The sequence below is a fragment of the Nilaparvata lugens genome, chromosome 14 (assembly GCF_014356525.2).
Source record: "Nilaparvata lugens isolate BPH chromosome 14, ASM1435652v1, whole genome shotgun sequence".
Classification (NCBI taxonomy): Eukaryota; Metazoa; Arthropoda; class Insecta; order Hemiptera; family Delphacidae; genus Nilaparvata; species Nilaparvata lugens.
The window spans coordinates 15,983,655-16,049,059 of record NC_052517.1 but is presented as its reverse complement, the minus strand read 5'-3'; the positions used below and the strand labels follow the sequence as shown (position 1 = coordinate 16,049,059).

The 65,405-nt window shown below is 34.7% G+C and overlaps 1 protein-coding gene across 4 annotated transcripts; it reads left to right on the top strand.

Annotated features, from left to right (window-relative positions):
- Positions 1-8,562: 8,562 nt before the first annotated feature.
- LOC111061535 (cationic amino acid transporter 2-like) lies at positions 8,563-60,333 on the top strand. 4 transcript variants are annotated; one of them, XM_039440884.1, is made up of 15 exons: positions 8,563-8,653; positions 11,103-11,197; positions 23,831-24,062; positions 25,196-25,324; positions 28,442-28,597; positions 29,056-29,160; positions 30,656-30,817; positions 31,824-31,948; positions 33,303-33,400; positions 37,285-37,424; positions 39,215-39,324; positions 44,012-44,165; positions 50,167-50,327; positions 58,931-59,039; positions 60,176-60,331. In XM_039440884.1, exons 2-15 carry the CDS (start codon positions 11,165-11,167, stop codon positions 60,295-60,297), a joined length of 1,836 nt encoding a protein of 611 aa, XP_039296818.1. In that variant the 5' UTR covers positions 8,563-8,653; positions 11,103-11,164; the 3' UTR covers positions 60,298-60,331. The 4 variants fall into 4 exon arrangements, with proteins under 4 accessions (XP_039296818.1, XP_039296817.1, XP_039296820.1 ...); XM_039440883.1 differs by having other exon boundaries at positions 8,587-8,653; positions 11,117-11,197; positions 60,176-60,333; XM_039440886.1 differs by lacking the exons at positions 8,563-8,653; positions 11,103-11,197 and adding an exon at positions 15,810-16,729.
- The last annotated feature ends 5,072 nt before the right edge of the window (positions 60,334-65,405 follow it).

Genomic DNA, 65,405 nt, shown 5'->3' with positions numbered 1-65,405 from the left:
CCAATCCTCTGTCTTCTCAATGCCTTCTACAGACGGTAGCAGATACAGGTTTATTGATGTAATATTAACGTTTCATTCTCGTTTAAAATAATCAATTTCCTATACTTTTAAACGAGCAATTTCTGTTTATATGTTCGTATTTTACCGGATCTCGAAACGGCTCTAACGTTTCTCACTAAATTCAGAACATAGGTTTTTAATATAAAATTTCGATTGTATTAGGTCTCATCCCTGGGAAAACTCGCTGAAGGACATTAAAAGGATAATTATTATTCGTCCTTAGAAAAACACCTGATAATAATTATTTCGTCGTCTATTGATGATGGAAGTGAGTGAGCGAGTTCATGTGTGTGAGACTGTGTCAAAATTATGACTCAGCTGTTGAACTTTTTTAATCATTCAATCAAGTACTCAGTGCCGGTTGCAAAAAACCAGGTTATTTTTAACCCTGATTAATTCCAGTAGAACGCTCTTTTTGAAATGGTCTTCTCTGATTTGGTTCACTTGAAATTATTCAGGATTAAAATTTAACCGGCTTTTTTGCAACCGGGCCTTTGTGAGGGAAATTTTTGCATTCCTCTGGGAATTAATTCACTGAGATTAGATAGAACATTTCTGTATGAACTATGCATATTATTATAATTTCTTCATTCATAATCATTTTTTTATGCTTTTGTACTCCAGAGCGAAGCTTGGTCCCCGATATTATTTTATTAAGCAAGGAATTATATTTTTAAATAATTTCATAATAAATTTTCATAATTAAGATGGAATATTATGTTAATTAATTATTAATTCTACATTGTTGAAAGCCGATCTGGCAACAGAGCAAAGCGAGAAAGAGATAGCGCTATCCGCTTTGTTGAATGATAGACAAGGATAGCAATACCATTGCTAATCGAACACTGCCATTATAACGTGGACCTCACTATAGTAGCTAATATTTTTACTTCCCTTGCCCTATTACCATAGGTAAGGAAAGTATTGCTTTCCAAAAAAATTTAAGTTACCCTAATTTCATGTTTTCTATACGTTTCAAGGTCCCCTGTGTCCAAAAACATGATTTTTGGGTGTTGGTCTCTCTGTGTGTGTGTGTGTGTGTGTGTGTGAGAGAGGAACTCCATTCCTAATTAACCGATTGGCTTGAAATTTTATACTTAAGGTCCTTATACCATGAGGATCCGACAATAAGAAATTCAATAAAATTAAATTCAAAATGGCGGATAATGGCTAAAAACCATATTTTTCACGGTTTTCTCGAAATCGGCTCTAACGATTTTCTTCAAATTTATACACTAGATAGCTAGGCCCTATCAACTGACATGAGTCTCATTTCTGGGAAAATTGCTGGAGCTCCGTAATATTCCTGAGAAGAATGAATTTTGTTAAATTTCTATCACGATTTTCTCAAAAATGACTTGACCGATTTTTTCAAATTCATACCCTGTATAGTTATTTATCAGCTCTATTAACTGGCATGAGTCTCCTCCCTGGGAAACTAACAGGGGGTTCACCCCATCCCTGAGAAATTTACTTTGTAACCTCCTTCTCGTGCGTGAGGTAGGTAGGTAGAGCAGTTTATTCAAAAGAACACATGTCGATATTTTATTCACTAACTGCAGAAGGGGAACATGGGTGTCCAGTCTTCCTAATTTTACAGGAGAAGCAAAAAACTACTTATACGAAAACTAACAAGTAGAACTATTTATTTTGTTGAATATGTATAGTTATATTGTACATGATATTATGTGATTACTGACCTAAATTTCATTCTACAGAAGTTTTAAAAAATATTTTTCTAATTGGACATGTTACCTTTTTGCAGTCATAAATCAAGATAAAAGTATTATTTCTTGGAAAAAAACAGTTTATTTTACACGATGAATTATATGTGAGTTGATACATACTATATTCGTGATTAGATAGGATAAGAATTTATTTGTATGGTACTAGAACATGCTCTCCAGTTTCATTCCCTTTTCTGTTGGAAACTTTAAAATTCCATTACAAATTCCATCTTATCATCCGGTAACGTTCGTTAGACATTTTTTTATGTATTTCATTTTTAGAAAATTGATGGGTAGCTTGTCCTTATGTTGTCCTTCGGAAGTTGTAGATTCAACTGGGTATTTCTTAAACGAATTTATCATCACGCAGACTTACAGTTCAGTTTTAATGATAGTTACTTTATTGGTTCAGTGGCTAGACATCATGAAAAAATCATAACTCCAGAACAAGGGATGATTAAGACTTGAAACAAACGGGAATAGATGATAAATTTTATTCCAAAGAACTTTTGTTTGGCACTTTATATCTAAAAATCGTCATTGAAAGTAGTTATCCAGAAAACATAATCTTGAAGAATGAAATGTTTTTGAAAAAATGCTTTTTTGTCGGTTAAAATCAAGTTTTAGGTGGAAATGTGTAATAACAAACTTTGTAGGATAGTTCATTGTTATTCGATTCGCGTTTACTAGAGGTCTCTATCATGAATGGTAACCATTCTATGACCCATTACGCGGCCCAGTCGTGACCCCCAAAAGCGCATCAAGTAGTTCGGATAAAACAGATCATCTATCCGATATTTAAACATTATTTATGCTAGCACCGCTAGCACTACCTACAGGAGAATTTTTCTATTTACAACAGAAAGGTAACATGTCCAGGACATGTTCCCTATCTGCAGTAAGTGGTCAATATCACATGTTGCTATTAAGGTTTTATTGACTGTGTAGAAGTTCCATTTCTACAGTAAAAGATTCATCTATCCATGTGAACTTCATTCAGATAATAAAAAGAAAATGTTGGACAAGTGTCCCTTCTACGGTTAGCAATTGATTTTTGTACAGCTGTTTTGACAACTTTTAAAAAATCTAAATTATAATTCAAAAAAAGGAATATGTACTCTGAAAACAATAACAATAGTATAATCTACTTTCAATTATTTAGCCGCCAATCGCATAATGTTATTCCCCGAAATTATCCTCGTTTAAGAATGAGGCTCATAATCAATGAGCAAGGAAAGTTGTGTGAGTGTACCACACCAGATTTTTACTTTCCTTGCCCTACTACCATAGGTAAGGAAAGTATTGCTTTCCAAAAAAAATTAAGGTACCCCAATTTCAAGTTTTCTATACGTTTCAAGGTCCCCTGAGTCCAAAAACATGATTTTTGGGTGTTGGTCTGTGTGTGTGTATGTGTGTATGTCTGTGAACACGATAACTCCATTCCTAATTAACCGATTGACTTGAAATTTTAAACTTAAGGTCCTTATACCATGAGGACCCGACAATAAGAAATTCAATAAAATTCAATTCAAGATGGCGGAAAAAATGGCGGATAATTACTAAAAAACCATGTTTTTCACGATTTTCTCAAAAACGGCTCTAACGATTTTCTTTAAATTTATACCATGGATAGCTATTCATGAGCCCTATCAACTGACATAAGTCTCATTTCTGGGAAAATTGCAGGAGCTGCGTAATATTCTCGAGAAAAATGGCGGATAATTACTAAAAAACCATGTTTTCACGGTTTTCTCGAAAACGGCTCTAACGATTTTCTTCAAATTTATACCATGGATAGCTATTTATAAGCCCTATCAACTGACATGAGTCTCATTTCTGGGAAAATTGCAGGAGCTCCGTAATATTTTTGAGAAAAATGGCGGATAATGGCTAAAAACCATATTTTTCACGGTTTTCTCGAAAACGGCTCTAACGATTTTCTTCAAATTTATACCATGGATAGCTATTTATAAGCCCTATCAACTGACATGAGTCTCATTTCTGGAAAATTGCAGGAGCTCCGTAATATTTTTGAGAAAAATGGCGGATAATCACTAAAAAACCATGTTTTCACGGTTTTCTCGAAAACGGCTGTAACGATTTTCTTCAAATTTATCAAATGGATAGCTTTTTATCAGCTCTATCAACTGGCATGATTCTCCTCTCTGGGAAACTAATGGGGGTCCACCCCATCCTTGAGAAATGGACTTAGTAACCTCCTTCTCGTGCATGAGGTAGGTAGGTAGCGCAGTTCATAAAAATAACACATAGTCGAGATATTTCATCTGTAGAACAGCTGTTTTGACAACTTTTAAAAAAATTACGACTAAAAAAATAATCGTATTTCACAATTTACTCTAAGGATAAAGTACTCTGAAAACAATAATTATATATACACATATACAGAAGTTTGATCGTAGTTTCAAATATGAGCAAGGAAAGTTGTGTGAGTGTACCACACCAGATTTTTCTCAATGGTTCATGATAATAGGCTACACGTTATATTGTATCTATCAAGCTATGAAAAGTGAGATGAACAGTTTGAGCATTGGCTAAATGGGAAGCTTCGATGTTATATCTATAAGGAATGCCAACCGTTTGGAGTGCACCTCATAAAGCAATAATATAAGCAAGAAATGCGTCACTGGGCTGTCATCTTTCCATAATGACCTGTGCAGTTATTTCATAGAAGAGCTTGGCAAACATCATTAGACGTTCACAATATTATCTAATATGGATAGTCTCCTATATTTCTCTTTTACAATCCTATTTTATCTTCAAATAATTCTCTATCACTCTTTATCTTTTCCCTTGTCTCTCCCACATCATCTAAGTTTTCTCCTGTTCCATCTTCTTCCTTTCTTCACTTCCTCTTAACTCTCTCTCTCTTTTTCCTTCACTTCATATTCAAATATTTTCTCTCCATATAGTTTTCTATCTCTCTTTATCTTTTCCTTGTCTCTCCCACATCATCTCAGTTTTCTCCTCTTCCATCTTTTTCCTTTCTTCACATCCTCTCTCTCTTCTTCCATCACTTAATATTCAAATATTTTCCCTCCATATAGTTTTCTATCTCTCTTTATCTTTCTCTTGCTTCTCCCACATCATCTTAGTTTTCTCCTGTTCCATCTTCTTCCTTTCTTCACTTCCTCTCTCCTCTCTCTCTTCTTCCATCACTTAATATTAAAATATTTTCTCTCCATATAGTTTTCTATCTCTCTTTATTTTTCCCTTGTTTCTCCCACATCATCTTAGTTTTCTCCTCTTCCATCTTCTTCCTTTCTTCACTTCCTCTTTCCTCTCTCTCTCTCTCTCTTCTTCCATCACTTAATATTAAAATATTTTCTCTACATATAGTTTTCTATCTCTCTTTTTTTTCCTTGTTTCTCCCACATCATCTTAGTTTTCTCCTGTTCCATCTTCTTCCTTTCTTCACTTCCTCTTTCCTCTCTCTCTCTCTTCTTCCATCACTTAATATTAAAATATTTTCTCTCCATATAGTTTTCTATCTTTCTTTATTTTTCCCTTGTTTCTCCCACATCATCTTAGTTTTCTCCTCTTCCATCTTCTTCCTTTCTTCACTTCCTCTTTCCTCTCTCTCTCTCTCTTCTTCCATCACTTAATATTAAAATATTTTCTCTCCATATAGTTTTCTATCTCTCTTTATTTTTTACCTTTTTTCTCCCTCATCATCTTAGTTTTCTCTTCTTCCTTTCTTCACTTTTTCTTTCCTCTCTCACTCTATCTTCTTCCATCACTTAATATTAAAATATTTTCTCTTCATATAGTGTTCTATCTCTCTTTATTTTTTCCCTCGTTTCTCCCACATCATCTTAGTTTTCTCTTCCATCTTCTTCCTTTCTTCACTTCCTCTTTCCTCTCTCTCTTCTTCCATCACTTAATATTCAAATATTTTCTCTTCATATAGTTTTCTATCTCTCTTTATTTTTTCCCTTGTTTCTCCCATATCATCTTAGTTTTCTCCTTTTCCATCTTCTTCCTTTCTTCACTTCCTCTTTCCTCTCTCTCTCTTCTTCCATCACTTAATATTCAAATATTTTCTCTTCATATAGTTTTCTATCTCTCTTTATCTTTCTCTTGCTTCTCCCACATCATCTTAGTTTTCTCCTGTTCCATCTTCTTTCTTTCTTCACTTCCTCTTTCCTCTCTCTCTTCTTCCATCACTTAATATTCAAATATTTTCTCTTCATATAGTTTTCTATTTCTCTTTTTCTTTCCCTTTGTTTTTCCCATATCATTTTAGTTTTCTCCTTTTCCATCTTCTTCCTTTCTTCACTTCCTCTTTCCTCTCTCTCTTCTTCCATCACTTAATATTAAAATATTCTCTCTTCAAATAATTTTCTATTTCTCTTTATCTTTTCCCTTGTCTCTCCCACATCATCTAAGTTTTCTCCTGTTCCATCTTCTTCCTTTCTTCACTTCCTCTTTCCTCTCTCTCTTCTTCCATCACTTAATATTAAAATATTTTCTCTCCATATAGTTTTCTATCTCTCTTTATTTTTTCCCTTGTTTCTCCCACATCATCTTAGTTTTCTCCTCTTCCATCTTCTTCCTTTCTTCACTTCCTCTTTCCTCTCTCTCTCTCTTCTTCCATCACTTAATATTAAAATATTTTCTCTCCATATAGTTTTCTATCTCTCTTTATTTTTTACCTTGTTTCTCCCTCATCATCTTAGTTTTCTCTTCTTCCTCTCTTCACTTTTTCTTTCCTCTCTCACTCTATCTTCTTCCATCACTTAATATTAAAATATTTTCTCTTCATATAGTTTTCTATCTCTCTTTATTTTTTCCCTCGTTTCTCCCACATCATCTTAGTTTTCTCTTCCATCTTCTTCCTTTCTTCACTTCCTCTTTCCTCTCTCTCTTCTTCCATCACTTAATATTCAAATATTTTCTCTTCATATAGTTTTCTATCTCTCTTTATTTTTTCCCTTGTTTCTCCCATATCATCTTAGTTTTCTCCTTTTCCATCTTCTTCCTTTCTTCACTTCCTCTTTCCTCTCTCTCTTCTTCCATCACTCAATATTAAAATATTCTTTCTTCAAATTATTTTCTATTTCTCTTTATCTTTTCCCTTGTCTCTCCCACATCATCTTAGTTTTCTCCTGTTCCATCTTCTTTCTTTCTTTACTTCCTCTTTCCTCTCTCTCTTCTTCCATCACTTAATATTCAAATATTTTCTCTTCATATAGTTTTCTATCTCTCTTTATCTTTCCCTTTGTTTCTCCCACATCATCTTATTTTATATTCGTTTTCCTTCACTTCACTTCGCCCCTCTTCTTCCTCTTCATTTTTCTCACTTATAATTATCATATTATAATAATACAATTATTGTATTTTCTCTACCTATCATTCTTTTCCTCTCTTCATCTTATTTTTTCCTCCCGAATCATCACCTTCTCTTACTTTATCTTCCTCCTCTTTTTGTAAAAAATAAAATATTCTCTCCAATCATTCTCTATCTCTCTTCATCTTCTCTGTTCCTTTCTCATTTTTTTTCCATCCTCTTCTTCTTTGTCCATTTCATTTTGCCTCTCCTCTTTCTTCTCGTCCTTATTTTTCTTCTCTCTTGTATTCCCAATTTCCCTCCCAATCGTTCTTTATTCATCTTCATTTTCTTCTTTTTACCTCCCGCATCATAATAATCTTCATCTTCTTTTCCTCCTGCTCTTCCTTCTTCCTTTTCTTTATCTTGTTTCTTCTCCTCCTTCTTCTTCTATTCTCTTATTAATCCTAATTTCTCTTCCAATCGTTCTTTATCTATATTCATTTTCTCCTTTATCCCTCTTCTTTTCCTCCTCTTCTCCACCTCCTCCTCTTCTTCCTTACTCCCACATCATCTTCTTTTCCTCTCTTCTCCTCTTTTACTTCATTCCGTATCCTTTTCTACCCCCCCTCCTTCTTCCCCTTTTCATCACTTTTATAATCTTACTCTTTCTCTTCCAATCATCCTTAATCTCTCTCCATCTTCTCCTTTTTTTATTCCTCCCATATGATTTTTTTCTTCTTCTATTTCTTCACCTTTACCCTCTTCCTACACCTCACCCTATCAATCATCTTCCCCTTTCAGCTCTTCTTCTTCCTCCTCCTTCTCCTCCTCCTACCCATCATCATCCTCCTTCTCTCTCCATTCCTTTTTCTCGTTCTGCATTTCCTCTCATTCCTTCTCATTTTCTATTACTTCATATTTCTCCTTATTTTCTCTACAAATGTGTTTGTTCATTTCTCTTCCACGTCTTCGAATTCCCCTCCTTAACCTCCTCCAGAAAAGTGTTTGTTTTCTTCTTTCACCTCTTCTTATTCCACTTTCGCCTCTTCTCCGTTCACCACTTTCAGCTCTTCCTCCTCCTCCTTATCCTCCTCCAAAAATTGTTTGTTTACTTTCTTCTTCAACCATGTTTTATTACTCCTCAGCTTCTTCTCCATTCACCACTTTCAGCTCTTCCACCTCCTCCTACTCCTCCTCCTCTTCCACCAGAAAAGTGTTTGTTTATCTTTCTTCTTCCACCTCTTCTCCGTTTACCAATTTCAGCTCTTCCTCCTCCTCCATTCTCCTCCTCCTTCTCATACTCATCCATCTTCTCCTCCTCCTCCTCCTCCTCCTCCTCCTCCACCTCCTAAAGATTGTAAAGCGCAGACTCGAACAAAACCAGTGGCCAATATATTGGCTGGCATAGTCGCTTCAACTATTAACCGTGTACTTAAAACTATTAATAGATTTATAGATACGCTTATTACTATTCAAAACTTTATCAAACAACAAACAATTCGTGCGCTCGCCTGTTTATATTCTACTGTGTGTTTTAATGTTTCAACATTAACAAATATTTGAAATAATTCAAAGGGTAAGTGGGTTACTTCACTTTTCTTTATAATTTAGGCCCACTGCAAAAATTAATATTTTCACAGACTTATCATAAAAAGAAAACAGTTCAAGTTATCTTCACAGATTCTTTAAAGTTATTTTCAAATTTCACTGATTTCCCATAGGAAACTCTTCTGGAAGTTGTGTAATGCTAAATTATTGAATAAATAAATATATAAGAAAATAGTTATTTAGAAAACATTAGCTATGCTAATGATATGATGTTACATTACAATACTAACCGTTATAGTGAGGTCCACGTTATAATGGCAGTGGATAAAGATAGAAGGATAGCGATTCCGATTCTCTGCATTGATTAATTATATTTCTACACTGTTAAAAATATAATTGGCATCGTTGTGAATCTAGAAAAGGATAGTACCACCGGCTTTGTCGAATGATAGACAAGGATAGCAAAACCAAAGTTGATCAAATACTGTCATTATAACGTGGACCTCACTATAGGCTTATAGTGAGGTCCACGTTATAATGGCAGTGTTTGATCAGCAGTGGTATTGCTATCCTTGTCTATCATTCAACAAAGCAGGTAGTGCTATCTCCTTCTCGCTTTGCTCTGTTACCAGATCGTCTTTTAACAATGTAGAATTAATAATTAATCAACATATTTCATCTTAATTTTGAAATTAATAAAAATATTATTTTTTGCGTAATAAAATATAATTGATTATTTAAACCGAGAGTGAACAGTTTATATCATATCAATAAGCATGTGTATCAGCTACCGTCTATAGAAGGCATTGACAAGACGGAGGATCGGCAACGTTGATCTCCTATCTTTCTCCACTGCCATTATAACGTGGACCTCACTATAATTCTACTTTTTTTGGAGGCAAATAATATCGTGGTTGAATTGTTCAATAGTATAGGTATAATAGTATCTATTAATTGTTGAAATATGATAATTTTGAGCTACCAATGCTTGAACGACAATTATTAAAAACAATGTTTTGATTTGATGGGATGATCAAACGTCCATGCCCACCGGCGTGATTCCAGCCCACGACCGCTAGCACAGACTGAACGGCCTTAAGTTTATGAGAAAAATCCTCATTGATATACCTTGTTACACAAATTATATTGATTATTATAGAAATATAAGTTAGTAGTTACCCAAAAAAACTGGTGTGGTGCACTAACACAACTTTCCTTGTCGTTATGAAAATTGATCACCTGACGCTAGTGCTTACGCGCATCTCAAGTCTACTATTCAAAGATTTGAGCCAGACGGTGACAGAGCAATAACGCTGAAGACACACGAGGTCTGCTATCTCTTCATAGTGAATGATTTAATGGAATCGACAATAATATGGAAATATTATAATCCATTGGACTAGCATGATATGGAAATGAAAACGTATCAAAAGCAAAAACATAAACACTAAAAAATGTTATTCCAAATAGGTAATAGTATAAATATGAATAAACACATCAAACATTTTTACTTTCCTTGCCATATTACCATAGGAAAGGAAATTATTGCTTTCCGAAAAAAAATAAGGTACCCCAATTTCTAAATTTCTATACGTTTCAAGGTCCTTTGTGTGTGTGTGTGTGTGTGTGTGTGTGTGTGTGTGTGTGTGTGTGTGTGTGTGTGTATGTGCGTCTGTGTACACGATATCTCATCTCCCAATTAACGGAATGACTAGAAATTTGGAACTTAAGGTCCTTACAATATAAGGATCCGACACGAACAATTTCGATCAGATACAATCCAAGATGGCGGCTAAAATGGCGAAAATTATGTCAAAAACAGGGCTTTTCGCAATTTTCTCGAAAACGGCTTCAACGATTCCGATTAAATTCATACCTAGAATAGTCATTGATAAGCTCTAGTAACTGCCACAAGTCCCATATCTGTAAAAATTTCAGGAGCTACGCCCCATCAATGCAAAGTGTGATTTTAGATTCCCAATTATCAGGCTTCAGATACAATTTAAACAAAAAATTTCAAGTGGAAAAGATTGAGCATAAAAATCTCTACAATTAATGTTCAGTGACATTTCCACCTAGAATTGGAAATAAGCTCGAAATTCGAGAAAATGTGTTTATTCAATAATGCAAACGGTTGATTGATTCTATTGAATCATTCACTATGAAGAGATGTCAGACTTCGTGTGTCTCCAGCGTTATTGTCCTGTCACCAGCTGGCAGATCTTTGAACTTGAGATGCGCGTGTACACTATAGCGTCAGGTGATAAATTTTCATAATGGCAAGGAAAGTTGTGTGAGTGCGCCCCACACCAGATTTTTTTTATTCATTCCATATTGTTCAAAATATATGCCACAAAAATAGACACTAATTATTGTAAAGACTTTTCAATACAGACTACCCTAGTCTTATATGTTCTAATATTTTTCATTTTATAATTTGAATTTTATTATTTATTGAGAGAATATTTTTATTACAGTTGACCATTTTCAGGTTTTTGGATGATTGAATGCGTTTTTCTATAGAAGAATCGGACATTGGATGAAATACGATAACATGCTGGATAAAGTCAAGGTGAGTTGAGCAAAACAAATTTAATATTTCTCTTATACTTTTTCTCAGGTTTATAATATGTTTCAATTGCAAACAATTATATGGTGATTTGAAAACCAAATTTGTAATATATTCATTTTGAATTAATCATTGTAATAATCTTCTTTTTCTTCCTTCTGTCTTCGTCGTCTTCTTCTTCTTCTCTGTTTTACTTGTTCTCTTTCTTCATTCATTTTGTTGTTGTTTATATATTATGAGCTCTCCAACTTTTTATTTAAATAAACATGGTCAACCTATAATCTGCCCTTTTTGGTTTTCCGGCCTTGTCAGGATATGGGTGACAAATTTTCTTGGTTCATATTTTAAGTAAAATACACTCAGATAATTCAAATTATACAACCTTATTCCAACAAATTTTTAAACTTCTCAAATAAAATATTCATACAAATTTTGTTCGAATTTTTGTCTATATCTAGATTCGAATTGTATTGTAAACATTACTCTTGTGAATATCAAAAACTATACTCTGTCCAAACAGGCAAGAGCTCTGAATGACTAGGCCGACCCTCCCACTACTCACACACACAAGCGCAGTCTCCTTCTGTGTGTGTGAGTAAAGGGACGGTCTGTCTACCTGTATATTACGTAGTATGCATAGTATATCAATGGCGCAGGTAGGCCAGGCGTGTGTGCCTGCGCGTGGGGGAGAGAGGGTCGGCTTAATCTTTCAGGGCTCACGGCAGTTTGGACAGACTATAGCAGGTAACCCGTGCTCCGCAAGGGTCTATTTAAAAACTTGACAAACTGAAAACTTGACCCACTGAAATCTTGAAGGATTTCAAATAGGTCTTTAACCATCCTCGGTACATTAAGAATCTATAAGCAAAATTTCAAGCTATCAGTTGAGTAGTAGAGACGTGATGATGCGTCATTCGTGAATTTCCTATCTACTACGTATATGAGCCAGCTCTTTATTCCTTAATTATAGATAGATAAGGTTGAACTGTCAGAGCACTCCTTATAAAGTCACCAACGCCCCCCCATTTAACCAATGCTGACAATTTGTAATTGATTTCACTTCTACGCAGCTGGAATGAAATAATTAAAACTGAATTCTTGCATTTGAATGAATTTTCATTTAAGATAAGAAACTATTTCTACGCAGCTCTCAACTCCAATTTTTTTCAATCATTAAGTCATTATTGAAAGTATTTTCTCATAATCGTAATTCAACAAAAGACACATAATTACACTTTGAATTGGGCTTATTTGTTGACTATTTTATTATAATAAAACTGCTTAAATATTTGCCTTTGGCAGGGAGATAAAGGATATGTCGAAGCAAGAGAGAGTGATGATAGTGCCTTTAAGGCTATGCAAAGGCGAAAAATAAACTTTTTACTGGTGATATTTTTTAAAGTTATCATCAAGCTATAAAAATTAAAAAGTTTTCTCGGGAAAACATTTTTTCCTATCATTATTTTTTGAGATATGAGCGCACAAAGTTTAAATTTTTGGGACAGAACATTCCAAATTCGGTAAGAGATAAATCCATGAGACTTAGAGGATGGATTCTTCATGGTATTGTTGATCTAGTAAAACAAAAATTCCCTGAGAATATGAATTTTTAAGATAGTTATTCAATTTACTGAAAATGGCCAAATATAACTTTTAGTAGAGTTATTTTAGTTTCCTGCCAGAAAGGTTGCACAGTTTGAGACTGCCCCTTTATGGGTGCAAAATTCAATGCAGAAAGCTGTCATACTCTGCGCAACATTTCTGGTAAGAAGTTTTCCCAATACACCAAGATAGAAAGGGTGACATTTTGCTAAATAAGCCAATGACACCTTATTATGACCCATGAAGATGGAGATAAAAGAGAGAATGATAATGACAAACCTAAGTCATCTGGGTGTCTCCAAAAAACACGATCTACTCTTAATGCAGAAGACAGTAATGCTCAACACTGTATCAATGGTTAGGGCATTCTTAAACCTATATAGTGAGTTCCACGTTATAACGACAGTGTTTGATTAGCAATGGTATTGCTATCCTTGTCTATCATTCAATAAAGCGGATAACACTATCTCTTTCTCGCCTTGCTCTGTTGCCAGATCGTCTTCTAACAATGTGGAATTAATAATATTAATTAACAAAATATTCCATCTTAATTATGAACATTCATTACGAAATTATTGAAAAATAAAATATAATTGATCATTTTAAACGATAATGAAGAGTTATAATATTACATCAATAAACCTGTATCAGCTACCGTCTATAGAAGGCATTGACAAGACAGAGGATCGGCAACGTTGATCTCCTATCTTTCTCCACTGCCATTAAAACATGGACTTAACCATAGCAGCAGAATAATTCATCAAAGTCTTGTCATAGACCGTCATATTTCATCTGTCATATTTCTATATAAGTCTTGTCATATTTCATCTGCTTTTGATGAAAAACTCACATAGCAATGTGATGAAAAATGAAGATAATAATAATTTTCATCATATGGAGACAACAGGCTGAAATCCATTTTGCCTCCTACACACAATACAATATTTTCAACACACATTATATCATTTGAAATATTAGAAGATAAAAATAATAAAAGAAATATACATTCAATATAAAAGAATACAAATAATCACTGAAGTACCTTATCATAACCATAATAATAATAATTGATTGTTAGAACAATCATTAATTGAAAATTATTAATAATTAATCAAAAATTATTTTTTAATATGTGAATATTTTAGTGATAATAATGTGGAATTTCCTTCTGTTTGGTTTTGAAGCATCCTAATTTGAAAATCTACTTTGTGAAAATAATTATGAACTGAAATTTTGTAAAGTAAACAACTACAAGACTTAAGGACCGGTTTCTGAGCTCGGGATTTAGCTATAAGTTCTTTAAACAGCTGGAGTCGGAAAATTGTCTTTCCCAAACGTGGCGTAGTCGAAGTCACGATTGAATTAAATTTAGAAAAATAGAAAATTGAATACAAAATAAAATAAAGAGAAAATAGTTGAAGTTTCAGCTATTTTGAATCATTTAGGAATGTTTAATTTCGTCAAGGAAAAACGTTTCCAATTTATTGCCAATTAGAATATTTCAAAACATATTACAAAATACTTATAATATATCATTAAAAATATACATAAATAAGCATAATTACTCATACATATACTTGGAAAAAATTAAAATAAAATATACAACCTAGGCATCAGCAGCAAAAAGAAAATCTTTGCCCGCTGGTGAGAGTTGCAAAACAGTAAAAGAAAAACATAATATTTCGAAATAATGCAGAAAGTTAAAGTTAAATTTAACTAATAATTACAAAATCTTACAACAGCAGAATCATAAAAAATCAAACAAATATTGTGCAGAGAAAAGACTATAAAATGAAAATAAAATAATCTTAATTAAATTGCTATATTTAAGGTAAAGGAATATTCCCTCTTAATCCACTCATTGACGCTCTTTTTACTAATTTTGAAATCCAAGTCAAAAGGTACCGGTATTGCATTGATCAGTTTACTGCTTGTGTAAATTATTAGCTGTCTTCTGATCAATGAAGGTTTAGTAGGAACTATTATAGAAATGAGAAAATAAAAACTGGGACTACTGTCATAAAAATTCAGACTACGATATGGAAAGCCAATTTTCTGACACAGCTGTTTCAAATCTAGAACTTGACCAAATCCCGAGCTCGGAAACCGGCCCTTAGCCTATTCCGGACTATGACTGTGTAAATGTTTGTATTGTAAATGTATGTAAACCTTATCTAAATTTGGGAGAGGAATAGCACAAGGTTACCTTATTTTTTCTCTCCCAATCATTTTTGATGATGTACTTGTATGAATCAAGAAAGAATAAAGAATTAAACAAAATAGAATTAATGATAATAGATAAAAATAATAATAAGAAAGAATAAAGAGAGAAAGAACGTCTGTGAAAAACCAAAAATGAAAGAGAATAATTAAATAATAATAGAACAATCAGACAACAAGACAATAGAACAACATTTATGCAATAATATTATTATTAAACAAATTTCCAATAATTAAATGCTGTATTTAAAAAAGGTTTCATTTGTCAGCATTTGAACAAATGCAACTCTCAATTAATTTCCATCTGAACATTTATTCACTCAATAATAATTGTTTGGTACAAAATTAAGTACAGAGTAGCCAAACAAAGCGAGCAGGATTGCGTCAGATTATTCTCTGGTCTTTTATTGATTTTGAAATTGTAAAGATAAGACTCCCATATCTTGATTATATTTACTATTCAATCTGAATCACTCAAACTGTTGGCATTAGCTGAATGGGGCGATTTCCATCTTTCGTATACAAAATATACTGATAATTTAATGTGAATTTTACAATAATTGAGTACCGCTTATGTGAATATAATTTTAATGACACGCACTAATAATCTGGAAATTTCTATTGATTGAATGGGAAGTGTCGATCTTGTTATATCTACGAAATACTGACAGTTTTGAATGAACATCAGAGAAATGAGGTGAATCATTCATAATGAAACTCATTAAGAATTTGGAAAATTCTAATAATGTTGTGATAAGAATGATTTATGAATCTCTGTCTAATCTTTCAGATAGAATTGAAATTTGTTACTTTTATTGCTTCAGTTGTAGCCTTATAGTCCAGGTCTAATCTTGATCTTGCTAAAAGTTTGTGAATTGTGCCTAGTTTTCAATATTAGTTACTGCATATTGTTTGCAACTTTAAAGTCTTCTGAAGTTTTCGCATTCTAGTGAACTTATTTAGTCTGTGAGCTTATTTTCTTGTAAACTTTCAACTCTAGTGAACTTGGTCACCTTTTTTGTAAAATTTCAATTCCTTTAAGGTCAACTATTTTAGTGAACTTATACCTATATCCCTGTGAGCTTATTTCACTTGTGAACTTATATATTATTCCTGTGTAACCTACTCACACACTTCCCCACTTAGCCTATAATATTCTAGTTCTCTTTTCCTGTGAATCCTTGTGAGAGCTCATTTTTCTTATGAACTTGAATCATTCCTCTGTAGCCTACTTACCCACTTAGCCTCTAATTCTAGTTTTCTTCTTCCATGTTTCTCTGTTAACTTAATTTTCTTGTAAACTTTTAACTCTATAGTGAACTTGGTGACCTTTTTTGTGACCTTTCAATTCCTGTCAAGTCAACTGTTCTAGTGAGCTTAGGCTACCTATCCCTGTCAACTTATTTTTCTTGTGAACTTATATTATTCTTGTGTAGCCTATTTACTTCACCATTGCAGTAGACTCAATTCTATCAGCCTATACATTATAAATCCAGTTCTCTTATTCAGTGTATCCCTGTGTGTTCATTTTTATTGTAAATTCATTTTTTCTGTGAAGATCTTAATCATTTTCTAATTTCAATAGAATTTAGGAAATATATTACAGTCTTTCGTTTGAAAAAAGTGTGAATGAAAACTGCAATATTGTTAGTGTAATTATTGGAATCTACCCGAGGCTTATTCAGCTTATATACTATTTCGGAAATTCTCACGGTGAGTTCAATGCATATCAAATTTATATAGTTTTAGGTCCGGTTTCCGAGCACGGGATTTAGGCTAAGTTCTACACTTTTAACCTTCCGGCAGTCGCGCTGTTGTAAAAAGTACAACAGTGTCAGTTTTTTGCTGCACAAAACTATTGAATGGGGTGGTGTCAGTGAATGAGTCACCTATGCATTCCAAAACTTTCCCCCTATCACTCCACTGAGTCGCAGTATCAACCGAGCAATGGTTCAGTCTTTAGGTGCCATTTAGTCGCGACAGTGCATAAGATAGGGAAACGGGGACTGTAAACGAACCAATAACACAGAATTGATGGCTTTGCTTGATGTACCTTATTGGGATGGAATGGTAATCATCCAAATGTTCATAGGCGTGAAATAATCCAAGAAGATGGAAAAGTAATTATAGAATAAATTAACATGACAGTGAACGAAGTACATAACACTTGGAAAATTGGATGTTGTAAAAAATGCAACACGCGACTACTCGTGTGAGTAACCGGGAGGTTAACAGCGCGAGTCTGAAAATTGACTTTCAGAAACGGGGCGTTGTCGTAGTTTTTATGATAATCTTTTCTATAATTAATTGGAAACGTTTTTTCTTGACGAAATTAAACATTCCTGAACAATTCAGAATTGCTGAAACTTTACAATATTTTCTCTTTATTTTATATTTTGTGTTCAATTTTCTATAGTGAGGTCCACGTTATAGTGGCAGTGGATGAAGATAGGAGAATAGCGATGCCAATTCTCTGCATTAATTAATTATATTTCTACACTGTCAAAAACATAATTGTCATCGTTGTGGACCTAGAAAAGCATAGTATCACCGGCTTTGTCGAATGATAGAGAAGGATAGCAAAACCAAAGTTGATCAAATACTGTCATTATAACGTGGACCTCACTATAGGCGCCGGCTACGACTACGCCCCGTTTCGGGAAGCCAATTTCTGAGTCCAGCTATTTAAAGTCTACTAGAACTTAGCTGAATCCCGAGCTTGGAAACCGACCCTTCATTCCATCAGCCTATATTATAATGCTAGTTCATTTATCAGTTTATTTCTGTATGCTTTTTTCCCTTGTAACTCATTATTCTTTGAAAATCTTAATTATTTAATAGAATTTGAAGAATATATATTAGACATATTTCGTTTGAAGAAAGTGTGATTGTAAACTTCAATATTGTGAGTGGATTGGTGGCATTGGAGTCCACCCGAGGCTTATTCAGCTTATACTATTTCGGAAATTCTTATGGTGAGTTCAATGCATAACATATTTATATATTATAGTTTCAGGTGTTTTCCGAATCACCAACATTTGGAATCTATAGAGTAAGATTCACGTTCTAATGTCAGCATCTGATTATTATTATTACCGTATTTAATTCAAATTAGATTTAGAATTATTATTAACTAGCAGTTGACCCGTACCATAGAGAAACAATAGCTTAAGTAGATATCCCATGGTAAAGGGCGATAATGTCGCAACTTTTACTGTTATCTCAAGCCGACAGTCCACGTATTTCTTTCCAAATAAGCTGTGTGACGCTGGTAGTCTCTCATATTGTGCCGTTCATACACTCTCACCCGGCCAAAACAGTAAAAATCTACAATAATCGATAGTAATCGACTTGAGATAACAGTAAAAGTTGCGACATTATCGCCCTATACCATGGGATATCTACTTACGATATTGTTTCTCTATGTACTCTGTAAGGGTCTAATTAAAAACTTGATCTACTGAAATCTTGACGGATTTGAAATAGGCCTTAACCATACTAGATACATTAAGAATCTATATGCAAAATTTCAAGTTAATGAGTTGAGTAGTTGAAACATGAATTTCCTATTCCTTTCGTGAATTTCCTATCCCGTATAAGTAAAGTGTATTAAGTGTGTAAGCCAGTTCTTTCCTTTATTGTATTATAGACTAGCAGGAAACCCGTGCTCCACAATGGTATATTTTTAAACTTTTGGACACGTTATTCCGTCGGTCCCGGCTGCCTAAAAAGCAGTCGTTAGGTCATGTCAGAGGCCCTGAAATTGATCAGTGGCGACCTGAAAACTCTGACACCAGACCTGAGCCAGCCAGGCACTCGATATTATTATTATTTTATTATTTTAAAACTTGACATAATGAAATCTTGAAGAATTGAAATAGGCATATAACTATCCTCTGTAAATTAAGAATCTATATGCAAAATTTCAAGTTAATCAGCCCAGTAGTTCAGACGTGATGGTGCATCATTCGTGAACTTTCTATCCCGTACATTGTGTAAGACGATTCTTTTCCTTTATTAGGTCTACATTATATTCTATATATAGGCCTAGAAGCGAAATGGCACTCACTCACTGACTGACTGACTCACTCACTCGCAGAACTAAAAATCTACCGGACCAAAAACGTTCAAATTTGGTAGGTGTGTTCAGTTGGCCCTTTAGAGGCGCACTAAGAACGGATTTGAAAAAATTTGCAAAGATACGCCCAAAATCAGCGGTTTTTTGCTTTCTCTCAGATTTATCGAGAACAAATGAACAGAATAATTGTTCAATTTTAGTACAGAAGCTAAGCTAGGGTGTAATAATGTTGTGTTAGAAGGAATTTGAAAAAACGCCAAAGAGACAGGTAACAGATGTTTTTACCACGTTTTTTCAAATTTTCGAGATCAGGAAAAACTTTGATTTTCTGATGGAATGAAGCATGCTCAAATGAAAAATGCAGGCGAGTGGAGCGAGCCCGCTGATCTCATTTTTGGACGATCCAGTCGGGGGTCCAGGGGGCGGTGCCCCCTGGCTAGACGGATATGGCGAGGAAGCGAGCCAGTTAATAATAAATTTTCATGATTGAGATAAAATTTCCTGTTAGTTCATCATATCTCTACATAGCCTACAAACGATTTGGCAACGGTGCAGAGTTGGAAAATGATGGAGCTATCTGCGACAGACAAGGATAGCAAACAATGCTAATCAGATGCTGACTATATAACGTGAATCTCAATGAATAGTTATTACAATTTTTCAAGTTTAACAAAGTTGTAATCTGCAAACTACTGGCACTCTAAATTTCTTACGAAACTTGCCATATACTTCTGCTCAGGAATTTTTTGTCCAATAAAAATTTCTCTCATGATGTAACAAAAATAAGTGAACATGTCACCTATTCAAGTATACTCGACTTTCAAGTGGTACTTGAAAGAAAACGCGAGGCAAGATTATCTTTTAATAAATTATTAGAAAACAAATCGATTTTTCTCCAATAGAGCTTGAGTAGGACAATGTAGAAGACCTTGTTTGGTATTTTGGTGATATTTCTGTCTACAACTTATTTTGACTGTGAGATAGATCGTTGTGAATTTTGAGATATTGATTTTTGTGAGGACTTTGTTTTATCATGACGCGACTTCAATGACAGTTTTAAATTTAAAGAAATTTTACAATTATAATTCAAGTTTGTGATTTTCTGTTTATTGTAAGGTGAGTTGAACCGTATAATTTCTGACGTTTCTATAATTTATTTGTTGTACACTATAATGAGGTCCACGTTATAATGGCAGTGGAGAAAGAAAGGAGAACAACGTCGCCGACCCTCTGTCTTGTTGCCTTCTATGGAGGGTGACTGATACCGCTTTATTAACTGTTCATTCTCGTTTAAAATGATAAATTTATATTTTATCAAGCTAGAAATTGTATTTTTCAATGATTTCATAATGGATTTTCATGATCAAGATTAATTAATAATTTTGTTATACAATTATATTTCCACATTGTTTAAAAGACGATCTGGCAACAGAGCAAAGCGATAAAGTGATAGCGCTATCCGCTTTGTTGAATGATAGACAAGGATAGCAATTAATATTGTTAATCAAACACTGCCATCATAACGTAGACCTCACTATAGAAAAAGGACTCAAAAGTATAGATTGGATATACTGGGTTTATTTGTAGAAAGGTTTACAATCTATTTGGAATAGATTGTTTGATTTTCAACAATTTACTTTCAGAGTTTGTATTTCGAGGTGAGGCTGTTAGAATTCATAATTTTATAAGACTGAATTTATTTCCGTTCAACGTTAACAACGATACCATAAGCTATATAAATTTCTCAATAAAGGTGCATACAGACTTTCGCTCTGCTCCGCAACCGAACGTCACTCGAGCAGAACGATTGATGATCGACCGGGGAGCAAGAGTGGAACGCGAAAAGAGCTAACATCTCCCGTAACGTTCATAATCGGTGCGAGTACAGTGCGGGGGCGGAGAGATTGCGGTGCGATGGCGGATCGAGGGCGGAGCGTGCGCGGAGCGGGTTGGAGGCGCATATATCTGTACGCAGCTTAAGATATAAATCCGCTCTCTTCTATAGTGAGGTCCATGTTATAATAGCAGTATTTGATTAGCAATGGTATTGCTATCTTTGTCTATCATTCAACAAAGCGGATAGCGCTATCTCTTTCTCGCTTTGCTCTGTTGCCAGATCGTCTTTTAACAATGTAGAATTGATCATTAATTAACAAAATATTTCATCTTAATTATGAAAATTCATTATGAAATTATTGAAAAATATAATTTCTTGCTGAATAAAATATAATTGATTATTTTGAACGAGAATGAACAGTTAATATTACATCACTAAACCTGTATCATCCACCATCTATAGAAGATAGAGGATTGGCAACGTTGTTCTCTAATCTTCCTCCACTGTCATTATAACGTGGACCTCACTATACCTTTGATACTCCTTAGAGAGGCCAAAATATGTTCACTGTGGACAATTGAATAAATTATTATTGAGCAATTTTCTTGCTTCCATCACCCACTTCTCTTTTAAAACCGAAAGGATTCTAGAATGTCGAAAATTTCAATTCATTTTGTCTTGACTTGACATTGACGAACATAATCAATATTATCATGAAATGAAGAACATAATTGAAAAATAACTGAGCCTATAGGTCGAATAGAATTGATCTAGACACTATATTATTGGGAGGAAACAGAGGTTTCTCCCTGTTACTCCCCGTTTTTTAATATGGAAATCCTACTTTATTACGACACTCCATAATAATTCTGATAGAAGTAATATTCAAAAGAAAAACATATAGACATAGAAACATAAGAAAAATATGAACAGAATTTGTGTTTTATTTTTGGAGATCCGTAATGAATTTCGTGATTCAAAAGTAGAGTGGAGCCTCGATATTTTGGAGGCCTACTATTCGTAATATTTTATAATTCGTTGTGGGAGCTCGGTCTCCTTACATCTATAATCTGTAGAAAAGCGATGTACTATTTTGGTCCCTTTGCTAATTCAAAGTGATTTCGAGCGCTGGCCTATTTTCAACCTCTATAACTCGTAGTTTTGTGTGCATAAACTCTCTTTAATTAGAATTTTCTGGAATTTTTCATACATCATTGAAGGGAATAGTTATTTGTGCAACTAGTGCGCAAAGTGTCAGTTTGCTGCACCGAAAGAAACGGCTCGGGCGGAATGGTTTCTTGAGTGCAGCAGAGGAACTTTGCGCACGTATTTCACATTAAGTTTTTCCTACAGTTACCATTGGATATGAAAAGTGGGTAATTATGGGTAAAATTGCCTGAAATCCATCAAATGTTTTTCTGTGTAATTTTATTATTGATAAAAACCTTAATCCTAAAATCCTAAATTCCTCGTTGTCCTTGGTTATAATTATATAATGAATAATAATTAGCGCGTTGTGCTTGGTTGCACGTCTGCTCACTATAGCAGCCACAGCAGTCACTGTTACCAACTTTATTTTGATTTTGCTGCACTGTTGCTCCATATAACCTACTAAGTATTTTGCGTTGCCATGTTGCAAATCTGGAGTGCAGAAAAATTTTTCCCGCACTAGAGCGGAAAAGTGATTCTTTGCGTTCTGTAATCAGTGCAGCAATGGCCACTTTTCAACGTAACTGTAGGAAAAGATAATTATAGTGTACTTTGCTATTGCTAACTAATTCTCCATATATGAGGTCATCAACCGGAAACTACATAGAGTACCAGACGAAATTATTGTCTATTGACAAAGTGTTCGGTTCAATTCAGTGGGCCTACAGTATTGGAGGTCAGCGTTACGGTAATAATTCGTTAATAGGTTTGTGAATGTTATTTATGAGTGAGTAGGCTAGTATTGGGCGATTATCTACCAGAAATGGTCCATGAGATCAAAAGTTTGAATTCGAACGAAAAAATTGAGTTGATTGCTAAAAATGTATTGCATATTTCTAATTCTATTGGAAGGGTGACCGCTTGAGCCAACTGCTCTGATTCATGCGATGAGTTGTAAAATCGCTTCCTGGTGATTCGGAACCCACCTAAAACTGTATAGGTCCATTCATCTCTCATTATCATCCGCCCCATTACCCACGCACAAGCCTAGACGAGCTCATGTGGGCATCATCCTCAGCGAAAAAAATCTGAACATTTCTCATTTGAAATTTTAAAATTTGATATTTTTTGAAAACTTCAAATTTGATGTAAATAACTATTTTTATATTATTCTCCATTTGTATACATGCTATCTGTGATTGCTCAAGAATATTAATTTACAAACATTCTTTAACACTACTAATGATTTCAACCCCATCCATAATTAGCCTCCTCCTCCTCCTCCTACTCCTCCGCCTCCCACTCCTTCTCATCCTCCTCCTCCTCCTCCTCCTCCTCCTCCTCCTCCTACTCCTCCTCCTCCTACTCCTCCTCCTCCTACTCCTCCTTTTCATCCACCTCCTCCTTCTCCACCACCTCCTTCTCATCCTCCTCCTCCTTCTCCCAACCTCCTACTCCTCCTCCTACTGCTCCTCCTTCTCATCCACCTCCTCCTTCTCATCCTCCTCCTCCATCTCCTCCTCATCCTACTCCTCCTCCTTCTCATCCACCTCCTCCTCCTCCTCCTCCTCCTTCGCCTTTGGATTAGAAATAAATCCAAATGAACTATTTCCATAACGTGTACCATACTTCATATTTTTGTATTGTTATTGTAGAGTATTTGATTGACAATGCTTATTGTTTTTTTGTAAATTTTTCATAGCACATAGTAGGCCTATTCTTGATTGTATAATTAATGTTTGTTGGACAGAGCGTGCTAGCCGCAATGTGGACAACACTGTCGCGTAAGAAGCCACTGGTAAGCAGCTATGTCGAGGCGTCTGACTTGTGTCGCGTGTTGGGATTGGTCGACCTGACGGCGCTGGGCGTGGCCTCCACCCTGGGCATGGGCGTGTACATCATGGCCGGCAGCGTGGCCAAGATAGCCGGTCCTGGAGTCGCCTTCTCCTTCCTCATTGCTGGATTTGCAGCCACTCTCTCAGGTAACATAATATCATTATAGATTAGGTTTATTTGCCATAAACAATATACAATCAGTGATTCTATAATAAATACAATAATTATGTATGATAATTATTAATACATAATTAATAATTAATTATAATTATTCTACTATTTTTCTTGTTCTTTTTCTTCCTCTCCCTCTTCTTCTTCTTCTCCTCCTCCTCCCCATTTCCTCCTCTTCCTACTCCTCCTCCTCCTTCACCTCTTCCTCCTTTACCTTCTTCTCCTCCTCCTCCTCCTCCTCCTCCTTCTCCTTCTTCTCCTCCTCTTCTTTCTTTTCCTTCTCCTTCATCACCACCACCTTTTTTCCTACTCCCCCAATCCTCCTCCACCTACTCCATCACCACTCCTTCCTCCACCTCCTCCCCTATTTCTTCCACGTTCTTCTTCTCCTCCTCCTCCTCCTCGTCCTTATCCTCTATCCTCACCTCCTCCTCCTCTTCCTCCACTCCTTCTCTTCCGACCACACTCACCTCCTCACCCTCCTCCCCTCTTACCACCTACCTGCTTCTCTCTCTCCTCCGCCTATTCCTCCTCCTGCCCATTTCTTCCTATTCCTCCTTCTCCTATCCTCTTATCTCTTTCTATCCTGCTTTATACTCTAAAGTATTCTTCCCTACTTCCCATTGTACTCTAAAGTATAAAGTACAGTGTTACTAACTATTAGTTGGGCTATTATTAATTAATAACTTGAATATGATTTTCAATTACCTATCATTTATAGAAGAATCAATATTCAACTGATTTGAAAGATATATCAATTATCTATAGCTACTATAATAAAGGAAAGAACTGACTTATACACGTACGGGATAGGAAAATTATGTTTGACGCATCATCACGTCTGAACTACTAGACTAATTAACTTGAAATTTTGCATATAGATTCTCAATTAACCAAGGATGGTTATAGGCCTATTTTCAATTATTCTAAATTTCATTAAATCAAGTTTTCAGTCTGTCAAATTTTGAAACAGACCCTTGTGGAGCACGGGTTACCTGCTATTAATTAATAAAGTAAATGAGATTTTCAGTTAGTTATCATATAATATAGAAGAATAATTAGGCTATTCAACTAAAATATGTGAAATATTTAATTCATTTATTTGCAGCACTGTGCTATGGTGAGTTTGCAGCCCGAGTTCCGAAAGCAGGGTCAGCATATGTTTACAGCTACGTCACAATGGGCGAATTTGTGGCCTTCATTGTGGGATGGAATCTATGCTTGGAATATGTCATAGGTCAGTTCACATTTTCATCTATATTCTTAGGGTTAGTGCAAAGGAGTTATGGAGACTGATGAGATGGTTGCAGGGAGAGGTCAGGAACATAGGTCTTGTAGATGACCCTAATAGGCCTACAAGTAGATGACTTGTAGATGACCCTTATTAATAACATTGCCTCTGGCACCCAGCTGAGATGTAGAGAGTGGTGTGTGACCTTAAGGCTGTGCAAAGGCTAGAAATAAAATTTCTACTCGTGATATTTTTCAAAGTTTTTCCATTTGTATATCATCAAGCCATCGAAATGAAAAAGAATTCTCAGGAAAACATTTTTTTTCTGATCATTACTTTTTGAGATATGAGCGCCTAGAATTTAAATTTTTGGGACAGAACATATTTTCAAATTCGGTAAGAGATAAATCTATGAGATTTAGTGCCGGTTGCACAACAGCCGGTTGAATTTTAACCGTGATTAATTTCACGAGAACCAATCAGAGAAGGCCTTCTTGATAAGACGGCTTCTCTGATTGGTTCTCGTGGAACTAATCACGGTTAAAATTTAACCGGCTGTTGTGCAACCGGCACTTAGAGGATATTGTTGATGGTAACAATGGTATTGTTGATCTGGTAAACGAAAATGTTCTGAAAATATCAATTTTTAAGATGGTTATTCAATTTACTGAAAATAACCAGAAATAACTTTTGAGTTATTTTTGGGTATTTTTGGTAAATTGAATAACTTTCTCAAAAATTGATATTTTCAGAAAATTTTTGTTTTACTAGATCAACAATACCATGAAGAAGGTATCCTCTAAATGTCATGGATTTATCTCTTACCGAATTTGAAATGTTCTGTCCCCAAAATTTAAATTTTAGGCGCTCATATCTCAAAAAGTAATGATCAGAAAAAAATGTTTTCCTGAGAATTATTTTTCTTTTCGATAGCTTGATGACGATATACAAATCGAAAAACTTTGAAAAATATCACGAGTAGAAAGTTTATTTTTAGCCTTTGCACAGTCTTAAGGGCCGGTTCAGGACGCAGGTGGGAAGGTGTGCTGAGCTGACGACAGAGGGGATACACCTCTGACCCTCTGTGCCAATTTATAGTCAGTGCAAGTGATAGGTCAACAGAGTTGCCTGGTCTCTGTTACCACCACTAAAATAATAATATTCCTATGACTTTTATTCAGGGTGGGGAGTCCCTGATGGAAGTTCCACCACGCCTAAGTATATCATTATATCATTAGGGCCGGTTTCCGAGCTCAGGATTTAGCTAAGTTCTTGACTTTAAACAGCTGTAATCAGAAATTTGGCTTTCTGAAACGGGGATTATCTTAGTAGTAGTTTTTATCATAATCTTTATTCTCTTATTTCTATAATAAATTGGAAACGTTTTTCCTTGGCGAAATGAAACATTCCTAAATAATTCAAAATAAACAAAATCATTTTGTGTTTAATTTTTATAGGTTTTTCGAAAATTAATTTGAACGTGAACTATGACCAAGCCCCGTTTTGGAAAGCCAATTTTCTGAATCCAGCAGTTCAAAGTGTAGAACTTAGCTAAATCCTGAGTTCGGAAACCGGCCCTTTATTATTTTTATTATTATTTTATTGATTCAATGATACAAAATTATTATTTAAAATAATTTGGGGAGGATCAACAGGCACAGCCCAAAACTTTATGATAGTAAACAGTTTAATCTTTCAGCCTTAGTTGGAAAGGAGGTGTTTATGTTATTAGCAAGAAGTAATATGCTGACCAGTCTCAAGCAAGACTTTTCTAAACAGATTAACTTGGACCGTCGGCATTGCATTGGTTGAATGAGTAGACAGGGCTGAAAGTGGTCATAGAGTTGCCAATAGTAGCCTACAATTCACAATCTTTGAGACGGTTGCACAAAATCCAGTTAAATTTTCATTGTGATTAATTCCACGAGAACCAATCAGAGATGTCTTATCGAAAAGGCCTTCTCTGATTGCTGGTTCTCGTGAAATTAATTATGTTTAAAATTTAACTGACTCTTGTGCAACCGGGATTGAGACTGATGAATATTTGCAAAACTTGGGAATGTAAGGTTCTCATATTATGCACCGTCTATTTTAACGCTAATCTACGATCACAAAGGCATGGTTGCATTTATTTCAATGCGCTTCATTCCAGGTTTAAACCAACATATGTTTAAACTTTCATCTGTTCAGTATATTGAATATATATTATTTAATCATCCATATTCTTCTTCAGTATATTCTTTGCATCGTCCAAATTTTGGTAGCCAAATCTGAAAAATATCATTCAAAACTTTGAGGAAACGAGTGCTGTGTTTGATTTCTTTAAATAATATATAAAAAAATTCATATTCACTTTTTTCAAAAATTGACGGTTATCTGTTCAAACTCCCCAAATTTATATAGATAAAAAACATATATGAATTCAGGGCTACTTTCTTTTATAAAATATTTACTCAGTTGGATGATTTTAGACAAAATTAGGAAACAGAAGAAGTTTCGGGCAATAGCCTGTTTTTTCTTTTTCGACTATTGTATATTGTTTGCTATAATAAATAAATAAATATTTGTTCTCCTCCCCAAGCTCCAGCTTGCTCTTTTGGGAAAGTAGTTCCTAATATCTCATTTTGTACATTAATTTGATTATTGCAGTGTACTGTATAGATGATTGATTCATTTTGTAATTTATGAGGAATAAATAAATTGAAAAACTGTGATGATGCTTATGGTCTGAAGTAGGCTTGTGTCATGTTCTCAATGTTTAACTTTGAAGGTGCATACAGACTTGAGCACCATGAAGACGCGAATTTCACTTTTCATCAGTTGATTATATCTGTATTTGTACAGAAACAGTAGAATACTTATATAACAAGCAAAGCATCAGTTGATAATATCTGTATTTGTACAGAAACATTAAGGTACAGATATAATAAGCATAGCATCAGCTGATAAAAATGATATGCGCATGTTTGTGGTGCTCAAGTCTGTACACGGATTTAGATACCTCCCAGCTTATAAAAATATATCCTATATATTTATGAACTAGTGAGCAAGAGATTATCTTATAAGTTATACATTTTTGTAATAATTGATTTCATTTAATTCATTCATGATTTCTGTTAATAGGTACAGCATGTGTAGCAAGAGGTCTAAGCAATTACATTGATGCTCTAGTGGGGGATACAATATCTACCTTCTTCTCTACTTATTTTCCAATGAACATTCCATTCTTGGCTTCTTATCCTGACTTTTTCGGCTTCTTCATCATGTTCTCCTTTTCATGTAAGTATCAATACTATTTAAAATCATTTTTATATTATGCATAAATTTTTCCAAAAATGTGCTTCTTTTCCTTTGTTAGCTTTTTCCTTCTTGGCTTAAATTTCCTTTGGCACTTCTTTTCATCATGTTATCTTTCTCAAGTGCCAGTACACAGTATTAATACTTCACCAAAACATTCATATACATACATTCTTCAAAAAATTGACTTCTTTCTCTTCTTCTTTGCCTTCTTCATCACGTTCTCAATGCCCTATACCATGGAATACTTTCTTATGCTATTTTTTCTCTATTGTATTATAATATATTATTTCACAAGAATGTTTTCCTCTCTGTATTACATCACAGCCTTAGCAATCCTTGCCTTGTAGCTATAATTTCAAAACCATGAACACATGCAACCTAGTCACACAATGTACCATGATGCATTATTTTTACATGTCTTCTTTTCCAATTCACAGGTGTGGTAGCAGGAGGTGTGGAAATATCATCAACATTCAACAAACTGTTCACATTCATAAATCTCACCACTCTTGTCATTGTGATTGTTGCTGGTGCATATAAAGGTAAGATATCATTTCATTATCTGCTAGAGATTTGAATAGATTGGAACTATGATTTTTGCATTTTTCTATTGATATTATTAAGATTGTGCAAGGAAGTTTCAGTTTCTTAGATTCAATTTTCTATCGATATGTAGGAATTGGAATAAACAGGAGTGATTGGTCACTTTTCAAAGAATATTCATACATTTATGCTTGAATTTTGTTTTGAGAAGGAAATGGATCCATTCATTCATGTCAGAGAGAAGTATATTAATTCAGATATGAAAGTCATTTCATTTGAGAAAAGATTCACTCTATAGAGAGATTCACTTCAAGCTCTCAGCATTGGTCAAATGAGAAGTATTCAAGATATTTTAAAGGAATGCTTACAAAGTTACAAAGTTAATCTCTTTATTGAGAAACATTCCAAAAAAAAATGTTAGAGCAATAGTTAGATATTGTAAAACTTCAGATTGGAATATCCATGAAATTGAGTTGAAATATATTTTTCCTACAGTTACCTTGAAAAGTGGCCATTGCTGCACTGATTACAGAACGCAAAGAATCACTTTTCTGCTCTAGTGCGGGAAAAATTTTTTCTGCACTCCAGATTTGCAACATGGCAACGCAAAATAGTTAGTAGGTTATATGGAGCAACAGTGCAGCAAAATCAAAATGGAGTTGGTAACAGTGACTGGGCTGCTAGTGAGCAGAGGTGCAACGAAGCACAACGAGCACCTTATTCATTGGATATTATAACCAAGGACAGCATTTTTATTCAATTTGACGATAAATTAAGGTTTTTATCAATAATAAAATTACACAGAAAAACATTTGATGCATTTCAGGCAATTTTACCCATAATTACCCACTTTTCATATTCAATGGTAACTGTAGGAAAAATTTAATGTGAAATGCGTGTGCAAAGTTCCTCTGCTGCACTCAACAAACCATTCTGCCCTCGCCTACGGCTAGGGCGTAAACGTTTCTTTTGGTGCAGCAAACTGTCACTTTGCGCACTAGTTGCACAAATAACTATTTCAACATGAAACCTTCTCACTACCATAGCCTCAAGTTTTTGAAGGACTTGAGGAGAATGCTTTGACATATCTTTGTACATTTCTATTTTTATCAATGGCATTCATATTCATCTATCAATTCTGAAAATATAACTCTTCACATGAAAACTTATACACCATGATAATCATCAGGTAACAAATATCAGATACATTTCCAATTGAAGCAGTGATATACAAATAATAATGATGATACTGTAGTTCAATATTTTTCAATTATTTTCTATGGGGCTACTTGGGAGTTTCATTCTGTAGAATTACTAGTACTCTCTCTCTCTCTCTCATTCTCCTTGAGACTGCACATTCGGGTATTTATCTCATTATCAAGCATCAAATTAGGAAATGAATAAAATGAAAATAAAAAGTTTATCAGTAATTCTATGTAATAGAAATATAAATGATGGTTTATCATATTTTTATTCATTTATTTTGTTCAACAGCCAATTTCTCAAACTGGACTCTCAGCCCTACTGATGAAGGGTTTCCCACAGATGGTAGTGGGGGTAGAGGGGGTTTCCTACCCTTTGGTTTCCTGGGAGTATTCAGTGGGGCAGCCAAGTGCTTCTACTCATACACTGGATTTGACAGTGTTGCCACAACAGGTAATTTCTCCTGCAAAAAGGGAAATTTTCACTACTGCTTAGGGAAAATAATATTCACTGCAAAAAGCTAATTTTTCAAAAGTTCTCTTTTAGTGCACATTTGCTGCAAAAATAGAAATTTAATTTCTCTCAAGTTGTTCTATGACTGAAAATTGCTTTGTAATTCTCATAGTTTTGGAGGGTCTCAAAAAACTTGTAGATTATCTCTTAGGAACATGAAATGAAATGTATAAGAACTGCCCTGTAATTTAGTGATTGAATGCAATGAAATTTAGAGATACTGGGTTGGTGCTTAAAGTCAAGCTTTGGCTTTTGTAAACCCAAGTTACTGCTGAGAGCTGCTGCTTTTATCATTTTGGGACAATTGATAAGTGTGGCTTCTACCAGAACAATGTTTGGAGGTTTTTGGAACTTTAGTGTTCATATATGTGCAAGTTTCATTTGTATTCTGACTGAATTGGCTAAGGTATTTTCTTGAAGTGTCATTGTAGATAATCAAATTTATTTGATGCTACTTGGCTCAAAATTAGAATGAATTCAGAATATCATGTGAAGTTTACAATTAAAATTTCAGTATAGTGTATTCAGATTTTTGAGGTGCTATCATTCAACACATATTTTAACAGGAACACAGTAACCAAACTGATGTGGAGTAGTATAATTACTATCAAAGTGATGCAATGCAGCAGTGTATTTTAGTAAATTATTCAAAGTATGTAGAGTAATTCAATGTAGTGTATTTTATTAATATTTCAGTGAAACAATGTATATGTAAGTAGTATTTTAGTGGTGTACCTATCATTTTGCATTTTTGACAGAAATGTTTAAAGTTACAATACTTAACTGGCTACAATAGGTACTTACTACTTAATACAATTATTCAGTGACCAATTTGAATAGTAAAACGAAACTGCACTTTGCATTGGATAGGTTTAGTCTAGTGTTTTATGCCCATTATTCTCATAAGAATGAATTTAAATCTAAATTTTGAATTCATTCATCACAGGTGAAGAAGCGAAAAACCCTCAAAAACTGATTCCACTGGCCTTATTGATGACTCTAACCATAGCAGTTGTCACATACCTTGGAGTAGCTATATCACTCACTCTCATGTGGCCCTACTTTGATCAGGTAATAAACGATAGAATATCATTCCCATTTTTATCTATATATCCACTCGATGATTCTATTATAAGGAATATCACTAGTCTCATTTTTATCTTCTTTGATGACATGGCTGGTTTTGGTTACGAAATAAATTGTTATTATTTGTTTACCTCGAAATAACTCAACAAATAAATCAATTAGACACTTGATAATTATTAGATTAATGGGTGTAATCTAACAAAACTGTAAACTGTAATCTGTAAAACTGCTCATGAGAGTAAGTTACTATTGGTTTCTGTATATAAAAAGCAATTAATAATTAACTATTATTGTAATACAGTTCAGTCTCGATGAAATTGATCTGGAGACTCAGAGAGAATTTTCAAATCATGGTACACAATATTCATTGAATGAGAATGGATTAAAATTGTTGTGAAAACCAGTAGCCTACTAATTATCATAAGAACAATTTTGTTATACATGCTTCAGCAGTTGTTACACCATCATAAACTGCTAAAATTGATGAATTTATGATAAATTACTGAGATTGATTGTGGAATGATAATGGTTTGGTTGTATAAAGATCATTTTAGATCACTTTTCTCTTATTAAATATAACGACTAGCAGTCAATTTCTTCAATAGATGAATTTATTCACTTACCAAAACAACAAGATCTGTTGGCAAAACGTTGTGGATATAACCGGGAAGATGGCGGACCTGCCGAGAGATCTCGTTGTCACAGTAAGTCAATTAATTCATACATTGAATAAATTTGACTGCTAGTCGTTATATTCAATAAAAAAAGTGATTAAAAATAAAGCACATTTTTGAAGTTTATAAGAGATTGACAATGGTGTAATGACCGAAACCGGTCTTTCTAAGTATCAATAAATTTGTGGTTTTTTGACAATTTCTTAGTCTTTTTCATTCAATGAAAATAAAGCAGTTGTGATCATTGGAGAGACTTGTGATATTGTCAATAAATCAACCCTATTTTAATAAAAATTATTATAATGTGTTAGAATACATTAATATGATATTAAATTATTATAATTATGTGTGAGCACACATGAAAGCATGCTCCTATGAAATAATAATTTTCATTGAATTAGAGTGGATTTTTTGACAATATCTCAAGTCTCTTTAATCATGAAAAAGTTCCACAACATCAATATTCACTCTACAAACTTTATCAGTTTGCGATAGATAACAATATTGAAGAATGGTTTTAGATCAGGCAAATGGAACAAGCAAAGTAGGCTTCTAATTTTAGTTGGGTATATCATATTTTCACTCATAAATTACAAGCTTGTTGTGATGTAGACTATGAAAACAGAGTTTGCTGCAATTTTGAAATGTTTCTCTTGTTTTTGCAGAGTGTGAGGGCTCCTTTCCCCTATGCTTTTGAGAAGACCAACATGCCTGGGGTGAAATGGGTGGTCACTACTGGGGCACTATGTGCCCTTTGCTCTTGGTAAGGATAATTCATCCCAAAACGTTCTATTTTTCCATTTTTATTTCTTTTACAATTTATATCAATATTTCTTCCATTTCAATACCGCACTGAGCTAAAAAATAAACTGGATGAATAAGAAGTTGTAAAATTATACAACAAGAGTATGGGGGGTGTAGATACACTCGATTTTCTGATAAGTATATATAGGATTCATAAAAAATCCAATAAGTGGACACTGCATGAATCGCTAACCGCAGAAAGGAAACATGTCCAACTTTTTCAAAAAATGTTTTTTCTTTCAATAAATCAACTATTCTTTGTAAGATACATCGTTTACTGTAGAAAGGAAACATGTCCAACAGAAAGCATTGTAATGGGGACGTTTTGAATATATTGTCATTTACTGCAGTTTCAGGTTTAGGTTTTATCAAGTCTTTCGTCTCTCCTATAAAATTATATAACTGGACATGTTGCCTTTCTGCGGTTAGCGATTCGCATGTTTTCTCATGCTCTTGATTTGTCTATGGTCAACTCCTGGCTTGGGTACAAAGAGCAGGCTAGATTATTGGGAGTGTCCAAGAGAAAAATGATAGACCTTCTTTTGTTCCATTATGAACTGGCTGCTGGCTTTATTCCAGCTGGGAAGCCAGTTGCTGTGAAAAGGAGGGGCTGGCAAAGCAATGTTGAAGAGCCTCAACCAGGGCCTTGCAGGAGACCCAGATATGGAGTTATTCTGAATGGTGATTTGTGCTATGATCAACTTGGGCATTTATTGTAATAGTTGACAAAAAAGACAACTATTCCAGGAGACCCAGATATGAAGTTGCTCCAATTGGAGATTTGTGCTATGATCAACTCTTCCAGGAGACCCAGATATGAAGTTGCTCCAAATGGTGATTTGTGCTATGATCAACTTGGGCATTTATTGTAATAGTTGACAAAAAAGACAACTATTCCAGGAGACCCAGATATGAAGTTGCTCCAATTGGTGATTTGTGCTATGATCAACTCTTCCAGGAGACCCAGATATGAAGTTGCTCCGAATGGTGATTTGTGCTATGATCAACTTGGGCATTTATTGTAATAGTTGAATAGAAAAAAGATGCAACTAGGTGTAAACTTGATAAATGCTCAGAAAAACACTGTCAAAAATGTAAGGTCCATCTGTGTTTGATAGCTGACAGAAACTGCTTTCTGATTTATCACACTAACTAAGGTGTGTTCATACGTCATATTATGTGAGTTAGGTCAGTAGTGTACAGTATAAATATATTGTGTATAGTATTTTCGTAATATCCTATTATATTAAGCGAGCAATTTCTGTATATATCTGGTTATTTATGTTTTACGGATCTCGAAAACTGCTCCAACGATTTTCACGAAATTTGGAACATAGTAGGTTTATGATATAAAGATTCGATTGCACTAGGTCTCATTCTTTGGAAAACTCGCTGAACAACATTAAAAGGATAATTCATCCTTGGCTGAAACAGCTGTGGATAGTAAAACAGTGAGTGAGCGAGTGATTATGTGAAAAATCAAAATATTGCATCCCCGAAATTCATAAGATGACGTATGACCAGCTGTAAAATATAAACACGATCATTTTAGAGAATTGTGTTCTGTTTATCAATAAATAAAATAACGAGCGAAGCTCGGTGCCCCGATATTATGTGTAATCATTTCAACTAGTATTAGGTCGATAAAAAAGCTATCATGCGATAAAAATTGCATGTGCAATTTTTATTGAATTTTCATTTTTGATCCTTTGAGTTACAGCGTCCATCTAGATGGACATGTCATAAAAAAATTATGATGAACTTGGGCATTTATTGTAATAGTTGACAAAAAAGACAACTATTCCAGGAGACCCAGATATGAAGTTGCTCCGAATGGTGATTTGTGCTATGATCAACTCTTCCAGGAGACCCAGATATGAAGTTGCTCCAAATGGTGATTTGTGCTATGATCAACTTGGGCATTTATTGTAATAGTTGACAAAAAAGACAACTATTCCAGGAGACCCAGATATGAAGTTGCTCCAATTGGTGATTTGTGCTATGATCAACTCTTCCAGGAGACCCAGATATGAAGTTGCTCCGAATGGTGATTTGTGCTATGATGAACTTGGGCATTTATTGTAATAGTTGACAAAAAAGACAACTATTCCAGGAGACCCAGATATGGAGTTGCTCCAATTGGTGATTTGTGCTATGATCAACTCTTCCAGGAGACCCAGATATGAAGTTGCTCCGAATGGTGATTTGTGCTATGATGAACTTGGGCATTTATTGTAATAGTTGACAAAAAAGACAACTATTCCAGGAGACCCAGATATGGAGTTGCTCCAATTGGTGATTTGTGCTATGATCAACTCTTCCAGGAGACCCAGATATGAAGTTGCTCCAATTGGTGATTTGTGCTATGATCAACTCTTCCAGGAGACCCAGATATGAAGTTGCTCCGAATGGTGATTTGTGCTATGATCAACTTGGGCATTTATTGTAATAGTTGACAAAAAAGACAACTCTTCCAGGAGACCCAGATATGAAGTTGCTCCAATTGGTGATTTGCGCTATGATCAACTCTTCCAGGAGACCCAGATATGAAGATGCTCCGAATGGTGACTTGTGCTATGATCAACTTGGGCATTTATTGTAATAGTTGACAAAAAAGACAACTATTCCAGGAGACCCAGATATGAAGTTGCTCCAATTGGTGATTTGTGCTATGATCAACTCTTCCAGGAGACCCAGATATGAAGTTGCTCCGAATGGTGATTTGTGCTATGATCAACTCTTCCAGGAGACCCAGATATGAAGTTGCTCCAGTTGGTGATGTGCGCTATGATCAACTTTGGCATTTTGTAATAGTTGAATAGAAAAAAGATGCAACTAGGTGTAAACTTGATAAATGCTCAGAAAAACACTGTCAAAAATGTAAGGTCCATCTGTGTTTGATAGCTGACAGAAACTGCTTTCTGATTTATCACACTAACTAAGGTGTGTTCATACGTCATATTATGTGAGTTAGGTCAGTAGTATACAGTATAAATATATTGTGTATAGTATTTTTGTAATATCCTATTATATTAAGCGAGCAATTTCTGTATATATCTGGCTATTTTTATATCTGGTTATTTATGTTTTACGGATCTCGAAAACTGCTCCAACGATTTTCACGAAATTTGGAACATAGTAGGTTTATGATATAAAGATTCGATTGCACTAGGTCTCATTCTTTGGAAAACTCGCTGAACGACATTAAAAGGATAATTCATCCTTGGCTGAAACAGCTGTGGATAGTAAAACAGTGAGTGAGCGAGTGATTATGTGAAAAATCAAAATATCGCATCCCCGAAATTCATAAGATGACGTATGACCAGCTGTGAAATATAAACACGATCATTTTAGAGAATTGTGTTCTGTTTATCAATAAATAAAATAACGAGCGAAGCTCGGTGCCCCGATATTATGTGTAATCATTTCAACTAGTATTAGGTCGATAAAAAAGCTATCATGCGATAAAAATTGCATGTGCAATTTTTATTGAATTTTCATTTTTGATCCTTTGAGTTACAGCGTCCATCTAGATGGACATGTCATAAAAAAATTATGACGACCTTGAAGTGTTTAACATTGAAATATAGCTTGAAATCATAGAAAAAAAAATTCGTTAAGATTATAGCTATGATAGAATGATGCATGCAGAATAATAATTCGTGACTGAATGGGTTGAACTGAATAAATAATATTAATAATTCAGAAGTCTTGAAATTTCGATTCAGAACATTGTAGGCCTATATGATAACAATTATTTATTCGTTCCACTAAATAATTATTCTATTTTGAAACTATGATATATCTCACAATTAATTTTGCATCTATTTTTTTGTTGAACAGTATGGTAGGATGTATCTATGCCACATCTCGCATTATCTACTCAATGGCGAATGACGGACTTCTGTTCAAACCACTGCGACGGGTCAACTCGAAAACCCAGACTCCTCTCACAGCTACCCTTCTCATTGGTGCTTTTACAGGTAACAAACATATTATTCAGACATTATGAAAATTATGAAAGCAATAAAATAAAATAAATAAATGAATGAATACCTGTTATTTCTTTCACGTGGATAATTTGACTGTACACGTTTTATTCAATTTCCTATAAATTTCTTATCATTGCACCGCAATGGCCACAGATGACGATTGTATTTTTGATCGAACGTAGTGAGGTCTATGTTTTAACTCGGATTTTCTTTTGTCTGTATAGGCCTACATTTACGGCCTAACGCATCCATAGAATTCTATGGATTTGGCAGGAATATTCCTTTTTTAACTGCGCGTCGATACACAAGGTTTTTTGGAATTTTGCATTCTAAAGATGATATGAAAGGAAAAGGAATTTCCTACATACTCCGATATCACTATAATTTATTATATATCATCTACTCTGAAGATAGGATTAATCAGACTATAGAATTATTCATAATCAATAGGCTGACAAGTGGATTATTCATTGCATTCATTACACAGATGTCTGGAGAAGCCGGTAAACAGGTGACACCAGATACTTGTGAATGAAAAAACTTCGTGAGGTCTACTGATCACAGAACTACTAGTATTTTCCTGAGCAGCTCTTACCTCTGTACCGGTATTATAAAATGTAAAGTTGGAATAAATGTAAACTGGTAGTGTCTATAGAAGATTGCTGATGTGGTGATGTTCACGTTTTAATGGCAGTGGAGAAAGATAGGAGAAAAACGTTGCTGATCCTCTGTCTTGTCAATGCCTTCTATGGACGGTAGCAGATACAGGTTCATTGATATAATAATTAACTGTTCATTCTCGTTAAAAATATTCAATTATCCTATACTATTAAACGAGCAACTTCTGTTTATATGTATAGATGTTTGTATGTTTAGATGTTTAGATGTTTGTATTTCACCGGATCTCGAAAACGGCTCTAACGATTCTCACGAAATTCAGAACATAGTATATGTTTATAATATAAAGATTCGATTGCACTAGGTATCATCCCTGGGAAAACTCGCTGAAGGATTTAAAAGTATAATTATTAGTCATCCTTGGAAAAACAGCTGATAATAATATTAATATAATATTATGACTCAGCTGTTGAACTTTTGTAATCATTCAATCAGGTACTTAGTACCGCCGGCTGCAAAAAAGCCGGGTTATTTTCAGTCCTGATTAATTCCAGTAGATCCATCTTTTTGAAATGGTCTTCTCTGATTTGGTTCACGTGAAGTTAACCAGGATTGATATTTAACCGGCTTTTGTGCAACTGGGCCTTTGTGAGGGAAATTTTTGCATTCCTCTGGGAATTAATCTCAATAAATTTACTGTGATTAGATGGAACATTTCTGTATGAATGTTATTATAATTTCTTCTTTCGTAATAAATTTTCTATGCTTTTGCACTCCAGAGCGAAGCTCGGTCCCCGATATTATTTTATAAGGCAATAAATTATATTTTTCAATAATTCAATAATGAATTTACAGAATTAAGATGAACTATTTTGTTTATTATTAATTCTACATTGTTAAAAGACGATCTGGCAACAGAGCAAAGCGAGAAAGAGATAGCGCATCCACTTTGTTGAATAATATACAAGGATAGCAATACCATTGCTAATCAAACACTGCCATTAAAACGTGGACCTCACTATAGTATAATTCAGAAACAATGATCATATTGAACTGCTGTATTATTCAAAGGCAGAATAAAGCTTATTTTCATTTTTTTCCATTCTCAATAATTTGGAAGTCAGTAGACTTAGATTTCAAAATGAAGCCTACTCTATTTGCAGGTATGGTAGCAACCATTTTTGACATGGAACAGCTGGTGGACATGACATCAATTGGCACCCTCACGGCATACACAATTGTCTCATTCTGCATATTACTACTACGCTATGAGGTACAATAGATTTCTCTATTATGTTTAGTAGACTATAAAGTAGCATAGAATGCACTTGAAAATGGCATTAGTAGCCGAAACTAAGTCGTGATGAAATAATTTTAAAAGGGTACTCAGATTTATATTTCTATTGATATCCAAAAATAGCCCTAAGGAAAAAACGCGGTAGGTTTAAAGTAGGTAACAATAAAGTAGTCTTAAAGACTAATTCATATTATAACTGACGATATAGCTAACTACCCAATGAATACTACAAGTAGCTGCAATAACGACCAAATTTAAGTGTTTACTTTATTTGAGCAAATAAAGTTTAAACGGCGTTTACTGGTTACATATAGGATCAGCGTACGGATCCACAGTTCAAACTCCAGGTAAAACCATTGATGGGCTTGACGCAGTGCAAAGGCTAAAAATAATCTTTCTACTGGTGATATATTTCAAAGTTTTTGGATTTGTATATCATCAAGCTATCAAAATGAAAACGTTTTCTCAGGAGAACATTTTTTTCCGATCATTAGGTACTTTTTGAGATATGAGCGTCTAAAGTTTAAATTTTTGGGACAGAACATTTCAAATTCGGTAAGATATAAATCCATGTGATTTAGAGGATGGATTCTTTATGGTATTGTTGATCTAGTAAAACAAAAATTTTCTGAAAATATGAATTTTTGATAAAGATTTACCAAAAATAACTCAACAAAAAGTTATTTTTGGTAATTTTCAGTAAATTTAATAACTTTATCAAAAATTGATATTTTCAGAAAATATTTGTTTTACTAGATCCAAAATACCATCCTCAAAATTACATAGATTCATCTCATACCGAAATTGAAATGTTCTGTCCCAAAAATTTTAACTTGGGCGCTCATATCTCAAAATGTAATGATCGGAAAAAAGTTTTCCTGAGAAAACTTTTTCATTTTGATAGCTTGATGATATACAAATTGAAAAACTTTAAAAAATATCACCAGTAGAAAGTTTATTTTTAGGCTTTGCACAGCCTTAAACCGAGCATCTGCATACGGCCCGTATGGAGGTAGATTAGATTACATTTATGAATGTAGTCCGTATTAATATAGGTAGGGTATGATACACCAATATTACATTCATGGTTATATTCCAATCAATCAATAATTTTATTCAATTCAACACAATATAGGCTACATAGAAGAATCAAAATACAAAAAATCACAATCTAGAATAAATTTCTAATGAAATACAAAACAGGCTTTATGGTGGGGTGTGCTGAAAAGAAAGAAAGGTGGAAAATACCTAGCCATGGTTTCCCATGTAATATAGGCAGGTAGAGGGTATAAAAGTAAGGAATGAAGGGTGAAGGAGAGCGGAAAAGGGAAGAGATGGGGAAGAAGGTAGGAATAAATAGAGATAAAATATGAACAAACATTGTAAGCGAGTCCACTTTCAACAAATGTAATTTTGATAGTTAAACTTGTACTCTGTCAAAGAGATTGATAATTGTTGCTCAATTTAATTTCTATAGGCATACTCCTACACCTAGTCAATTAATTTTAATCATAATATATATGAGTTGGTGTTTAATATCTCTGTGAATAAGGTCAGACCCCTCCCAGGCCTATACAGATAGTATATAGCACAAAGTGGAAGGAATTTCTTTCTTCTCTGTGTATATAGGAAGTCCAAATATGTCGCCATTTCATGAATAATCTCTGGTGACTGAAATGAATTGAATTACGCAGTAGAACTCTATTATTTTATCTGGACTAATTGAGACCGCGGTCCCCAATCGGTAAATCATATATATGTAGATAATTATTGAAGTTTAGAGAATTTGAGTTGTACTGTGTTCAATACAGCATGTGAACATGATAGCATGAATGACATTACAAATGAATAATACAATATTACAGTGAAATAAAAGCGACAATGTTATCACAATTTATAGCCTATATTGCTAGCAGGCAATCCGTGCCCCGCAAGGGTCCAATTAAAATCTCAACAGACTGAATACTTGACCTACTGAAATCTTGTAGAGTTTAAAATAGGCCTATAACCATCCTCGGTAAATTAAGAATCTATATGCGAAATTTCAAGTTAATCAGTTGAATAGTTAAAGACGTGATGATGCGCCATTCCTGTAAAAGCCAATTCTTTCCTTTATTATTATAACAGGTAACCCGTACTCCCCAATGGTGTATTTTAAAACTTGACCGAGTGGAATCTTAAAGAATTTAAAATAGACTTATAAACATCCTCTGTAAATTAAGGCAGGTGCACACCAGAAAAACGCATTTTGTGAAGCCCTTTTCATGAAACTTGTTTCATGCAATCCGTTTCACTCGCGCATGCATACAAAAGAAACGTTCCCTGCTTAATCTTATCAGTCGATTGCGAGCAACTTTCGTTTCACGTTTCCTGAACCTTTTTTCACGAAACGCGTTTGTCCGGTGTGCATCTCGCCTAAGAATCTATATGCGAAATTTCAAGTTAATCAGTTGAGTAGTTGAGACGTGATGATGCGTCATTTGTGAATTTCCTATCCCGTACATGCTGGCGTGCTACCAATTTTATCCAATAGGTTTGATAGTTTTTCACCTATCACCCAAGGAAAGTTATCGGTTCCAATTATACTTACCGTACATCTTTATAAATAATCATGAATGGATTCAATGCCTATGAATAAGAAATCCAGTTCAGAGCAAATCAAATTATAATTTTCATAAAACCTGGGCAATTTACAACAAAAATTTACTGAACAAAACAATTTGATACTTAAACAGAAAATTCTTACAAGCTAAAATACTTATCTCTTCATATTGAACTCATTTATTTGGTTACAAGCTTCCAAAATTACACAAAACATTCAACACAAATTGAGAACATAATAAAATTATTCAGATCTCGATTAAAACATTCACTTATATAGAAAAATTTCAAGAGGACTCAAACAATTCTAGCCAAGCCAGCAGCCATCTTATCTTGAGAGAAACGCCTGAAGCTTTTGGGTGAACGCCTAAACACATCATCAACTGCCAACCTCACTAATAAGGAATACAAGTTTACAAATTATATTCATTATTCTCAATAAAACTTTATTTTAAAACTGTTTTGAATTCATTTACCCTTTATGTTGTTTAGAATTATTTGGTACTTCAAAAATAGAACCTTATTATTACTGTAGGTGGGAACGCGCCAACCATTCTCCCCGACAACTGTTCTCCCCGACAGCCGATCACCTTTTCAAACCAGTTTTTAGGGTATCGGTTGTCGCCGGTCAACGCCGTCAACCGTTCTCCTTTTCGAGCAGGTTTCAGTAGGGGATCGGATGTCGGGGAGAACAGTTGTCGGAAGCGCTCGAGGAGAACGGTTGTCGAGAACGCTTCCGACAGACGTTCTCCTTCTTTTCAGTAGGAGAACGGATGTCGGGGAGAATGGTTTTCGGAAGCGCTCGAGGAGATCAGTTGTCGGGAACGCTCCCGACAAACGTTCCCCTCACCACATCACATGAAATCACCATTCTGGCTGGCTCTCTCCTTGAAACTTGAAAATGAAGTCACATGAATCCTATGTATCATGCTATTAAACCAGATTACTAGATACTGTACTATACAACTAGGCTAGTTCTGATACTATACAACTAGTTCTGATATTCTGATCGTCTTTGTTAAGTTCTGATATTCTGATCATCTTTGTTAAGTCTATATTCAAATTAATATTCTTGTGCAATGTCAATGCACATTACTTCAAAAGTTCTGAAATGGTTTGGAATTAATATATATGAAATGAAATGCCCAATAGGGGATCAGATGTCGGGGAGAACAGTTGTCGGAAGCGCTCGAGGAGAACGGTTGTCGGGAACGCTTCCGACAGACGTTCTCCTTCTTTTCAGTAGGAGAACGGATGTCGGGGAGAATGGTTGTCGGCATTGGCATATTTTCAGCAGGGTATTGGCTGTCGCCTACGGTCAAAATCAAGAGGAGAATGGTTGTTGGGGAGAACGGTTGTCAGCGACCCCTGTAGGTTATTCAACACTAGTGTATCTGATAAATTCCCGGTAAAATGTCAAGTCTGTATATCGATTACACCGATATTTACTATCAAGTTTCATTGATATTTTGAATATTGAATTGAAGATTCGATTTTTATTGAGAAAAAATGTAATATTACAGTGTATAAGCCAGTTCTTTTCTTCATTATATTTTAGATAGATTATGTGTAACTGACAATATCACTCTTTTTATTCCACCTCAATATGAAGAAATTCCATTACAATGTTCATCATCATACTATATTTGGACTGTTGTATAAATTAGAATTGGAACCGTTTTGGGCGATTTAGCCTGTGGTACTTTTCTGTAAGTTGTGTAATTCTGAATGATTGAATAAATAAAATAAATAAATCATCATTATTGACACAATACAGCCCGTGTGGGGCCTTAATTAGCCTTTACAACCACATCCTTCCACCCCTCTCGACATTCTGCTGTTCTTTCCATCTTCTCACACCCAGTCTGCACAAATCCTTCTCAACATCATCATCCCACCGCTTTCTTGGTCTTCCTTGTAGTCTTCTTTCTCTGGGTTTGCCTTCCAGCATCATCTTTGGCACTCTCCCTTCCAGCATTCTGTACACATGACCAGCCCCTCACTGTTTATAGTGTAAATTGAAACCAAAATCATGATAATATTTTTGTTTTATTCACAAAAGGTGCAAGGAGTTACGGAGGAAAAGGGTTTGACCCAAACTGCAGACACCCTGGCAGAGGGCAGCACCTTACTGAGAGCTTTCTTCAACATGGACAAAGCCGCCACTCCAACCTCCCAGTCCAGTCTCATTGTCAAACTCATGGTGGCGTTTTTCAGTGAGTAATCAATACTACATCACTTCACTATATAGTGAGGTCTACGTTATAATGACAGTGTTTGATTTGCAATATGGTATTGCTATCCATTCAACAAAGCGGATAGCGCTTTCTCTATCTCGCTTTGCTCTGTTGCCAGATCGTCTCTTAACAATGTAGAATTAATAATTGATAAACAAAATATTACATCTTGATTATTAAAATTCTTTGTCCTTAAGTTGATTGTAAATGATAAATAAATAAATAAAATTCATTATGAAATTATTGAAAAATATAATTTCTTGCTTAATAGAATATCATTGATTATATTTTTAGAATGAACTGTTAATATTACATCAATAAACATGTCTGTATCAGCTACCGTCTATAGAAGGCATTGACAAGACAACGGCAACGTTTTTTTCCATCTTTCTCTACTCCATTATGACGTGGACCTCACTAACTTAAAGGCCGTTAATGTTCCAAATTTCAGGCCGATTACTGTCGTCTACTGAATATAGTAGCCTTTCACTGTTTTGAACGGGTAAGAGTGTTAGAACAACGGCACAATATGAGTGTTACCAGCGTCACATATCTCCACAAAAAATAACTACTAGGACTATCGGCTTGAGCTGTTAACAGTGAGATTTGAAACAAAAAAGTTGGTACAATTATTATGTAGATGCTAACTTAGCACTAATATAATAGATTCTATTAGGGAAAAACTTGAGAATGGCTTGAGCCATGACTAGTTGCTGTATTTTAAATGAGTGTTGATATGAAAAGTTTTGAAATAGCATAGCACAAAACAGTCTTCTTCCAAATTTTCACAAATATAAAAAGAATGAGGTTAAGATTTCACTTCTCACTTCAAAAAGTCCAATTCCCACTTCAAATTCAAATTTTTTCAAATTCAAATTTATTGATTCTCAAAAAAAATATACAACACTTTCAAGACAAAAAAAAATATATATATATAAGAATCTACACCTGCAAGGAAAACCCTGTGCGCAGGTGTGAGTTGCAATATAAATGTTTTTCAAAAATATTTAACAAAAATGATCCAAAACAAATTTCTTGAAAAAAATACAGAATTAAAACTAGTACTTAATAATAAAGAGGGTACTAAAAATAAAGGAACGGAAGGAGAAAAGACGGAAAAGGCCAAGAAGAAAGAAGAAGACGAAGAAGAAGGAGAATGAAGAAGAAGGGAACGGTAAGAGGTAGTAGGTAAGTCAACTGCAACCATGGAGTAGACGAAAATTAGTTTATTTAAAACAATTTTTCCTCGATTTTATTTGCTATTATCCATTTATCTATGTCTGATCTAAGCCTTTGGTTTATGTTTGTTTTTTCAAGAATATTTAAGGGAATGTGGTTTATTAATTTATTTGAAATATAAGAAAACTGTCTCCTACACACATTCAAGTCCATTCTGACAAATTGGAAAATGTCTCGCGCGGGACGCAAGCCCAAAAGAGATACTCGAGGTTCAAATAAATTTTTATTTTTTATAATATATAGTACCAAATTTTTTATGAAAAGTTGTCGAACTGTTAAAACCTTGAACTCCCTGAATAAATCTTTTGTTGGAAAAAGTCTGGGTTTGCCTAGAATAGTTTTTAAAAGATGTTTTTGAATAATGAAAAGTTTTGTGAAATGTGCATTCAAAGCTCCCCCCCAAGCCCGTATGCCATATTGAAAAGCGGATTGAGCATACGAATAATAGATTAGTTTAGCTATTTTTATATTGCTCAGTTGTCTAATTTGGTGAAATTTGTAGATAAGGAATTTTAGTTTGGAACACATGTTATTAATTTGATTATCCCACCTTAAGTGTGGATCCAACAAGATACCCAGGTACTTAACTTTTTTTTCTTTTTGGATTTTCTGACAAGAACAGCAGCTAAGAAGTCTATGGTCGTTACAGTTTAATCGATGGATTTTTATACTGTCTATTGTTCGTGGTTGAGTAAGGGAATTGGGTGAAAATAACATGAAGACGCTTTTAGTTGTGTTGAGGGTTAATATGTGTTGATTAAGCCAAGAGAACGCCAATCTGAGTCCACTTTCCGCTGCAATTTTTACATCATCCCATGAGTTTTCAGTGAAAGTTAGAGCAGTGTCGTCTGCAAATGATATTATATCACAATTCTTATATTTAATTTAAGGAGATCATTGATATAGATTAAGAACAAAATGGGAGATAGGACAGTACCTTGCGGCAGACCAAAATCAGTGAGTTTCATATTGCTTGTGTTGAGTATCTGAGATCGATTTGACAGGTAACTCTTGAATAATATTAGTGGTATTCCCCTAATCCCCAGGTGTTCCATTTTTTCCAGAAGTCGTTTTTGAGAGATAGTGTCAAATGCCTTGGCTAAATCCAAGAATACTGTCAACGTTTTTTTCTTATTATTAAAGTTTTTTGTTATAATTTGTAATAATCTGGTGATGGCATCCTCTGTAGATTTACCGGGCTGGAATCCATACTGGTTTTCATTAATAATGTTGAATTTATTCAGATAGCCTAATAATCTTTTTTTAATTATCTTCTCCATTACTTTGGCTAAGTTATTCATCAGACTAATAGGACGGTAGTTGGTAGGGTTGGACGGATCACCTGATTTATGGATAGGAACAATTTTGGCAACTTTGAACTGTCTTGGAAAATGACCCACCTCGAAACATTTGTTGATGATACGTTTGAGAGGTTTTGTAATTGAGGGAGCAATCTTCTTTAGACAAGTAGCTGTTAGATTGTCCACTCCAGGAGCAGAATTACCTTTGAGAGAATTTATTGTGGCCAATATTTCCTCATCATCTGTATAAGCCAAAAAGAAGGAACTATACGATGGAATTGTAGTATCAACAAATGTATGTTGTATAGGGTTATCATTAATTAGTTTATTGGCATACAACTCACCTACATGTGCAAAATGATGATTAAGAACATCGGACTCAATCTTAGGCGTACAAATCTCTCTTTTAGTGTTGAGTAAATCATTTATACACTCCCATATTTTTTTGAGTTTCCTTTGCATTTCGATAGTTTATTATTATAGAAGTCATATTTACATTGTTTAATCATATTATTTAAGATGTTTCTATAATTTATATACTGCGATTTTAGAATGGAGTTGAAAGGCTGTTTTTTAAGAGTTTGGTACATGAGATCACGTTTCCTTATTGAAATAATTAGTCCAGTTGTAATCCAAGGCTTGAGAGGTTTCAGTTTGTGGGGTACTAGTTTCACATAAGTTTCCTTTTTTATCTCTGTATTTAATCTGTTCATGAAGTAATCGATCGCGTCATCAATACTCGAGTCAACCAATGCATCCAAATCCGACCAATTGCAATTTTTTAAATTCTTTATAAGATTATTATAGTGTAAAAATTCCTTGTTATCTGTTGTTTGTTGTGTCATTTTTACATTTTCATACAAGCCTAAATTCATGCAAGTTAAATAGTGATCAGTTACACTTGTTTTTATTACCGAGCCAATTGTTGTATCACTGGAAAAAGAACTATTTTTAAAGAAAAAGTGGTCTATACATGATTGGGAACCGTTTGACTCACGCGTGGGCTTGTTTATAAAAGATTTGAAACCATTTGAAGAAAGTAAATTAAAATATTCGTTTGTTAAGTTAGTGTTTCGGTTTAAATCAATGTTGATATCGCCAGTTATTATTATGTTCGGACTGTTAGTTTTGTTTAGGTAATCAATGCACTCATTCAAACTATTCAGGAAAATAGTTAGATTAGAAGAAGGGGACCGATATATAGCGACAATAGTTAATCTGATATTTGATTTCTGTATGACATCAAGTATTAGAGAATTTGATTCCAATATGTCATAGTTTATACATTCAATTTTCAAGATATTTTTACTAAACACGCAAATTCCATCACATTTATTTAAGTTACCCGGAACGCTTTGAACCGAATAATCATTCAAATTATAATTGAAAAGGTTATTATCAACAACCCAGGTTTCGCTCAGGACAATTATATCAAATTTTGTTTCACAGTTTTGTATAATGTAAGCAAAATCATCAAAGTTTCGATTCATGCTCCTTATATTCATGTGGCAAATATTAAAAAAGTTGTCACATAATTTATCAACATAATCATGGGGCTTAAAGTTGAAAATATCATCTACTTCTATCGTTTCATAAGATTCCAATAAGAGTTCATCTTCAAAGTTGTTGATCAGTACCATAGAATTTTTTTTTTTAAGAAAAGGAGAGGTTAAGGAGGTTGAGGTGAGAAAAAGAAGAAGAAAAAAAAACGAAATTTAACAAAAAATGTCTTGGTGGCGCAACGAAGACCACAAGAAACAGTAAGAAACAAAAAATGAAATGTCTTCCTATATTTTTGTGGAAGTAGAGAAGAAAAAAAAAATAATGATGACAGCACTCACAGTTTTCTCCGCTACACAGATCGCCACACTGAGAATACATACACTTTACTCCTGTTGAAACTCTCAATGTATTATTCAAACGGTTTGAGGTCTTCATCCTTAGTTATCCGTTTCACTGGAGAATCCTGTTCTTTCCGGACGAAGATCTTTGCATCACTGACCCAAACGTAGGCTAACTTATTGTTCTTTTTTAAACTCTTTGCTTTACTCAAGAGAAACTTGTTATGGGACGTGAGATGATCATTTAGATAAATATTTCCCGGTGGAAGGCTACACTTTAGATCGGTGGTATTCAATCGTCCTCTTTTTTTCGCCGCTATTTTCCAATTTAATTTGGTCGATCTAGATGAAAAACGCACAATAATAGATTTTGTTATATTTTTGGCTGAAGGAACTCTATGGGCGATTGATATCTCGTCTCTCTTAAAAGGTGTACCAATTTCCCTAGCAACAGTTTCCAGGATAGCATACACATCCTCACCCGCTGTCTCAGGAATCCCAACGAGTTCCAAATTGTCCAAACGGGTATATTGTTGAAGACTGTTAATGTCGTTACTTCAAAACTAACATATGATTGGAAAGAACAACAGGCTCGGCCCAAAACTATTTGAATACCAAATTTTGATAATGAGTAACATGTCCAAAAAATGGAGTTTAAAAATTTACAAAAATTATTTATTATAGCTAGTGAAATACGAAACTGCAGCCACACTTGTTTTGTGGCACATTATAGTAATACAATGATAACTCATTTGAAAATTTACTGGGCATAAAAAGTCTTAAACAGTAAATGTTCCTCACTTAAACTATAGTAACTTACACTATATACCATGGGATATCTTCCAATGCTATTCGTTTTTCTCTATGTTACTATCTTCTTAATTTTTTTGGTTTACGTTTGTCGTGAAACATCTGCTTGATAACAATTAATTCTTATTGAAGAAAATGTATTCTGTGTGAGCTGAGTCAAAGTGAAATCATGGATGAATTTCAAATTTGAGTTGCTATTGCCATGGTGGAGTAGGTCAATTTCCACACAGAAAACCCAAAACATGTAGAAGACACAGGTCATTATAAGAAATTTATGAAACTAACCATTATATGTAATTGAATGGCTCCCAGGAAAAACGTTACAAGCGCCAAAATTTAAGTAGGCTACTCGATTTTTTTATGGAAGAACGTTCCTTGTGCTCTTACCTATCATGTAGTGACATCTATTGATGAATGTTATAGCTTTTACTAGTAGTTATTGGTAGGAGAAATTTTGAAAAATACTTTTAAAATATATCAAAAAATTCAACACTGAAACGTTTTTTAGTTCTTGTAAAATCTGAGAAATTGCGCTTGTAACGTTTTTCCAGGGAGCCATTAAATTACATACCATGGTTGGTTTCATAAATTTCTTATAATGTCTCTTCTTCATGTAGTGTTTTCTGTGTGGAATATGATCTACTACACTATGGCAATAGCAACTCGAATATTAGAAATTCACCCAATTCATTAGAAATTCATTCAATTTTAAAACTATCTAATATTTTCTGTAATTGATGTAGTAGTTAGTCTTTTGGTAAATGAAGATTTATTTTATTGTTTTTGCAGCTCTTTCCTCGGTGGCATTCAGTGCATCAGTGGCGGGAGTGAGTAATGCCACCACCAGACCTTTTGCGGTTTTCCTGATGGTGCTGAGCTCAGCTGGAATCATAGCTAGTGTGCTGGTGATCATCAGACAGCCACAATCCAGAGAACAGCTGTCATTCAGGGTAAGGAAGTCATCCGGGTCCTGTAGCTTTGCCTATCGGTGGAGGGCCACTAGACTACAATACTACCCAAACAAAAACATCCAACATTCACGAAAATGTAATCTATCCATAAGCAACAAAGATACTCTTTTGTATCTCCTCAAAAGCAACGTGTTGCATCCGAAAAGATACACTAGCAGTTTTGTGAACAGTAGACCTCACGCAGTTTTCTCATCCACAAGTATTTGATGTCACCTGATCTAGTTGATTCAGTTGAATCAATATTTACTCTTAAAAACTGTTATTTTGTTTTCTCCAAGATCAAAAACTCACTTATGTTAATAAACTCAGTTCACGTTTGAATTTGTATCCCATATGATGATTTATCCAGTTTCGTGATACTCTTTCCATCTGATAAAAGTATTTCTCAATTATTTTAAAATTAATTTTTTTCAATCAAGAATATATAATTTCTTCGGCATTATTTAGTTCATTTGATCATTTTTAATTTTATTTTCAATCACCTATTAAATTTGTTTTTCAAATGTGAGAATATTGATACTGATGGACACGCATCTTGAAAAAATATTGAAACCCTACTTTATAGAAATAGACACGGCCAGACATCTGTGTAATGCATGCAATGAATAATCAACTTGTCAGCTGATTGATTATGAATAATTCTATAGTCTGATTGATCCTATCTTCAAAGTAGATGATATAATATATCATTATATATTAACCATAATTATATAGTGATATAAGAGTATAGAGGAATTCCTTTTCTTTTCATATCAACCTTAAAATCCAAAATTTCAAAAAACCTTGTGTATCCATCGACGCGCAGATGAAAAAGGAATATTCCTGCCAAATCTCATCGAGTTCTATCAACGCGTTTGGCAGCAACAAATATGCTCTTTTGTATCTTCTCAAAAGCAACGTGTTGCATCCAAAAAGATACACAAGGAGCTTTTTGGCACACATCCTTTTAGCACAACACAGCCTATCAGCTGACATTCGTTCAACATGCTTCATCCATAGTTGGTGATACGTTGCAACTCTCTCATTCATGAAGAATCCCTATGGAAGGGAGGATGTGCCTATCCTGTAACATCATAGGATGTGCCTATGTGTGAGGAGCGTACCTCAAGGAATCTCTTTAGGGAGCTTCCTCTCCATAAAGGATCCATATGCCTTACAAAATTACTTTTGACTTGGAGGAATGTGCGGCGCAAAGAAATTGAGGGATATCAGCCATCACTGGATGGATAGAGTCATAGGTAGGAGCGCAGTTGCCAATTTGTCAATTAGAGTCAGTCGACTGAATGCTTTCAGAGAGAAAACTCCCCAAGTTTTACATGAGGGCTTGAATACTCACTAGAGATTAGAGAATGCTGGCCGGTTCAGAACAGCAACATCGCCGCTGTTGTATCCCTACCTCTGTATGCCTTCTCGGCCACGCATGTCCCTTCCAAGTCAAAAGTAATTGTGTACGGAGTATAGGGTCTCTGAAACCTGATGTTTTTGCAAAGCCGTGAATATTAGGCAAAGGTACTGTAGAGTGATAGAGTCAGCACCTGATTCACATTTGATTTGTTTTCTATCCTTGTCTGTCATTGGACAAAGCACATAGCACTGTATCTGTTGTGGAGCCTGACTCCACCTAAGGGTCCTTTGTAACTATTTTTTCAATAAAGGAACGGACTCACCGGTTTTAAGATTTTGTCCCTGCATATTATGCTTCTGTCGGTAGAGCATCAGGATCAGATTTGTCCTCCAGTTTATCAGCATGCTCGCACTAATACACGTTTATTAATTTTTTTCACTACCGAATTAATTTCCGTCCGCACACTTCAACATATAAAGAGAGTCTGGAGACGTCTAGGTCTAGAGAGGAGTGAATGAAACAGGCCGAGCTCTGTTACAAGTCACTGGGAGGGATGACGTAGCCGAAAAAGATAAGAACCCTTCCCCAACGTGATGGTGATGAAGGGTAAGCACCTTCAATTGAGTGAGATGTATAACAGAAATAACAAGAATCACCAGGAAATAGAATAAAACATGGAGCCATAGGGGAAATTTGGAGAACACCTTTCCGAGAGAGGGAACAATAATAATTATTAAAAATTTAATTCTACATAGACAATTACACTTAGACATTTACATTCATAATATCACAGAATTGAAATGAATTCTATATTATATAAAAGCTGCATGAAACTAATGATAGCTGACTGGCACCTTTTACCGATAGTGGTAGTCGCTCGCTATCTATCAATTCGAGCTATGCCATGCAGCTTAATGTGTTGTCACACTGTTCTCACACTGTTGCATATAATTGCATTTGTTGGCTGTGAAGAAATATAATGAATTATTATAAATTAGCAAAATATTCCATCTCAATTTTAAATATAAATTATTGAATATAAATCTACTACTCAGAGTGTTCCAAACTCCCTACCAATATTCTAGGGCATTGCTCCTGAGTACAATAATTAATGGGTACATACTGTACAATAATAATTAATACCCAATATTAATCCAGCAGTTGATTAACTGCAACTTCTAATGAAATCGTTCACCTTTAATATCAATTCTTGATTCTTGTTGATATAGGCCTTATAATTTATTACAATATTGGGGCACCTAGCTTTGCTCGTTATTTATTCATTGATAAACAGAGCACAGTTCTTTAAAATTATTGGGGAAGGACTAACAGGCGCAGCCCAAAACTGTTCCCCGAGTTTTTATTTATTCACTACTAGCAGGTAACCCGTGCTTCGCAAGGGTCTTTCTTAAAACTTGACGTAATGAAATCTAGAAGAATTCAAAATAGGCCTATAAGAATCCTCGGTTGATTAAGAATTTATATGCTGCATTTCAAGCAAATCAGTATGACCACTTTTCAATTAAAAAAAGAAGTTGGATTCAAAAAAAATTTGGGCGTGACGGAAAACTTGTTTTTATCATTTTAAAAGGATCCCAATCATACGTATCTTCTAATTTCCCTTTCAAGAGAAATCTTCTGCTGCTTCCATACAAACTACAAGCATGACAAATAATTGAAAACTTGACAAACTGAAAACTTGATGTAGGTAATCAAATCTTGAAGAATTTAAAATTGGTCTATAACCACCCTCGGTTGAGCAAGAATCTATATGCAAAATTTCAAGTTAATAAGTCCAGTAGTTCTGACGTAATAATGCATCAAACATAATTTCCCTATACTTTACATCTGTATAGGCTACGTTTATAATCCAGTTCTTCCCTTTATGATAGTATAGAAGATGATACATGGATGGATGATCATTGTCATTTTACTAAAAGATAGAATAAGTTGAATAGTTTCCCTTTCAGAGGGAGTTTTGACAACCCACAAAACTCATTTTTCATTTGAAGATATAACGAAAAGGTGCATATGACCTTTTTTTTGCTCAGCTTGCCAAAACCCCTCATTCCAATATTTAAATTTTCGACTGACTGTACAGTAAGTCAGTCATTCTATCATGGCTCGAATAATTTTGAAATTTTAATTAAATGAAAATGGAAGAATATAATTTCTTTATGTGAATAACAACACCTTTATTCAAAGACATAAAGACACCTTTATTCAATTTAACTGCATGCGTTTTCATATTGCCGATACAGCATTGATGAAACTGTAGACGTTTATTTAGCACTTTGTCTCAAAAATTGTTCTAGCTGAAAAATTAATAATCTATGCCACGTGTAGGCCTAAACATTGCATCAGGAAAACGAAGTTTCGAAACTATGTTTTTCAGGTAGAAAGCAATATAGAAACAGATGTTCCTTTTTTAATTTTGACTATATGATTTGGTGATTATTTTATGAAATCGTATGTATCATTAATGAAGTTTGAACATTAATTCTGAAAAATCTAGAAGGAAATTTGAGATTTAGGCTTCCAGTTGCAAGAGATTGATATTTTTAGAATCTATGTTCAAAATTTGGAGATCTAAATCATTCCCGTTTTTCCGGTATGCAATCCACAAGTTGACATGTTTTGATGCGAACAAACACAACCCTACTCTCTCTTCTTATATAGATAAATAGTCCAAAACGTAGGTTATGTTCCATACACTTGAATTAAGGTCCAATTTTCAGTCCAAACGTTTGAAAAACATTGTTTACAGACCAAATTGAATAACAAAATAACACTCACTAATCACTTGAAACTGTAAAATAATGATTAATTTTGAAAATGATGATGAATTTGAAAACGTCGCGAAAATATGTTTTTTATTTTGAATACGATTATTATCCTATTATATTAAGCGAGCAATTCCTGTTTTTATTTATTTATGTGGTTATATGGTTTTATGGTTATCTGATTATGTGGTTGTATGGATATATATTTATGTTCAATGGATCTCGAAAACAGCTCTAACGATTTTCACAAAATTTGGAACAAAGTAGGTTTATGATATGAAGATTCGATTGCACTAGGTCTCAACCCTTGGATAACTCGCTGAAGGACATTAAAAGGATGAATACGTCCTTGGAAAAACAGCTGGAAATTTTGTTGTCTGTCGATACCGTAATGGAAGAGAGTGAACGAGTGCATGCGTGTGGGAACATCCAGCTGATCTCACGATTATCTAGAAATTTTAATCAACTTTATCAAAATATCTGATTTGTTGACTGACATGATATATCATTCAAAATGAAAGTAGGCTATATCAGAATTTTCAAAGTTAATCATTATTTTACAGTTTTAAGTGATTAGTGAGTGTTATTTTGTTATTCAATTTGGTTTGTAGACAATCTAAATTAAAACATTTCTGTTTTTAAATGTTTTGACTGAAAACTGGACCTGAATTAAAATGTGTATGGAACATACCTAACTTACTTTTTAGACCATTTATAGTGTATAAATCAAAATTCGGGGAAGAAACCATTTTGGGCTGTGCCTGTTAGTACTTCCCCAATCATTTTAAAGAATTATGTTCTGTTTATCAATGAATAAATAACGAGCAAAGCTTGGTGCCCCGATATTTTTTCATTCATTATGAATAATTTGAACTTAAGCAGGTTTCTCCATCTTTTAGGTCGTGTTTATATTTTACAGCTGGCTATACGTCAGCTCATGAGTTTTGGGGATGAGATATTTTGATTTTCCACACATGCACTCACTCACTCACTTCCATTATCCACAGACTACAAAAAGTCTCCGCTGTTTTTCCAAGGATGAATTATCCTTTAATGTCGTTCAGCAAGTTTTCCTGGGGATGAGACCTAGTGCAATCAAATTTTTACATTATAAACCTTCTATATTGCAAATTTCATCAAAATCGTTAGAACCGTTTTCAAGATTCGGTGAAATACAAACATATAAACATCTTAACATATAAACAAATAAACATTAAACATCTAAACATATGAACAGAAATTACTCATTTAATAGTAGCCTATAGGATATTCTATCTGAAATATATCACATAAATTTATCAAGAAAATTCCTCTTCCCATCATTGAACACTGATCTTTTGGCAAGCATTGATAACTCTTGACATGGCTCAATATCTCCTGATGTTCTTTTAAAAAAGAGAGTGCTTGGAGATGATTTCTTGAAATGGAGTACTTGCATAGCGCGGATTCCTCTAACCGTTTTTGGAAAGTGAGTGTTAAGTTGCTCGATGTCAATAAAATCAATTTCTTGCATCTTTGTAACAATGAATTTCCGGCTTGCTGATGCAACCAGGTCCATTCAATCATCTGGAACGAACATGTCTCTTTTATTCTTTCTTCTTTTTATTTCTATAAGTCCGAAGTCTTGATCACACTCGTTGTATGAATGTCCCGACATCAGAAAATAATGGGTGATGCTTTCAAGTTCGGTGCTCTTTACTAGGTACAACCAAAATTTCGATATTAGCTGGCTTTTATTTTGGCCTCCACAATTGTCGCTGAAGGCTACCAAGTTTTTGACATTGAGAGGCAGATTAGTTGATATGTATTTCAAGAGGCAGGAGGCAATCTCTTGGCACCCCCTGCCTGCTTGGCCTTCGTGCCACATGTGCATATTTCCAACTTTGGTTTTTAAATCATGGATATTTAGGTTATATGTCCATAATTGACACATGTAATAGGCTTTTGAATTCGTGACATCTGGGGTTGGCATCATTTTCTGTAGATCAAAACAAATAGCAACTGTTTCTTCATCATGTTTTGCTTCAGAGTACTCTTTTTTTATATTCTTAACCGCTTCAGCTCTGCGCATGTGTAACTCTTTTTCGGATTCTGCTTCTCTTTTTTCTTCCTCAGTGCCATAATTGATCTTCACCCGCAATCTATCACAGGTCACACAGGTATCTGTTTGAGGTCTATGAAAACTGACGTTAAACTGAGTATGGAAGATTTTCCGATAAAAACTTTCCTTTTCAGGCTCAATGCTCTTCTCTCTACAAAATACAGTGTACAGTTCATACATTTTCGTCAAGTTCAGTGAGGGGTCAAGGTACTTCACTAGAGGCGATTTCTCTCTGCTGTAATGGCTCTGATACTTTGGGAAACTTCGAATGTGTTCCTTAATTACTTCAATTTTATGAGCAGGAATTTTGTTTGGGGGTTCCTTTCTACCTATTTTGTCTCTTGTTGCGATTCCTGATTCTCCTGTTTGCTTTTTTATAATAACATTTCGTACTCTCTTGTTGGATAAATCTAATGTTCTAAGAAAATATTCCTTGCAAACTCTAAAACCACCCAAGTGAAATTCACATGAGACATTTTTTCTGGCAATTGCTGTTTCTTTTTTTGTTTTCACACTTTTAAGTTCAATTGCACCATTCAGGAATGCTGATTGCAGATCCCAATTTGCTAGCTGCCAGAAATGATTGAAAATACCTTGTCTTTGTTCTTGAGGAATATCTTGTGTACACTTGTAGCGGCAGTTGTGATTATACACTTTCATTTCTTTTTTTCTATGTTCCTTGTGTTTCCTATCGACATATGACTGTCCAGAATTTCGCAGTTTCTTTGCCCTTGCTTGCTTCCAAGTTTCAGATCTCCTAACACATTTTTTCCCTTTTTGAGGTTCTGGAGGAATAGCAATTTCTGGTAGGTCGTCCACTATGTTCTCTTCTCCCTCTTCTCCACCACTTTCTGAAACAGATAATGAGAGACCAACTCTAAGTCCAACAGTCCAAGTCAACTTCTTTTTGCAGTGTCATAAGAATAAAGAAAATCACAAGAAATATGAGCCCAGCTCTTTCAGGGTTAAGTTACTGACGCAATCTCAATCTATCCAGCAATTGTGAAACATACATGGAGAAAACTGAATTGGAATGCATAATATTTACCTGATAGAGTTTTGTTGCTTGATTCATTTTCACTGCTTGGCATATCGTCCTTGTCCTTGTCAGAGTCATCTTGTTCAGATTCTGAAACAGAAAGGTGAACACAATAGTCTTTTAGTACTGGTGAACAAAAGGTTGGTAGGTTAAACTTCCTTACACATAGCACTGCAACATTTTCAACATGCAAATAGAATCATGAGATACTAAGATTGTCTTCAGCTTTTTACTAATTTCAACTAAAAAACCAACATTTCGAGTCTCACAATAATTATTCGCCACTTTCATAATAATATTAAAAGTAATTAATAAATTACAAGTTAGGCTATTAGCAAATAAATTGAATTAGTTCATAACAATGAATTTACTAGCACAAAGCCTACTAGGCCTAACCCCACTTCATTATAGTTTCATAAGTCCAACTCGAACTGGATAAGCTGATTATAGAAAATAGTAATTTAAACAGGCAAATAAATAAAAATTAGTTTATAACAAAAAATGGATTTACTAGCATATACATGTACTAGGCATAACCTCACTTTATTATAGTTTCATAACTCCAACTGGATAAGCTGATGATAAAAAATGATTTTTTTAACGTTTATCTAAGTCTAAATAACAGAATAAACTTTGTATTACATTACCTGGTTCATGAAGGCTGATGTTTTCATCATCTGATGTTTCCATTTCACAAGTTTTCAATATGTTCTCAGAGCCTATGTTCAGTACAATCAGTAGGTCTACAAGATTTTACACCAAACAAGTTGGTCAAGTTGAGTAGTCAAGGGATCCAAGTGCTACTTAGATCCCTAGAGCTATGAGGAATTGTTTATAATTTCTAGTAAGTGTAGGGGCAACACGATAGATAGCAGCACCTGTCATGAAATCTACCTGGATCTCTTTACCAGTTGATAGAAAGGCCTTTCTATTATCATAATACATGCTCAACTCATTTTTCAGAGAAAGTCACTTAGACCCCTTGTCTTCTAGGGTCCACATATATTTTTTGTATTATTTCATGCAACAATGCAAACCCTCAAGATAATAGAGTTTCTTCAGTAGCCTAATCCACTTCAATCTCCATGAGATTGGGTTATTGGTAGGAACTATTTATACAATCAATCAATTCTATTTGTTCTATTAAGAGTATAATATACTCACGAACATTATAGTAAGCCTACACCTCACTCTATTCCTAAGATTGTCCTCTTTTATTCCACTTTTTTTTATTTTCTTCCTTGTAATTTTATATTATGTTCGTTTGTGAAATAAATGAATTTATTGATGAAAAATGTCTATTTATGTTTTTAGGTACCTCTTGTTCCTATACTGCCAATTGTGAGCTCTTTCATGAACATTTTCCTGATGGTGATGCTGAATGTGCAGACTTGGGTACGGTTCTTCATATGGATGCTACTGGGTAATATCATCTTAACTAATCATGTTTCATTTTTATTTTTGGTTCATCTTCCATCTTCCAAAGTAGCCTACATGAGTCTCTAAAACGAGTACAATACATAATAGAAACTTGTGATTGGTGTCAAATGAAAGAAAATTACATGCTCTATAAGCTGCGTTGCCATCACTTTTCATGATCGAAAAACTGTCAAGACTGTGAAAATTAGGAAAATATCGCAAATTTCTTGATTTTTCAAAATAATTTTATCTCATTCATGATTTTATATTCACAAAAATCATATACCTCGCATGAAAGAGGAGATTCTGTTCTTCAAATCAAGACCAAGTGCCATTTTCTATCATTTCGGGTTACCGAGCTGTATTTTAGCTGTAGAACATAGTTTTCTATTTTTGGATGTATTCCCCCTCCCCCTCTACTAAGTTCGAAAAAACCTAAGGAATCCTGTTCTGAATTAATTGTTTTTTATGTTATGTGTGGTTTTATATCATTACTAGAAAAATATCCAAGTTCTATAGGGTAGAAGTGGTAGGTTTGCATAATTTTGAAAACACCTTGAAAAATACCCATTTTTTGAAAATTTGTGACTCCGGGAAAAATGGTAGAGTCCTGCACGACCACTCAATTTTTTGGAAATTTCATTATATTCAATTTCTAGAGAATGATTTTTCTCCATAAACTCGATGTTTTTTAGTTTGAATGAAAAAATTGAAAAAAGTCCGAAATTTTGGGTGTTTTTGGGCGTTTTGGGTATGAAGCCACCCTCTGGCGTGTCAGAAACTTTCAGATTTGAATTCAGCATCCCAACAAACATATAGGACCGTGGTGAAAAATTCTTTCAGGGCTGTTTCCTGAAAAACATCCATTTGACTTGACTAAAGGTAAAAGGGTGGGTTGTGAGTTCAAGTTGTTAGTTTTAAATTGCAATATGTCAAAATGTAGCAGCTGGACTTCTGAAAGCCATGGAAACTTGAGGAACTGAGACCCTCCCTGAGATACTTGATCAACTGAGTACCTGTTGAAGTGAATGTCACCCTCATTCAATATTTCCCCATGCTTTTATTGGGAATGTTGTTGGTTAGAAGAAAACTGTACTAGGGAAGAATTGTTCTAATGTACTATATTATTATTTTTCACAGGATTTGTCATTTATTTTGGATATGGTATAAGACACAGTGCTGAAGCCAAGAAAAGAGAGCAGTCTCCACCAGCCTATAACATGAGTAATCCGCCTGCCAGATTCTCTGTCACTGTTGATTAATGCATTGCAAATAAATTTTTTACTGTTTCTCATCCACCAATTTTTTCTATCCAACCTTTCCAAATTCTCCTTCCATAATAATCTCTCTTTACTAAATGTATCAATATCATCATTCATAGATCACATTTCACTTTGTCAATAACTGAAACTGAGGAGGCAGCGTTCAAAAAAGATCTTGTGACAAAAATCGAGATATTGGTATCATTTTAAAGGTTATGTTGAGCGCTACAAGCCTGCAACCTGGTCAGAAAAAATCCAGTCCTTTGCTATTTGATAGTAAAACTTGAGTTTAAAACAAAAAGAGTTTTGTCCACGAGTAGTTTCTGATCAGAAAATGTTTAATCATACAACCAGCCAATAACAAAGCATGGAAACCACAACCCATGCTTATGACTGTTAGAACACCAAACGTCGTACCGACTGCGTCATGTTAAGATTAAAGAATAAAGAACACAATAGCTCATTTAGACTTATTTATTCACATAGAATATAAACTGTATTATAAATTAACATCATGATAATAATGTAATTGTATCTCTGCTAGCCTCGCACACTAGCCGCCATCTTGCATTTGCTGCCTGCCTGATCTTTCATTATCATAACAAATAGTAGGTAGAATTGTATTTTTAAAATAAATTCTATTTGTATCTACTTCAGATTTGAAATCGATCTATCCATTCATTCATCACAAGAATAAGGAAAACTTAATGTGAAATACGTGCGCAAAGTTCCTCTGCTGCACTCAAGAAACCATTCTGCCCTCGCCTACGGCTCGGGCGTAAACGTTTCTTTAGTTGCAGCAAAGTGTCACTTTGCGCACTAGTTGCACAAATAACTATTGTGGGTATTTAAGGGCCCCACACACTTACAGATCTCGCCTGTGGCAGCTAGCGGATTTGGCCTGGGTCAATAGGTGTGTAGTCAATTTTCTTCAGGCCAAATCCGTCCAGGGCTACTGGCGCAGCTCGACTCTTGGCTCTTCCAGCCAGGTGCGTGTAGTTATCAAAAAGCTAAATCGCCTAAAAGTCAAGATAGCAAAATTTTTATTCCAGATTTGGATTCAGTGCTCTCGAATTAATCAAATGTTTTGTAGGAACTCAAAAGTAATCAAAGATGAAAAAGATAGTAATTTGAGATAATTATTTTGGCATGAAATTGATTATTTACCAAGGGAAGGGGAACTAATATTAGATCAAATTTGATGGAAGGAATCTAGTAACAGCCGTGTACACTCCCAGTGTCAAAATGGAGCCAATTCAAGAGACTTGGCAACATTGTTCTCCTATCTTTCTACACTGCCATTATATCGTGGACCTCAGTATAGAGTGCCCATCGGGTATTCTCTTTGTGGTTTACCCCACAAGTGATGCCTGTTCTTCTATTGTAGCACAAAATACATAAAGAATGGAAAATCGGCTATAGTGAGGTCCACATTATAATGGCAGATTTTGATTGGCAATGTTATTGCCATCCTAGTGTATCATTCTACAAAGCAGATAGCACTATCTATTTTTCGCTTCACTCTGTTGCCAGATCGTCTTTCAACAATGTAGAAATAAAATTAATTAACAAAATATTTCATCTTATAATTATGAAAATTCATTATGAAATTACTGAAAAATATAATTTCTTGCCCAATGAAATATAATTGATTATTTGTAACAAGAATGAACAGTGAATATTACATCAATAAACGGGTACCATCCTCCATAGAAGGCTTTGACAAGACAGAGGATTGGAAACGTTCTCCTATCTTTCTGCACTGCCATTATAACGTGGACCTCACTATATCCAGCAGCTGTTCAACTTTGTCACCTTGTCAAGGAGTAGCTTGTATCAGAATTATTTATAAAAGTTTTTCCAATCACTGAATTGATCAACATCATACCTTTTCAATATCACAAGGATTATAAAATTATTATGATGTATTGAATTCAATTGATTAATTTTGAGTGATTTTATTGTATGTTTCCAAATATGAGAACAAAAGTAACAATGTCTTGATTCCAGTGTTTTGAAATTAGTGGTAAATAAGTCATTATTCCTATGGGCGATGTAAGTGTGACGTAAGCCGTTGCTACGACGCCATCTTAGTCTCTAAACAAACCGTTGCTATGGAGAGATAGCATGTTATTCAAATGGGACTAAAACATCACCTTACATTTACGAGTATATCAATGAAATAATAGATTTCTAAGAGTTGAGAATATTTTTTTCAATTATTATTAATCATGAAATTATTTTAAAATATAATTTATTGCTTAATAAAATTTAATTGATTATTTTAAACGAGAATGGACAGTTACCTAATATTATATCAATGAACCTGTATCAGCTACCGTCTATAGAAGGCATTGACAAGACAGAGGATCAGAAACGTTTTTCTCATTACAGTGCAAAGATCTTTGTCACAGTGGCTACAGTTAACCATAATCCCAGTTTGGGTTCCGGTAAAGTTATGACTTCGTTTGCGCATGCGCCAACAGATATCATTTTTTCACACACTCATTACTGGAGCTTACCTTGTCTAAATACAGCATTTTAATGCCTATATATATATATATATAATATCCATATACTCATTGGGATGCTGTATTTAGACAAGGTAAGCTTAGTGCATATATTATGCGGATGTATGGTGTAGCATATTGAACACCAACTGAAACTGAAAGTATCACTTCTGATGTTGCTTTCTAATTTATATTTGGGGTTTTGGGTATAGAGCCCCCCTACACCCCCCTCCAACCGACAAAAAAAATTGGGAGTTCAGGTAATAAATAGCTTAGGTCTATAATGATTTGTTAAAAGGCTCTTTGCATATCTTTCTCCTTGAACTTATTTTTTTTAGTTGATGTCACTTGGACTTACTTTTCATTACACCACCATGATAACATTTGTACTTCAATTCATAACATACAAGCTCATCCTTTGAATTTTTTTCTTCTTCACTACTATATTTTTTCAAATCCTGGAAGGATGTAAACTTCATGATTGAAACATTGAAAGGACAGGTTACTTAGAAATCACAACCATGTGACCAAAAACCACCAACACCACAATGCACATCATGTAAATAGTGGTAGCCAACTGGCAAACGCCAACTGGAGTTATGGTTACCACCGTAACTGTAGCCACAGTGTTTTCTCATATCTCTCTCCACTGCCATTATAATGTGGACCTCTCTATAAAAAGATGGCGCAGTCTTGGTAGACCCAAGTCAAGGTCTATAAATACAGGTGATGACTCAATCCTGTGATGCATTGCAAAATCGCCATTTTATGGGGTCCTAGTTCACCAATTTTCAAATTTATCATCTTTCATCATTATGGATTGAAGAACATGATGTGCTATTTTGTAATATTGTTCAAGGGATATTGCTTGGCTTTGAATTGTGAAATAAATTGTTCCAACAGAATAATAATAAATTAGATTCCAACTATGAACTGAATTGTTGATTTTTAGATTTAATTGATCAGGAACTTGAAACTCTTTTTGAAATTGGTCTCGCATATTTCTGTCTTTATTTATTTTATTTATTTATTTAAATAGGTCCATAAAAGGGATCACTAAAGTGAAGCCCACTGGGACACGTCAAAAATGTAAAAGAAAAACAACTGCCCAGAGGCAGAAATCAAATAAGAAAATAGGCACTCACCACACTGCTCTCCAACATAAAGAACTCACAGAGTGAGTACAGAGGGTGATCCGTCAGCAGGCTCCTCAGAGCCCCTCGAAACCGCACAGCAGGCAGATCCCTGGCCAACAGAGGCAGCCTATTATAGAGGCTGATAGACATATGAGCCAGACCAGTCCGAGTTCTGCTCAGCCTCTGGTAGGGTAAATCCAGCCTGAGTCTACCCCTCGTCTCATATGGGTGGAAGCTCTGTCGGGTCAAGAGCAACCCCACGTTTGCATGTGTTCTGCAAAGGGTATAGAGAACATAGTGGGAGAAGACGGTGAGGATCCTCTCTTTGATAAAGAGCGGGCGACAGTGGGCTAATCTACCAGCCCCACAAATAATCCTCAGGGCCCTCTTCTGGAGACGAAGGACTCAGGCGACATCTGTGGCTCCACCCCAGAGGGGGAGGCCATATAAAATCATGCTCTGAAAAAAACCAAAGTAGCACATTTTAAGATAATGAGGTGGCACACTGTATTTGAGACCCCTCAGCAGGAAAACCACTCTGCTCAACCTGGCGCAATGTGCTCGCCCCAAGAGAGCTTCCTGTCAAGGGTAAACCCTAACAGTTTGACGGGGGCAAAATTGTATTCATTCCCATTTCTGAGACTGAACACAATAGACTGAGTTTTGTCTTCATTGAGGAGGAAGCAATTGGCAGAGAACCAGTCTGATGCAAATGCTCCAGTCTCCACCATAGCCGCACTCAGTCCTCCCATCTTACGACCAGCATTGAAGAAGGTGGTGTCGTCCGCATAACAGACAACACACCTGCCATCCACCTGAGCTATATCGTTAACTGAAATAACAAACAATAGAGGCCCCAGGACAGAGCCCTGAGGCACTCCACTGTCAACACAATCCCTGATCTCAGAGAGAACTCCATTAGCCAGCACCGCCTGTCTGCGACCCCCCAGGTAGGCCTGAATCAATTTGAGAGAAGAGGGGATGTTTCACAGAGACAAGTTCTCACAGAGACAAGTAGTGTTTTTGAACGATATTAGTGTCACAGAGACAAGTTTCACAGGAGCAAGTATTTCTTTAAATGACATTCTCACAGGAACAAGTTCCCACAGAGACAAGCAGTTTCATAGAGACAATGTCTCCTTCCAAAGTAGTAGCGCTTAGCGCTATAAATGGCAGTCTCACAGAAGCAAGTTCTCACTGGAACAATGTGTTTCACAGAAGCAAGGTCAGTGTCGTAGAGACAAGGTGGCGAATGTAGGAAGAAGTTAGGCGTGTTGCCTACATCTGAACTTGAAGGTACTCCATTATTTGTTCTAGTAAATTGAATGTCTGCTGTTTTTTAATCATGCAGGTATATGATTATGATTGAAGGTTTATCATATAAGATAGGGATGGGTTGGTAACCTATTAGAATTAGATAGAAGATAGATAGAATTATGAAGATAACTTAAATAAATAAATT

What these genes read in the sequence shown, in the direction of transcription:
- LOC111061535 (XM_039440883.1), top strand. Translation starts at nt 11,165, where the DNA reads ATGAAATACGATAACATGCTGGATAAAGTCAAG. An exon ending in CTATGTGCCCTTTGCTCTTG is followed by an intron (nt 33,401 to 37,284) that starts GTAAGGATAATT and finishes TTTGTTGAACAG; the next exon opens with TATGGTAGGATGTATCTATG. An exon ending in TCTCATTGGTGCTTTTACAG is followed by an intron (nt 37,425 to 39,214) that starts GTAACAAACATA and finishes CTCTATTTGCAG; the next exon opens with GTATGGTAGCAACCATTTTT.